Source organism: Gordionus sp. m RMFG-2023, chromosome 4 (assembly GCF_954871325.1).
Source record: "Gordionus sp. m RMFG-2023 chromosome 4, tfGorSpeb1-WG-v2, whole genome shotgun sequence".
In the NCBI taxonomy this organism is placed as follows: domain Eukaryota; kingdom Metazoa; phylum Nematomorpha; class Gordioida; order Chordodea; family Parachordodidae; genus Gordionus; species Gordionus sp. m RMFG-2023.
Window position 1 is genome coordinate 20,076,745 of NC_088778.1, and position 72,089 is coordinate 20,148,833.

The 72,089-nt window shown below is 26.5% G+C and overlaps 3 protein-coding genes across 7 annotated transcripts; 2 read left to right on the plus strand and 1 right to left on the minus strand.

Annotated features, from left to right (window-relative positions):
- The first annotated feature begins 900 nt into the window (after positions 1–900).
- LOC135929192 (DNA excision repair protein ERCC-8-like) lies at positions 901–34,738 on the plus strand. Of its 4 annotated transcripts, none has more exons than XR_010572510.1 (7): positions 901–1,033; positions 1,074–1,160; positions 16,431–16,618; positions 18,623–18,829; positions 19,099–19,235; positions 19,278–19,654; positions 34,619–34,738. XR_010572510.1 is itself a non-coding variant. In XM_065465743.1 (6 exons), exons 1-6 carry the CDS (start codon positions 1,005–1,007, stop codon positions 19,521–19,523), a joined length of 894 nt encoding a protein of 297 aa, XP_065321815.1. In that variant the 5' UTR covers positions 901–1,004; the 3' UTR covers positions 19,524–19,706. The 4 variants fall into 4 exon arrangements, 1 of the variants encoding a protein (XP_065321815.1); XR_010572509.1 differs by lacking the exon at positions 34,619–34,738 and adding an exon at positions 20,643–20,822; XR_010572511.1 differs by lacking the exon at positions 34,619–34,738 and adding an exon at positions 20,643–20,822 and having other exon boundaries at positions 1,074–1,121.
- Positions 19,039–46,301, minus strand: LOC135929191 (argininosuccinate lyase-like). Of its 2 annotated transcripts, none has more exons than XM_065465741.1 (9): positions 46,247–46,301; positions 38,297–38,413; positions 36,529–36,699; positions 35,498–35,975; positions 35,122–35,236; positions 32,306–32,534; positions 30,865–30,945; positions 24,623–24,729; positions 19,039–19,694 (listed from the first exon to the last, which is right to left on the minus strand). In XM_065465741.1, exons 2-9 carry the CDS (start codon positions 38,402–38,404, stop codon positions 19,556–19,558), a joined length of 1,428 nt encoding a protein of 475 aa, XP_065321813.1. In that variant the 5' UTR covers positions 38,405–38,413; positions 46,247–46,301; the 3' UTR covers positions 19,039–19,555. The 2 variants fall into 2 exon arrangements, with proteins under 2 accessions (XP_065321813.1, XP_065321814.1); XM_065465742.1 differs by lacking the exon at positions 46,247–46,301 and adding an exon at positions 46,137–46,156.
- A 16,539-nt stretch (positions 46,302–62,840) lies between these two features.
- LOC135928698 (zinc finger CCHC domain-containing protein 8-like) lies at positions 62,841–64,595 on the plus strand. Its single transcript, XM_065465155.1, has 3 exons — positions 62,841–62,868; positions 62,915–63,702; positions 63,838–64,595. The coding sequence occupies exons 1-3, from the start codon at positions 62,841–62,843 to the stop codon at positions 64,516–64,518; spliced, it is 1,497 nt and encodes a 498-aa protein (XP_065321227.1). The 3' UTR covers positions 64,519–64,595.
- The last annotated feature ends 7,494 nt before the right edge of the window (positions 64,596–72,089 follow it).

Sequence of the window (72,089 nt, forward strand, 5' to 3'; positions counted from 1 at the left end):
GTTATAGCAGAGTATATCCTTACCTTTATTAGATTTGATATATTTTATTGAGTTGTCTAAAAAAAATTTTTTTTTAAATTAAATTTAATATAATATATCACACTTTGCAATGATTCATTTCTTCTTTTAAAAAATAGTCTTATATTATCAGCTACAGTGTTAAGCATAATGTTTTTAAATGATTTTAATTTAATGCGATGAAATAGACCAATCAGAAAAAAATTGACCAAATTTACGATCAAATGACTTTACGATCATAGTTAGGCAAATCATATTCTTTAGTTAAATTATAATATTCTGAGCAATTTAATAAAAACTAGATTAAAAATTTTCATGAATAAATTCTAATTTCAATTGATATGAACACATTCTCAATTATTGATAGTAATTATCAAGGCTTGTATTAAAGATGTTAAACTTAAAATTAACCACCACCCCACCCTTAAAGTAATTAAATTATTTTTGCAGTTCTTGGGTATAGGCTTTTGTTTTGCCCATTTCTTTTTGTTTATTAGCCTATAGACTTTTAAGCAACAGTTCTAGGACTGTTGCGCGTACAAGTGCGTGCGGTTTGCCCACAAACGTGTGAAGGGCTACTCATTTTTTCTCCCCTTAATTAACTATCCAGTTTGATGGATTTTTGAGGAAGACCTAGCTTAGCTCTGTTGTATCCACAACCAGAGGGCGACAACGCTTTTATCACGTATCACGTAATAAAAACTAAAAAATATTTTAGCATATCTTTAAAAAATTCATGATTGACGTCAATTTTTATGTATAACCAGTATTATCCATTAATTCATTATGAAAAGTAAATTTTTATATTTTATTAAATAATATATTATTTTACTTTTATAGATTCAATATCAATCATTAATAGACTTACAGATAGGGAATATAGATATGATAATCACACATTCATTAAGAAAGAAATTAATTACAGAATTGAAAAAATACAACATTATAACTTATTCCAAAAATGTCACAAATCTTGTATATATTCCATGGATATTAATATTTTAAATGGGAACTAGTTTATTATTTTTGATATAAAATATAGTTTGGCATTTTAGTTTATTAAGTTCAAGTCAAGATAACATTGGAATATATTATCTACATGGGTTAGCCAAGCATTACCCACTTATATTTAATATATCAAAGTTTTTCTAAAAACATATTCATGATTAAAATAATTTATTTTAAAGTTTTTAAAATTATTGTGATCACCTATAAATTGTGAGAATCAGATGTTTTGGGTTTTGACTAAACTATGCATTCTTACTGCTGCAAATTTATACAGCTAATCATAGGTGTCATGCATGAGAAATATTGCCACCATCAGTAATGTTATCAAGTTGAAATATAATAATAAATTTTCTTTGCTTTTGTGTTATCAACATGGCAATTATCCATATAAAATTTAATAGATGAAAATTTTATTTGACTCCTAAAATAGAATTGATTTGGTAGTTCCAGCAAATAGAAATTAGATTGATTAAAAAAGATATAAATACTTTACAATAATTTAACAAATGTAGTTTATATGGCATGACTAAAATACGCGTCCCCAGTCAAACGGGTTTAATTTATATAATATTAATAAAAAATCTTATTTAGCTTTATAAGATGAGTTAATAAATGTTTTTTATGATTTTTTAAAAAAAATGATAACAGTAAATTTTTTAAAAAGTTATTTTTTTACATCAAAAAACTACGCGGTCCCTATGCGTCAATATATATTTTTTTTAAAAAAATAAAAGCAGAATCTTATTTAGCTCATTAAATGAATATAGAAAATGTTTTTTATGATTTAAAAAAAAGTGGTAACTTAGTAAAATTTTGAAAAAACACTTCTTCATTTTTTGACTAAAATACGCGTCCCCGGTCAAGATAGATTATTTTTATAAAAATGAATATAGAATCGTGTATAGTTTTTCAAGGAGATTCCGAAAATGGTATTTATAATTTTTTTTTTATATAATTTTTCGAAAAAATTTTTTTTTGACTAAACTACGCGTCCCTGGTCAAGATACATTTTTTTAAAAAAAATAAAAGCAGATATTTAGCTCATTAAATGGATACAGAAAATGTTTTTTTTATTTAAAAAAAAGATGTAACTTAGTAAAATTTTGAACATTTTTTGACTAAAATACGCGTCCCCGGTCAAGATAGATTATTTTTATAAAAATGAATATAGAATCGTGTATAGTTTTTCAAGGAGATTCCGAAAATGATATTTATAATTATTTTTTTTTTATATTATTTTTAGAAAAAAATTTTTTTGACTAACCTACGCGTCCCTGGTCAAGATACATTTTTTTAAAAAAAATTAAAAGCAGTTCATATTTAGCTCATTAAATGGATACAGAAAATGTTTTTTTTTATTTAAAAAAAAGTGGTAACTTAGTAAAATTTTGAAAAAACACTTCTTCATTTTTTGACTAAAATACGCGTCCCCGGTCAAGATAGATTATTTTTATAAAAATGAATATAGAATCGTGTATAGTTTTTCAAGGAAATTCCTAAAATGGTATTTATAATTTTTTTTTTTATAATATTTTTCGAAAAAATTTTTTTTTGACTAAACTACGCGTCCCCGGTCAAGATACATTTTTTAAAAAAAAATAAATATTTAGCTCATTAAATGGATACAGAAAATGTTTTTTTTTTATTTAAAAAAAAAGTGGTAACTTAGTGTAATTTTGAAAAAAGACCTCTTTTTTTTCATTTTTTGACTAAAATACGCGTCCCCAGTCAAGATAGATTATTTTTATAAAAATGAATATAGAATCGAAATTATTAATATTATTTTCGGAATCTCCTTAAAAAACTATACACGATTCTATATTCATTTTTATAAAAATAATTTATCTTGACCGGGGACGGGTAGGGACGCGTATTTTAGTCAAAAAATGAAAAAAAAAGAAGTGTTTTTTCAAAATTTTACTATTTTTAAATAAAAAAAAACATTTTCTGTATCCATTTAATGAGCTAAATATGAATCTGCTTTTATTTTTTAAAATAAAATGTATCTTGACCGGGGACGCGAAGGAACGCGTAGTTTAGTCAAAAAAAAAAATTTTTCGAAAAAAAAATTATAAATACATTTTCGGAATCTCCTTGAAAAACTATATACGATTCTATATTCATTTTTATAAAAATAATCTATCTTGACCGGGGACGCGTATTTTAGTCAAAAAATGAAGAAAAAAAGTGTTTTTTCAAAATTTTACTGTTACCACTTTTTTTTAAATAAAAAAAAACATTTTCTGTATCCATTTAATGAGCTAAATATGAATCTGCTTTTATTTTTTTTTAAAAAATGTATCTTGACCGGGGACGCGTAGTTTTTTTATGTAAAAAATTAGTATTTTAAAAATTTTACTAAGTTACCACTTTTTTTTTAAATCAAAAATACATTTTCTATATCCATTTAATGAGCTAAATATGAATCTGCTTTTATTTTTTAAAAAAAAATGTATCTTGACCGGGGAAAAAAATAATTTTTTAAAAATTTTACTAAGTTATCAATATTTTTTAAATCATAAAAAACATTTTCTATATTCATTTAATGAGCTAAATATGAATCTGCTTTTATTTTTAAAAAAAAAATGTATCTTGACCGGGGACGCTTAGGGACGCGTAGTTTTTTTATGTAAAAAAATAATTTTTTAAAAAATTTACTAAGTTATCATTTTTTTAAATCATAAAAAACATTTTTTATCTCATCTTATAAAGCTAAATAAGATTTTTTATTAATATTATATAAATTAAGCCCGTTTGGCCGGGGACGCATATTTTTGTCATGCCCAGTTTCTATTATAATTATATGCATAGCAATGAATATATAATGCTAATCTTGTTAAATAGTTTGATTTGAACCGATTTTTAAAAATGGCTAACCCAATATATTAGCCATAAAAATTTTGCCCAACTCTCAAGATTTTGCTTAATTGATGTCATAACTTTTGTGTCAGGGATCCAAACCAAAACGAATATTGATACGGTTCGGATAAAAATAACGGTTCAGGTTTGGTTCATAAAAAATAAAAATATCTGTTCAGTTCGAACCTCTAAAAACTGGTTTGAACACTTTTATTCAAACCTACATTCAAATTATGTATAGGAAAGAATATGTCTTTTATTTCATAATTAATATAAAAATACACATAGATAAAACCTTCATTTTTATGCACATTATAAAATAACTAGTTGGTAACCCGTCAAAAATGACGGGGAATATTCTTTTTAATGAAACAATATCTCTTATTAGAACCCTAAATACTATCATTATTTACCAGAGCTCCTGTTAGTCAGAATTGTCAGCGATCATATTAGGAGACCAACCAGGTTCACCATGAGGGAATAGTAAAGGATAAACCATGGGGTCTAAATTTGGGCTCAATACATTAAGAATAATGAGATCGTTGTCATTAGATTTAGGATATACTTTAATATCTCTTTTGAAAGGAGGCTCTCCATCTTCATTATTGAAAATCATAGCTACGTCATCCATAGATGGTAAATTATAACGGCGTCGATCGCTAGAACGATCTCCTTTAAAGATCATATTAATGGTTGGGAGTTTTGTATTAGAAGTAGTTGCTAATTCTAATGTAGATTGATGGACTTCACCTAATGTCTTAAAACTAAGAGCATAGGGATTAATTTGTCGTATTAACTGATCTAATTGTTTCATAATATCTTTATTACATTTACTATTTGCCGGATGGTGTATACGCTTATCTATAGCCTGTGTCGTATCTAACACGTATAACTGGGCATAATTAGGCAAAGCATTAGAAGGTGGGTATAAATTAGATGTGCGGTGATATATTTGGCCGTGCACTTTGAATAAGGGCCACTACCTGTAAGCTCCGAAATTTTTGCGCCCATCGATGCAAAAGCTATTGCTGAATTATAAAAACGTATGTTCTTCATAAAATTATTATGTAACTTATCTTGAGGGTTTGATATAAGATTTTTTAAATAAGGAGGATATGGTATTTGGGTAAGGTTAACCTTCCCTTTAGACAGCACTGTGTGAATTTACCGTCGGTCGGTCTCTCAGCTATGAAATTCATGGAAAAACAAAATTGACATATGATATTCATAGGCCCGCAAGTATGTTCAGTTATTAAGTGAATATCATTAGTATTAAAATGTGTTAAATTACTTCTATTTTTAAGAATAGATGTATAGGTGGTGGGGAAAATCTGTTTAAGCTTTAGACGAAAACGGGCAGCACATGCCCGCATCCTAGCAGTTTTAGTTGATATATCAATAGGAAAAGGTTATTTAAATTAATACTTTGAGGTGTAGGTACTAAAGCTACTATAGGTTTGGGTTTCTTGGATTTTATATGACTTCGCACTTTACGACCACTTTCCTTAAAATAAAAATATTTTATCTAAATTATTGGAAAATAAAACTTCTTTTGTTATGTTTAATCTTTTTCTATTTCCCAAAATAGAAGTGTAAGTGGTAGGGAAGATTTATTTAATTTTATGATGAAAACGGCTTATGCATGCGCGAATCATAGCAGTTTTAATTGATAAATCAATTGGGAGATATAAATTTGAATTAGGATTATGAGTTGTAGTTAATGAAACTAATTTAGGATTATTATATTTGGATTTTATGTGATTCCGTAATTTGCGGATACTTTCCTTTGATTGTTTGGGAGATTGTCTATTTTCCATAGTATTCTATTTATTAACGTTACAAAGAATAAAAATTAAATATTATTTTCAAATAACTGGTAACACAAAAAAATTCCTAAATCTAGAAATGAACGTTTTCATATCTTGGTAATGTTAATTTTTTTCTATCAAATTTCCTATCATCTTAACGTTAATTTTTTCACTTCCCTATCTCCTAATGTTAAAATATTTTTTTTCTATCAACTTTCCTATCATCTTAATGTTAAATAAATCGAGAGCTATTATTATCTCGTTAATGTAAAAAATTTTTATGGCAACACTGGGATTCAAACTCACAACCTATCGTTCGGAAGAACTGAAATAAAATATATAAAAGTCATAATTCATTTAAAAATACAATCAGAATATGAAAGTCGCATAGGCCTTGGTTTTTTGATAAGGCCTGGCCATGTCTGCGAAAAAAAATTTCCCGGCCAATGTCATCTCTATTTTAAATTTTAATATGATATCTATCACAATTTTAAATTTTATTCTAAAATCTAAATATAAAATTAAATTTAAGACATTGTTATTAAATTACAATAGAAATAAATGGAATATAAAATTAAATTTAAGAAATTGTTATTAAATTACAATAAAAAATAAATGAAAATTATATAAAAGTTGCATGGGACTTGGTTTTTTGATCAGGCCTGGCTATGTTTGCAAAAAAAAATATCAGGCCAATGCCTATATCCCATATTTAAAATTAAAAAATTTTCAAGAATCTCTATTTTAAATTTTACCCAGATATTTCTAATACCCTTAATGCTCGCGGGTTACATTGCAACAATTTTACCTCTTTTTATCTTAAATTTTAATATTTTTATAAAATATATTAATAAAGCATATTTCGTATCATATACACCTAACTAATTAGTAATTACCCACAATAGAAATAAATGGAATATAAAATTAAATTTAAGACATTGTTATTAAATCAAAATAAAAAAAATGAAAATGAAAGTTGCATGGGACTTGGTTTTTTGATCAGGCCTGGCTATGTTTGTAAAAAAAAATTTTCAAACCAATGTCTATATCCCATATTTAAAATTAAATTTTCAAGGATCTCTATTTTAAATTTTAGCCAATATGATTTCTATCACAATTTAAATTTTGATATTTCTAGTTCACGTGTTACATTGCAACAATTTTACCTCTTTTTCTCCTAAATTTTAATATTTTTATAAAATATATTAATAAAGCATATTTAGTATCATATACACCTAACTAAATAATTACCCATCAACCCCGTCATTCTGATTAAATTAAGTTAATTTTATAAAAAAAGTTTCATATATATACAAATATATCAAAATATAATATTGAAGGGGGGGGGGCTCAATGGAAAGAACGTTTGCCTTCCGAACGATAGGTCGCGAGTTCGAATCCCTATTTTGTCATAAAAAAAATTTTAACATTAGCGAGATAAGAATAGCCCTCGATTTATTTAACATTAAGATGATAGGAAAGTTGATAGAAAAAAAAAATTTTAACATTAGGAGATAGGAAAGTGAAAAAATTAACGTTACGATGATAGGAAAGTTGATAGAAAAAAAATTAACATTACCAAGATACGAAAACGTTCATTTCTTGATTACGGCTATTATATATAGATATTTTATTATAAATATAACAAATAAATATTAATGATTAATTTTAATTTGAACAATATTTAACTTTAAATTTTTTTTATTAGCCACACAATTAACATTATCAAAATTTATCTCGCTCATATTACATATAAAAGTAGATAATATAAATTTAATTGGGTCAGGTTGGGCCTTAGAAATTTTTAAAATATATCTAAATTTATCAATTTTATGTTGAATTTTTTATGTAAAATAAAAATATGTAATTTTATTTATAGAAAGTAGATGCCAAATAACATATATCGTTTATTTTGAGCAATTATAAAAAATAATTTATGTATTTAAATAAATTCGGTCCAGGCCGGAAAAATTTTTTAAAAAATTTTGGGTTCGGGCTGGGCAAAACTTTATAAAAAAAAATTTTGGGTTCTGGCTGAGCAAAACTTTATAAAAAAAATTTTGGGTTCTGGCTGAGCAAAACTTTATAAAAAAAATTTCGGGTTGGGCCGGGCTTGAAAAATTAGGCCCGATGCAGATCATAGCTAGCACTGCCAGTTTGATATCAGATTTAATATGTCATTTATAATACTATATGTAAATTTATATAATGGATTTAATTTTTCTTTAGGAATTATAATTTGTAAGTTTAAAATATTTAAAAAATGTTGTAAAATGGCAATATACTATAGTTTATAAAAATTATGACTGACACTTATTAATCAAATTTGATTGCAATATACTAGTAATAAATTACACATTATTTTATAAGCATAAAATCATGAGGTTCTAACCGGTTCAGAGGCATTTTAGCGCTTCGGTTCAGGCCAATATTTTTTTAGCGGTTAAGGTTCGGTAAAAAATACCGGTTTTTAGCGATTTAATAGTTCGGTAAAAAATACCGGTTTTTAACGGTTTAATGGTTCGGTTTGGATCCCTGCCTTGTGTCACCTATGACTTATTCTTTAGGCTTACGATATATTTTTCTGAATAAAATATTGAGATATATTTATAAATCGGCCCAAATCGAGTCATTTAACAACACTTAAAGCTATATTATATGCTTTGGAACTTATTTATATGATACCGCTATTAAATGTAGTAATAAATATCTAGGGATATTATATGCTTTGAAACTTATCAGTTTTTGAGGCTCATTGATATACATCTGCATCACTGGGGCTCACCTATCTAATATATCTTGATACGAATGAAACCTATAAAAAAAATTTTAATAAACTTGGACCAGGACTAAACAAAAAAGAAATCTCAAACCCGAGACTGAGCCAAAAAATTTTTTTATGTAAACCCATGCTGGGCCAAATATTTTAAAACTCAATTATTATCATATATATTAAAAAGAATATATAAAATTAAAAATTGCTGATATATCACATTCGTTCACTTTTCTAACCTCCATTTCAAAATCATATATCTCATTTGAAAATACTTTTGACTAGTTGTAAAAAAAAGTAAAATATTTTTTAAATTATTCACTAATTATGATATTTTTCAGAGACCTGTAGAGGTACCATTTGTACGGCCCGAATTAATAAAAATTCGGCTCGGCCCGGATTTTTTCCCCAAAATCTTTTTACGGCGGCCCGGGTTTAAAAATTTTAGGCCCGGCCCTATCCGGATATATAAAAAAACTTTATTTGGGCCCGGCTCGAAATTTTTTACAATTATATTCGACCTGGTATACAAAAAATTCACCTATTTGGTATTTTATCATATTTTTCGGCCAGTATTATCATTTAATCAAGCATAGTAGCTAATGTTGTTAAATGGTTTGTTTTGAGCCGATTTTTAAAAATGCCTCAAAATTTCGATACTATATGTCTAGACCTTTGCTCCTTCTATGAGCAAAATTTTTAGGCTTACATAATATTTTTCTGAATAAAAAACTGAGTTAGCCCTTTTTAAAAATCGGCTCAAGACGAGCCGTTTAATAACACTATCATATTTTATTTTTTCTTATTCTAAACAGATATTTAGTATATTACAAATTAATACTATAAAAAATTTGTGTAAATAATATTTTGAGAATATACTATGTATTTATAAAAAAAAATAAAAATGATATTTTAATTAATAAAAATATAACATATATTATATAATAATGTATTTAATCCTTTGCGTATTTATTCCATGGCAGGAAAACTATAATTTTATGTAATAGATACTATGAGTGTTAGCTAGTATTAACTTTCACCAAACATTATATTAATCATTAATCATTATAATCATATCTAATTGACGAATATAATAATTCATTTTATATAAATTTTAAAAAAAAATACCGCCCGACCCGGCCCGGGTATATTATAAAAATTTAAAATACCGCCCGGCCCGGGGGTCTCTGATATTTATAGTTAAATCACCATATTTTAATTTGTTCTTATCTTCTCCACTATCCTAAGTAAATAGAATAGTTATTAATTTAGGAGACTAATTTATAATCTTTAATCAAAAGTTACATAAACTAAAAAAAAGAAATAATTACTATATAAACATTATAATAATCAAATCCAATTATATTAAATTTTACAAATGATTAGAAAATCGCTTCCAATATAGCCAAACACAACTTTTTAATTTATCCTTATACTCTACCATGTAATAGAGGCGTAATCATGAAGGATGACATTTCCACCAGTAGAAACTTGCCTCTAACACCTTCCCTTTTTAAAAAAAATTCGCCAATAAAATACATATACTCATATTGGGCACCAAAGAATTCCTTTTCTTAAGGTTAAAAATAAATTTAAATCGCATTTTAAGGGAATCATGTTTTCATAATCGTATACACTCCCCCTTCCCCATAATTTTGTATTTTACATCGTTTATTTTAAAATATAGTATATATGTCATATTCGGATACAGAATCATTTTGGATTCGGAACCAACTTTTATTCGGAATCTTTTTTTTTAAATATTTAAAAAATATTCCGAATCCCCATGTTAAATTATATTTGCCGTCTGGCTGACACCAGAAAATTTTACTTTGAGATATTTTATTTGTTATAATAAAATAAATGATATAAATTATGAAAAAGGATATAATTAAAATGCCAAAATAATGGATTTAAAAGGAGAATGTTTAAAAAAAGTAAATAGTATAAAATTAAGGCATATAATTATTGAAAGAAAGGGATAAGGTTAAGAAGACATTTTTGTTTTTGTAAATTTATATAAAATCATAAATATTTTCACATGAATATATATATTTAAAAAATCCTAATTAAAATAAAATATTTATTGGAACTTGTGTTTCCACGAATTATTTGTCGAAAATTTAGATACATAAAAGAGAAATATGCCCATACGTTTGATGTGGATGACTCGATCGATAGCAATGGTAAAAATTACTCAATATTTGTTCATGAATATAATAAATTAGATTTAACTATTAATAATCATAAACCTGGCAAATCTCTGCTCCTTACAGACAGAATTAAGTAAGCTATAAAAATAAATTCATTAAATTTATTCTACATGAAATGTTAAAGAGTCAGATTGCAACGGAAAAAATTATTCACTATTTTATAAAAAAAATGACATTAGATTTAACAATTATTGAGCCTTTGCTCTTTTGCCTCAAGTTGAAGAATATAAGGAAATAGGTAAGATATATAAATGATATTTATCATATAATTATAATATATATTAAAAATATTGTATTCTAATACAATTAGTCCTATATAGGGTTGTGAAGTGATAAAATTTTTAATATTAATACTTTTTATTTACCAATAAATTCCTTTTAAACTATTCTCAAAAATCCAGAGTATGCCATAAAATAATAAAAATTAACAAAATTATACTGGGTCAGGCTGGAAAAATATTAGGTTTTCTACAAATTAGGCTGAATTAAGGGCGATCTTTTTTTTATATAAAAAATCATTAAAAGCTAAATAATTTTAATATAATTAAATATCGATAGCGATTTTCCTTGATATTAAGGAAATGTATATTATATTTTTAACGATTAGGGAAAGGGGATATTAAATAAAAATATTTATTTATATATTCTCAGATAAGCCGTCACTTTTTTTATTGTTTACCAATGATGAAATTATGTGAACGTTATATAAATTTCTAGTATATATTTCAAACAAAGATTCGCGCTTTCAAATTGTCTATAATATTACTAATAGTCCTTGTTCAAAAAGTGCCATAAAATTACATGGAAAAATAGTCTTGCTACCAATAATATAGATAATAGCATTTCTAATATTTTAAAAAGGGTCCCTTCCTTTATTTCAAATTTAAATGATCGTGGTCAAAACAATTTATTCTCAAATAATTGGGCAAAATAACTTAATCTTAGGTGATCACATGTTTTTACCTATCCATAGGACAGATAGAACTAATATCTGTCCTAAATATTTTGAAGGGAAAGTATTAAAAATTGAACAAAATAAAATATGGGTAAGAACGTGTGCTGGAAGGATATCAACACCATTTATTGCCTCTAGTCTATAAAAAACTATGAAATTAAATGATTTTGGAGTTCCCAACAAAGATATATCAATCATAGGTAATTTAAGCTATTTTTATAGTAACCACATATACTCCCCAAATTAATTCATGTATATAAAATATATTTATTTTTTATTTCAACTAAAAATATTTAAGAACTTCACGGGAAAATAAGGTGCGAGTGTTTCAAGAACAACTTTAAATGTTCAACGAAATGTCATTGCATTGAATAATTTGCAATTTTTTTAATTAGGATTTTTAAAAATATATATTCATGTGAAAATATTTATGATTTTATATAAATTTACAAAAACAAAAATGTCTTCCTAACCTTATCCCTTTTCTAAATTATATGCCTTAATTTTATACTATTTACTTTTTTAAACATTCTTTTTAAATCTCTTATTTTAGAATTTTAATTATATCCCTTTTCATAATTTATTTTATTATAATAAATAAAATATAAGAAAAGAAATATAATCATGTGGATTCGAAATAGTTTTTACTCGAATCCCCACGTTGGGATTCCGTATCCCAATACTACATATATATGTATAGTTTTAAATTATTAATATGTATATTTAAAATAAAGATGCTAAGATTTTTTAAAAAAATTAGAAACTGTTTTTCATGCTTTAGAGGCAGGACTTTATAATAAAATGTATACATTTTTTTAAATGACGTCTAGGAACTAAATTTAGAAGGTGCTCAAATAAATTTTTTTTAAAGTTGATTAAATCCAGTTTCGAGTTTACATGCAACCCTTTGCCTAGCCTTCTGATGAAAAGATTTAGCTGACCTGTTTCCATTTTTTGAATATTTAACGAATATGTTTGAATGCTTAGTTTATAGTCAAGTTTAATGTAGGCAGGGAAAATTAGATCATATAAAAAATATTTCGTGGAATATTATATGATGATCATTAGTGATGTTAAGCAGTTACCTGTAACTAATTACATTTTGGCTAAAAAATAACTGTTAACTAGTTATATTTTTAAAATTGTAACTAGTTATAATTTTTGAAATGCAACTGCCAAAAGTAACTAGTTACTTTTAAAGATATATTCAAATAATTAATTTTATTTTTAATATGTTGTGGTAAATTAATTTTAAATTAAATTTATTTTTTAAATTAAATTTATTAATTTAAAATTTTGTGAAAATGTCTGATTGTTATAATTTCCCGTTCAAATTGATTTTCTTTTCTTAAATTGTTACATTGCTGCTGGGCTTCATAATTTTGTAAGCAAATTCAAGTAATTTAATAAATTTTAATATTATATTTATTTACAAATGTAGCACAATATATTTTTTTCCGTCAAGTAACAAGCATTGGAACTTCATATACGTAATATAAGGAAAAACAAAGACAGATTATTTTAGAATTTAATATTAAATTATTAATCATTACTTACAAGAACCAAGTCTAACAAAAATATCATGTTATAGGTTTAATAATCTTTATGATAATGACAACATCATTGCTGCAATTCTTCACCCTTTATTTAAAACTGACTGGCCTTGGATTAGGCAAGAAAGGAATAAAGCAAAAAAGGAGGAAATTTTAAATTTAATAAATACCTTAAAGTGAATCCCAGACGAATGAATCATGCTCAAAACCAACATCACTTGATGTAGTTGGATTTTTTGACCTAAAGCGCCAAAATATTCTGGATAATGAACTTATAGAAAACTTTATCAAATCTAATAACAACACTTTTTCTTTATATAACGATTTTCCAAAGTTAAAATTACTCTTTATTAAATATAATGTTGTTCTAACATCAAGTGCTCCCGTAGAGCGCTTGTTCAGTCTAGGTAAGCTCATTTTTGGAGATAAACGAGCACGTCTCCTAGATAATAACTTTGAAATTAATTTTTTGTTAAAAGCAAATAAACATTTATTAGATTCTAATTTTTATGAAAAATAAATGTTTTTTTTTCAATGCAAATATATATTTTTATATTCGTTGTAAATATTCAATTTTGAGATATTTTTTTATATAAATAAATTGTATATTATTTTAAATAACTGATTATACTTTGTTTATCCTAATTTTTTTTATATTAAATAAATACATTCGATAAATAAATAATGCGCATATGAATGATGTATAAAGTAAGTAACTAGTTACTTTTGAAAATAACTGTAACTAATAACTAGTTACTTTTGTAAAAATGTAACTAGTAACTGTAACTAGTTATGTTTCAAAAGTAACTTTTAACATCACTAATGATCATATACCATTTGACTATTAAAATAATTATAATTTTATGTTGGCGACTAAAGAAAAAATTGTAAATATCTCTGAATAAATAAATATTTTATAATATGAATGTCATAGGTAATTCAAATTAAACAAAATATATATAAATAGTGATACAAGAGTTAGTGAATGATTGAATATAAATGGTAAAAGGAAAAGAGTAAAAAATGGAAACCAGAATATAAGATATAGGAAAAAAAATGAGCCGATTAATAAGATTTTAAATACATTCATTGGGGATATGCTGATCTATTTTTTATGACTAAATTTTGAATTATATTGTGTTTGCGAATTTATTGGAAACATCCAGGTTAAACACTTTATTATTAGATTCATGTGGACATTTAGTTATTAACATTGATATATCTTTATCGCATTTATATATTATTTCAAACCAATATATTAATAAAAATTTAGAATAAATAAATGATTAACTTAGATTTGTTTCTTTATAATATAAATATTAGAGACTTGTAGAGATAAAAAGCTGTGAATTTTTATTTACTTTTAGACCTGGTTCGGGATTTTTTGACCCAGACAAGATATTTCTTTTGATCATTTTGAAGTTAGAAAATAAAGTATACGTTTAAGAGACCGCCAAAAAATGGAGGGATGATCAATTACAAGTAGGTCTGTGCCGATCCACATATTTTTCACCAATATGATATTTTCCGATATTGGTTCAAAATCGATCCGATATTTATATTGTTTTTTTACCACCCCCTTTGAACCAAATGAAATTAAAAAATCAATATTTTTTATGCAAAATATCGTATTATGTATTTAATTTAATTTTTTTATTTCTACAATAATTAAAAAAAGTTTAAGGATATTGGTAGTAATAAATGAAATTTTCATTATTCCTCCCCGTGAAATTAGAATTTCGCAAATAATGCATTTTGCAAAATTATCTTTGTCTTTTTTAAAATATTTCCATACCATAAACAATTCTTTTATTTAGAGTATAAAATTGGCGTTATTATTTAAAAAGATTTAAATAAAATAAAACTTTGGGTGTTCCCTTCTATTTTTATAAAAAAAATAGTTAAAAAAAATAAAATTTAAGGGGTGTTGTGCATTTGCATTTTTAAAAAAAATTATTTAGAAAATATCATTAAGGCTGCGTCCAAAATAATAAAAATTTTAAAAAATAAATTTTGAAGAAGAAAATAACATAAGCTATTTTTAATGTAAAAATAAAATGGGGTCCAATTTTATTTTTCAGTATTTCTAAAAATTTATTTATTAGTGAAATTTTATAAAAAAATTATTAAGTACAATTTTTAATGCTGTTAATTTACCCAAACGATTATAGCCTTTTATATTAATATATTATTTAGTGTCAGAATATAATTTTATGGAAAGCATAAGAGTGCACGAACCTCTGCAAAAATGACTTAATTCAGATTCTGTAGAAAATAGTAAAATTTTGGAGGAAATAATAGGAAAAAGGATAACTTGAATTATGATCAAGTGAAGATTTTTTTAGCTGTAAAGTCTAAATTTAATAAATTATATTCTTTCACTAAACAAATCTGGTAAAAATAAAAATTATATTATAATTTTATTTAAAAGGTATATGTTGAACAATATATATGGTTAAAAGAAAATATTGATGATATTACCAAATAAATTTTATTAGGCTGCATAACCCTAGAGTTATTAATATAAATATTCCTATTCCTACTTTTAAAACATATTATATTATTTCTATTACAATTTTATTTTATGACTCAAATATAATAATTTATATATATTTTATGGAACAAAATAAGTTATTATTGGTTTTCCAACTGTTTATTAAATTTTGATATAATTATTATAAAATAATAGGTTCATACAAAATTTAATAACTGAAAGGTAATATAAAATAATAACATTAAATATTTACATATCTTTTAATTAATAATTGAATTATATCAAGCATTTTGAATATTTTAATTTTTTTAAAACTTAAATGTATCCGAAGTGTTGTTATTAATTTGCAAAAATTTTAAGGATTTTTTCAAAATATACATAAAAAGAAGAAAAGTAAAAAAATCGGTTTGGTTTTTACAGGTATCTGCCCAATCCGATATTTTTGGAAAAGGCGAAATATCGGTGCCGATCCGATATTTAATATCGGCACAGCCCTACTTACAAGAACCTTAACCTAATAAATGATAGAAAACGTCGGGAATAAGAATGAAGGGAACCAAAAAATTTAACCATTCTTGTGAATGATACATCTCAAGATTTAAAAAAATTTATGAGTGAAATTTTATTTTTGGAAAGCTGTGTTTATTTTATCTGTTTTCAAAAAACTTTTAGAAAATGTCTACTATACATTCATTATTTTTTATGTATTTGAATTTATAAAACAGGTTTTACATATTATATAAACAAAGCGTTAAAGGAATAAGAACTGTTCAATGGTACCCAATAGATAATGGAATATTTACAACTAGTGGAGTACAAAATAAGGTGGAAATCTGGGATACCACCAGGCAAAAATCTGTAGAATCTTATACCTTTGAATATCCTATAAACAGTCATAATATATCTAGGATTTCATCCAATAATCCATTAATAGCAGGTATCCTATTATAAAAAATAATATTAATATTTGCAAAACTTTTAAATCAATTACATTTTATTCTGATTGGTTGTGTTTATTTTTTATTATATATGTTGATATATTTTATAGATCTATCTCGCTTTTATCCTATTTTAATTGTTTTATTATTTTTGAGGTAATAAGGATAAGATATCTTAGTGAGAAAAAAGCCCATAATATTTAAAAAAGGAATTGTATAAGCCCATAAAGATATTCTCGAAAAAATCCAAAAAATTTAAAAAAAAACTTCAAAATTATGAATACCTATGCTTAAAACAAAACTCGTGGGTTTAAATCCAAATCAGCAAAAATAATTTTAAAAAAACATCTATACAATATTAATTAAAAGTTTAATTTAATAATATAAATTGAACCTAGACTAGATATTTATATGGAATACAAAGGTTTATAGTTGAAGTTTTATTTAAACAAATTGATCCTGAATATTTTGTTATCCCTCACTATATCCTTGTTTAATTTTTATAAGTTAATTTATCCGATTATAATTTACTAGTGTAATATTTTTTTATTCACATATATTTTATTTTCCTTATATTAAAATATTTTAAGATTGTAAATCGAACATAAATATAAAGGGGTGGGGATGTTTATGACTAATCACCTGCGGCGATCGAGTCGATGAATCACACATTAGCTTTGAGCATTACCATCTCATAAGTGTAGCGAAAGAAGGGGATGGAAGGGTTCCCCACTAGGGAAATTTACCTTTTCCTTAAATATCATTTTAGGCTAAGGCTAATAAAAATATCTTCCCCCCAAAATATGGTTAATGTTAAATATTGCCAAGTTTACATTTAAAAAAAAACAACTTAATTTGCTAATCAATTATTTTTTAAAATTCAATAAAACACATTTTTCGTATATTAAATGATGGAAACGCGCTTTAACAACCGATCTACTATATATCATTCCTACTAGAAAGTGTTATCAAGTTGGCTTCAGGAAAAAATATTCTTGTGGATTCGAACCAGCGTCTACATGAGCGGGAGGGGTAGGAACAGTTTGCATCCTATTTTTTTGAGGGGGTAGGGGTAGGCGGCTTTAATGGGGGCAGGATAAATTTTTGGGGGGATTATCTATTGAATTTTGAGATGAAATAGGACAAATTTATTGCTGTAAAAATTAATACTTTTATTATAGAACTATTATAATACAATTCATTGATTAAATCTATATATTGCAAACAATTATACATATTGTTTTCCAAATAAAACTTTCTGCTATTTTTTTAAATTACATTTAAAAGGTTTAGATATTTCAGCAAGCTCATAAAGTTATAATAATAAATTCATTGCAAATAATGGAGGATTTAATTGAATTTATTATCTAAAAAATAAATCCTTTAGAAATTTTTTTAGGGGGGTAGGCAAAGGTTTTTGAAGGGAATTTGCATCCAGTGAAAATCCTGTCATGTAGACGCTGATTCGAACCCAGAACTATTGTAGCATTTATATGATAAAGAAATAGGCATATCGTCGGCTTAATATTATAATGTTCTTTATCCACCTTTTTTTGATAGATCAATTCTTCAGTACTCCATAACAACAATAAAAATGCCAAAATATAATTGACATTATGATCTGCTATCTAAAATACAATTTTTTAAAATGTTCTAAAAAAGATATTAAGCTTGTTAAACATGGCATGACAGAACCCTTGGTCATTCACTACCAGTTTTTGGATGCCTAACCTCGAAGAACTCGTATCCCCGATCCTTTATAAGTTATTAAATGTGGATCTAACTCAATATGAAAATTAGATAAAGATAATCAACGGAGTTTTTCATCACTGGTAGATTAATCTTTCTGTCTTGTAGGATTCGGAAATTAGTTTGTTCTTAGGACAGACATCATCCATTCATTTCTAACCATACTCAAAAAAAAAGGATCGGGACTGATATACTAATGTTGAACTATCGTGACATTTTAAGATTTCACTATTATAACTTATTAATTTATATAGTCGCAACAAATAGAATATGTCTAATAGATATGTTAAGTGGATCTCAACTACAAACATTAATAGGTGGTCATAAGAGTGAAGTTAAATTAATCCGATGGTCGAATTTGTACCATTATTTAATTGTTAGTGCCGACGACAAAAAAATGATTTTATGGGATATCAGACGAGGTAAAAGATTTTTGCACTCAATCGATATCCGCCCCTATAGTAAATATTAAATTTTTATAAATTATATAAGAAAAAATGGTAGTACTTTTATTAACAAATTAATAAAGGTCAGTTACTTTATTTTTAACAATCATATTCTTAAGGATTGATCTTTAACAATAATACAAATTGTTATATAAGACATATGTCTATTGTTTCAATATTTTATTACCCTTTCTAAAAAAAATCTCTTTATTTATTTTTATATAATTTTCAAGACGAAAACATACCTATTAAATTTTACAAACGTGTTAAATTATATAAATCAGATCATTCAAAACCCTGGGTACAAGGTTTAGAATTTGGAAAAGATTGCCACAAGATTGGTATGTTAAACAGCGATGGAAAACTATATACATACGACTTGTTGAATATTAATACCGAATCAAACGCCATAAATTTTGATGTAATTATATTTTAGATTAAATTTATTTATAAAATATTATAGAATATTATAGGGAAAGATCAAGAAAAATTATTGAAAAGATTTATAATTGCTGATAATTCCTATATCGTTCCTTTAAAAAATAAAATTATTAAATATAAAGTTGATAATGATGCATTTAAAGAATTTAAAAATGCACATTTCGGTGATATAACTAACTGCATTGCACATCCTATTAATGATGGCATCTTTTACACTTCATCGTTAGATGCGAGTATCCTCGAATGGTCAATACAAAATATATATTAAAAATAGAATTATATAAAGCAAGGAATTATATATCATTTATCAATCAAATATTGATCTAATACATTGATTTGTGATAATATGCTTGAAGTGCCAGTTCCGCCGATAGCCTTATATTGTTCCACACTATTAACGTAATTCCAAATATTTATAACGTCTTTTTCGAAGAGAGGACTTTCGTTTTTTTTAAATAACAAACAATAAAAATATAGTTATCAAAATCTTTAAACCTCATATCGAATTTAAAGAATAATGACAAATAAATTGTGCAAAATATTTATACGGGCCCGGATGAAGTTTTTATAGTTTTAGAGCTAATAATTAAGCAATTTATGTCGTTTTCCTTTTAAAAGGTTATTATGGGTCCGAACAACCTATAAAAAATAAATTTTATGGACCGAGTAAAAATAATCAGGTCTGGTCGAAAAACCTGTTATGAAATTTCCATGGGCTGGTTTGGACCATGTCTACTTCATTAACGGGTCATTATTTTATAATTTATAAAAATGAACTTTGATTTATTTTAAATTGAACCCTTTGTTTTATCTCTTTAATATTTTATAAATTAACTTTTATTTCTCATTTTCATCTATTGAATGTTCAAACTTTGATGGCACCAATTATTACAGTATCGGACATGCTTAAATTTATTTTGTCTTATATTATTTGTATTTTAAATACTGAAAAATAAAAAGTCTTCTTCTCCATTTAATGGCGATTTCCAGGTTTACCCAGGTAGGCCAGTTTGTTTTCCCTTTGATTTTATCTTGTATTTATTACTTGACACAAATGTACTACTAATATGTGCCTCAAAGTCAATAATTAAAGCATTCTTCGTTTAGTATCCCTTTTTTAGGTTTATCCGGGTATGCCAGTTTCCCTTCTAATCCCCTTTCTCCACCACGGACCTGCGTCACTGCCACTTGGTTAATCTTAGCATTTCATGTCATTATCTACCACTTTCACACCTTGTCTTTGTCCATGACCAAATTAAAGTATTAACTAGTTTTATCACCATTCTCTTGAAGCAACATATACTAAAGAATTATTCATAGTTAAAAATTTTCAACTAAGAACCATTCAATCTAAAACTTTATTAATATCATTAGTATTATTTAACAGCTCAGATCGACCGCCAAACTCGAATCATAAAAACTCAATAAGCGACATAATGAGCCACAATGGTTGCCAGAATTTTATCAAATAATGACATCAAATCAAAAAAATATTTTATCCATCGTCTTAACACGCTCTTTGGTTCAGCAATATTTATGAAGTAATTGTCATTAGAGATCTGCAAAAGTATTCTTTAAAATATATTTCGATTATCAATTTTATATTGAATTTTTTATGTAAAATAAAAATATTTTATTTTATTTATAGAACTAGACGCCATATTAGTGTTGTTAATTGGTTGGTTGTGTAAAACCCAGACCCGGGGTTTGGGTCTAAAAAATCGACCAAACCAGCTCTGAGACAGACCCTGGTCGTGTTGTTGTGACGATTAATAAACATGTTGATTAAATTTTTAAAAAACCCATTGTTGAGATAAAAATATTTTGTTTGTAAAAATAAATTAAATTCCACTTGCGCAAATAAATGAGAAAGTTTAATAAAATATAGGAAAAAGTTATTGATCAATTTTGACAATAACTTTGGCAAAAATTAATATTTTTTGATCTAGTTTTTATTTATATATATATATTGGGAATAACTAAGTTATTATCCACTTCTAACTCAAAAATTTTGAAAATGTCGAGTGGACCACTCCAATTCTAGACCGACGATATATAAAATCTTCAATTTACACTTTTTATAAAAAAATAATTATATAATGAACTTAACTTCAAAAATATAAATATTTTTAAAATTATTATTTTCTTAAAAAAATTATCTAAGTAATAAAAAATAAAAATTAATGAACAACTTCAAAAATATTAAAAAAAACGCATCAAGTGACTTTGCCATTTTTTATCACAAATTATAAATTTTCAACATAATTTATTTTTATTATTTATATATGAACGAAGTAACACTTCACTAGATAATCTAATATATATAATCTCCATAATCAAAACATGATCTTTCGTATCTTTCTAATATATTTAAAATTTAAGGAGACTATATAGTGTAATTATTTTTTTGCTCTCTACGAGAGTCGAACGCAAGCCTCCCGTTTCAAAGTCGTATGTTTTAAGCATGCACCAACTTGAATATAATAAAATTTTAAATATTATACTAAATATACTTATTAATAAATTTTATATAAATATTAAAATATAGGAGAAAAAGAGGTTAAATTGTTCCAATGTATACCGTGAGCATGTATTAGAAATATCAAAATTTAAATTTGTGATGGAAATCATATTGGATAAAATATAAAATAGAAATGCTTCAAAATTTTTTAATTTTAAATATGGGCTAGGCCTGAAAATTTTTTTTGCAGAAATCCCCAGGCCTAATTAAAAACCAAACCCATGCAACTTTCATATTCTGAATATGTTTTATTTCAGTTCTCAACTAACAAAATTATCATGGTCTTTGGCGGGCTTGAGAAAATTTTCCCAACAATATAGTTTTCAGAGATTTACCTATCTCCAGGCTTGGGAAAATATTACAAAATTATTATGGGTTGGCCGGGTTTGAGAAAAAAAATTTCAGGCCAATGTCTGGTCCATATTTAAAATTAAAAAATTTTCAAGCATATCTATTTTAAATTTTACCCAATATGATTTCTATCACAAATTTAAATTTTATTCTAAATATAAAATTAAATTTAAGATATTGTCATTAAATTACAATAGAAATAAATGAAATATAAAAATTAAATTTAAGACATTGTTATTAAATTAAAATAGAAATAAATGGCAAAATTTTATGAAAGTTGCATGGGATTTGGTTTTTTGATCAGGCCTGGCTATGTCTGCAAAAAAAAATTTCAGGCCAATGTCTACCACATATTTAAAATTAAAAAATTTCCAAGCATCTCTATTAAATTTTATTCAATATGATTTCTATCACAAATTTAAATTTTATTCTAATATAAAATTAAATTTAAGACACTATTATTAAATTACAATAGAAATAAATGGCAAAATTTTGGGAAGGTTGCATGGGACTTGGTTTTTGATCAAGCCTAGCTATGTCTGCAAAACAAAATTTTGAGGCCAATGTCTAGCCCATATTTAAAATTCAAAAATTTTGAAGAATCTCTATTTTTAATTTTACCCGATATGATTACTATCACAAATTTAAATTTTGAAATATCCTTAATGCTCACGGGTTACATTGCAACAATTTTACCTCTTTTTCTCCTAAATTTTAATATAAAACATATTTAGTACCATATACACTAACTAACTAATTACCCCTCAACCCCGTCATTCTTGACGGGTTATTAGCTAGTTATATAATATTATGTTTTTGTATTATTTTATATTCTGCTTCAGTTTTAATATGGTTAAAAATATACGATTGAAGCGATGCGATGTTATTACGAATATAATTGAAAACAAATGTGTTTTTTATTATTTAAAAAAAAAAAAATAATTTTCATCAAATTTATAATTATAACTGTTCAATATAATACATTAGAGATCTGTAAAATTCCGGAAGGGCTTCGGGCCGGGCCTATTTTTTAAAAAAAATCGGGTTCAGGCTGGGTTGGGCCAAAAATTTAAAAAATAAATTCCGGCCAGGTCGGGTCGGGCCTTGGAAATTTTATTAAATATATCTTAATTTAATAATTTTATGTTGAATTTTTCAAGATTGAGTTTGATTGGGATATTTAGAATACTTTTGGATATTCGTTTTTATTTATAAGGGGAGTGGGATTATAAAAAAGAATCTTTTTCTCCTATCCAAAATATATAAAATTGCACTTTTTATAAGTTAAATTATCTGAAGTTTTTATTTTCCATTTTTTAAAACTTCTAGTTTTTTAAAGTAAAAAATGTTATTTTTATCTTAAAAATGGGTTTTATTTTTAATTTAATCAATATATTTAAGAAATCGTCACCCGAGTCTGCCTGAGCACATAAAAGGGTCGTAAAATTTACGACCAAGCAAATTAACAACACTACGCCATATAACATATGTCTTTTATTTTTTGAGTAATTATAAAAATTAATTTCTATATTTAAATAAAATTGGGCCGGCAAAATTTTTTAAAAAAATTTCGGGCCCTGGGCTTGAAAAATTAGGCCCGATGCAAATCACTAATTGTCATTAATTAAACATACTTTTAGGTATGATATAAATAGTGGTATTGGTCATAGTGAGACAGATAATTCAGCCAGAATAGGTATGAGCCTTTAATAAATGAATTTTTGATAACAAATCCCATCAGAGTTCCAAAAGATGCTCGTAATACTTAAAATTTTTGTCAAATATATTATCTACATTTGTAAAAAACTTCCTTTTGTACAATCACTCTGTTTATCGACGCAATTAAAAATCAATTATCCAAACAGACATTTGGTAGAAAAAATTCTAACATAATCAACCAAGATGATATGAATGCTACTTTTCGTCTTGACTTCTAATAATACCTTAACTCCTTTTTAATAATGAAAATAGACATCTTTGTGAGTTTGAGTGGTAGATTTGTGGAAATTATAAAATTATGTAATTGTTCAATGTGGTTTATCTTATTTTAATAGCGGTAGTCTCCCAACAATGTGGGAGATTTGGCAACCTCTTTCTTTTTGGGACAAAGGTTATTTGAAAAAATGGTGGTAAAATTCAGAAGTCAAGCGCGTAGCTAAAACTAGTTTATTTGGGAGTCAATATTTTTTGGGTGTTATTTTTTATAAGCCATTATAAATAAATTTGGAGTAAAAGTTTGGGGACCGAAAAATCTTTGAGAGGGCCAGGCCCTAAGTACTTGCAGATTGCTCCCCAACCTTGAATACACAAAAAATTTTATATTAAAGACTACACCTACCTATAATTTGTAAATAATACCTTTTTAGCCTTCTTCTCCCCTCTCCAGCCCCAGCTGAGGCAGGACTAGAGGTAAGCACTAAATAAACAATGGATAATATAAATTGAGTACTAATTTGATTATAATTTTAAGGCAAGATATTTAAAATTATACTAACTTTATGTTCTTTAAATCTTTCAAATCAATTTTGTCAATAGTTGTAAGATTTTTTTCCGCAAAATTCACTACTTTACCTGAGACATGGTGTGCATCTCGAAAAGGCAGCTATATCAAAATAGAATGTAAACATTTTTTTTAGTTATAATACAAATAAATAATTAAAATTTTTAATTTTAGCCAAAACGAAACATTTTAAAAACACTATGAAATTTGTAATTATTAATATAATAATTATATATATTTCCGAATCTGTTATAAATTAAATAGCAGAGATTCATTAATATCAAAATTTAAAAAAACAATATAGCTATATCTTTGTCCTCAATCAAGAAATGCGATTTTTATAATAAAAAATGATTATTTGACAAGTTTTAATTTAGAAATTGAGAATTTTAAGATTAATACCCGCAAATAAAAGAATTTTATTATTTTCTAATTCAAATTAGCCTTATCCATTATAATTTATCCCCATAGTATAACACCCCCAAAAGTTTTCTAAACGTTTTAAAGATGCTTTTAAAACCTATAAGACAGTTAAATATTAATAAAAACAACTTTTTGATAAATATTTCAAAAAGGCCCTTTTTTTTAAAAAAAATGGGATATTGATATGTATTTTAAAATAAAACAAGTTTTATAACAAATTTGTAGCCTAATCCCTCATTTATAAAATATAGTGCTTTAAAGTAACGGCATTACCTTTTTATAGATGTAACAAACAACGCCTTTCAATGGTAATGTAAAACGTTACTTTACATTTTTCTTAAAAATATGAAAAAAAACACATTTTATTGTATTATAAAATTACCTTTATTTATTTTTTAAATTTTATATATAATTTAAGCCAAGTTTTTAATTCAGATCAACCACCAAATTCCTTCATTTTTATTTTTCAGTCAAGATTGTTAATCTAATGAATATTGAGTCAATTATTAAACGGTTAACTAATATTTTAGTATGAAAGATATTGCCTCTGTGTGCCATCTAGGAGCAAAATCTTAAGGCTAATGTATATTCATTTGGATAAAATATTGAGTAGCCGTTTTTTAAAATCGGCTCAAAACGAGCCGTTTAACAACACTAGAATCAATCATGGTTTGCGAATTTATATTCTTATTATCTAGTACTGTAAACATTTCTAAAAATCTCAAAAAAAGGAATGCGTTCACGTTCGTTTAAAACTTTATGAATAATTTTTTTTAAAGATTTTTAATATAAATAAATAACATTTTTAACAATATATTCGCCATATTTAAAATAAATAGTTTTAAGCAGAGATCCAAACCGAAACAAATATGAGTTCGGGTTCGGATAAAAATAACGGTTCAAGGTTAGGTTCGTAAAAATAAAAATATCGGTTTGGTTCGAACTTCTAAAAACAATTTCACTTTGGTATTCAAGGCTACATTCGAATTATGTATAGGGTAAAGTATATTTTTTTAAATTTCATAATTAAAATAAAAAACATACATAAAACCTTCATTATTATTAATTGCACATTATAAAATAATATTTATTTTTAAATATAACGAATAAATATCAATAATTAATTATAATATGAACAATTTAACTTTATTTACTTAAAATTTTTTTAGCCGCACTTAATATATTTTCAAAATTGTCTCACTCAAATTACATCATAAGGAGATAATATAAACTTAATAGTTGAATAATATCTTTCCACACTAACTTGGATAGCCGGCACTGCTAGTATGATATCAGATTTTATGTGTCATTTATAATACCGGATGTAAATAATTTATATCTCTAGATTTAATTTATTCATGATAATTTAAAAGCTTAAAATATTTAAGAATGTTGTAAAATGGCAATATACTAAAGTTTATAAAAATTATGACTGACATTTATCAATCAAATGTGACTGATAATAATCTTTAAAGCAATTCGAATATAATTAAAATATTCTGCAATTTTATAATCATGAGGCTCGAACCGGTTCAGAGGCATTTTAGCGGTTCGGTTCAGGTTCGGCTAGAAATTTTTTAGCGGTTTAGGTTCGATAAAAGATACCGGATTTTAGCAGTTTAATGGTTCGGTTAAGGTTCGATTTGGATCTCTGGTTTTAAATGAATAAAAAAAATATTTTTGCTTATAAAAAATAAAATTTCTTATTTATTTTTAATAAATAAAAACTTATATCATATAAAATTTAATTATTTATAAAATATATAAATTTATAATACTTTATATCAGGGATCCATCGGTTCAGGTTCGGATAAAAATAATGGTTTAAGGTTCAGGTTAGGTTCGCAAAAAATAAAAATATCGGTTCGGTTCGAACCTTTAAAAACCGGTTTGAACACATTTGTATTCAAATCTACATTAGGATTATGTATCAGGAAAATTTTTTTATTTTATAATTAAAATAAAAACCATCATTTTTATTAATTGCACATTATAAAATAATATTTAATTTATAAATATAACAAATAAATATGTCAATGATTAATTTAAATATGAACAATTACTTAAATTTTTTTATTAAGCTGCACAATTAATATATTTTCAAAATTCGTCTCACTCAAATTACATCCTTCCACACTAACTTGGGTAGCTGGCATTGCCAGTATGATATCAGATTTGATGTGTCATTTATAATACTATATGTAAATAATTTATATATTAGATTTAATTTTTTTCATTATAATTTAAAAGCTTAAAATATTTAAAAAATATTGCAAAATGGCAATACACTAAAGTTTATAAAAATTATGACTGACGTTTATCCAATCAAATGTGATTGATAATAATTTTTAAAACAATTTGATTATAATTAAAATATTTGCAATAATTATGAGACTCGAACAGGTTCAGAGGCATTTTAGCGGTTCGGTTCAGGTTCGGCTAGAAATTTTTTAGAGGTTTAGGTTCGATAAAAAATACAGGTTTTTAACGGTTCGGTTTGGATCCCTGCTTAATATTGCGTTTAATTCTTAAAATATAAAACCCTTGATAAAACTTATAAATAAGTGAATTTCAAATAGTCACACTAAAAAAAAATTCTAAATATTATATAGACTATTTATATCTATGCATATAATATTTGATGATTTTTATTTTATGTCCATTATAATAATTTAATAAGCCTATGAAATACAACAATCTAAAATAAATTATTAACAGGATACTTTATATAAAATAATAAATATTGTCATAATTGAAAGTAAATATTTGTAAAATCATCATTGGTAGGCTTAGATTTATAAAATTTGATTTTTGGTGAAGTCTTTATGTATTGCGTTTTGTGAGTTATTTTCAGAGTTGTTAAAGTAGCGCGCTAACATTTTTGGTAGCTATAGCTAATAGCGGCTACTTTTTTTGTAATTATTAAATTTTTAGCGGGCTACTTTTTTTGAAAGTAGCCGCTACTTCGCTACTTTTAAAAAATATAATGAAGGTAAGTATAAACATGAAAATTTAAATATAATATCATAATTAAATATAATATCATAATTTTTATGATTTATTATTTAATTTTGAAATTGAAATATAATTTCAATTTGTAATTTATATTTTCATTTGTATTATAAACCTAAATCACGTGTTAATAATTTAAAATGTCATCGCCTATGTATATCCACAGACAATGATATTAATGAAATGGAAGATACCAGGGAAGAAAATGTTCTTAATAGCTATAATACAAATTTCCCATTCCCCAGATTTGAAAATTTTTTAAAATAAATATATATAACCAAAACTGGTTTCAAATTTATTTGTTTAAAATGTAAAAAAAAATATTTCCTCAAATCAATCCAGTAGCTATACCCTCAAGAAACACCTAAAGGTAAATTGTCATTTTTACATTCTAATAATATTTATTTTATAAGACTGTTCATGAGTTTTAAGAAAATGGAGAAACATCTAAATAATTTTGGTATGACTCTACATCCAAAAAGACTAATTCAAACCAAATTAATTAATAATGCAAATGACAATATTTCTCAGAAATTGGCTGATAAAGTTATTGTTGATTTTATAATTTATACAGTTCAGCCAATGTCCTTAGTTGATAATCCATCATTTACCATGATGATTAAAACTCTATCCCCTGGTACAACAATTTTATGCTGCCAGACACTAATGAATAAAATAGCAGATAACTTTAAAATGATGAAAGATGCTCTAATAATAGTTATCAGAGATATCATATATATATGTAGCACGGAAGATAGTTGGACACATAACAGAAGGTAAATCTTATTTATATTTATAAATTGATCTGATTAAATATTTTTGAGCTTATTTGGGAATCACAGGCCATTGGCTAGACCCTAGGACTTTAAAAAGAAGATCTATGGCATTAGCCCTCAAAATAATAATAGGATGCCAGAGATACGATGTACTTGCAAATAAAATTATTGATAATCTATCTTATACTAAAAATATGTGTATAAGATTAAATACGCCCTTACCCTCAAGTGTTAGTGTCGAGAGTAAGGCAAAACTTATACTTTCTGATAGTCGCTCTAGACTTGGGGATGATAATATTGAAATGATTTTATTATTAAAATGTAACAATTACCATAAATATTTATTTTTATTACATAAATTTTTTTATAATCAAAACTAACTATATTTTAATATTTATAAATGTTGATTTTTATATATTTACTATACAATAACGTTATAAGCAAAAAATAAAAAATTTGTTTGGAAATTTTTTTTATAAAAAGTAGCTAAAGCTACTTTAAAAAAATAGTAGCTAATAGCGAGCTACTTTTTTTGACAAATAGCGATAGCGGTAGCGCGCTACTTTTAAAAGTAGCGTTTAACAACTCTGGTTATTTTATTTGATATAATTTTTTTAGATTTGTAAAATTTGATTATTATGAAGTCATTATATATTGCGATTTTTGAGTTATTTTTATTTGATATAATTTTATTTTTTCTTTTATTCTGATTTTCAGCAATGATAATAATTTTTTTATAAAAATGTATTTTTAACTTGAGCTTCTCTATAAAAGGGAAGCGAATTGTAATATAATTGATTCGTTTTTTTCCCTTTTAAAATTATTATAATTTTGCTTCCTTTGTGATTAATAAAAGATTTGTAGCAATATTGTAATATAATTCTCGGAGTAATATTCAGGAAAGAGGCGTACAACGTAATAAATATCACAATCAAGTATCTCCTTAAATTAGAACTTGAATATTTTGAAACTGATATTATAATTTTTGGAAACATTTTACATTTAAGCCATAGTAATGTTAATTCACCTATTTCTGAATTTTCAGAAACAGATGATAATGAAATAATAGAGCTAACGCTAATTTAAAAAAATATAATTAATAATATTCAAATTAATAAACTATATAGTACAGAAATAGTGGCTAGCTAAAAAAACTCTAATGTGATAAAGGAAACAGTTGATTAAAAAAACATTTATTTCTTAAAAAATTCGGATTAATATTTTTTATTTTTAAATGTATAAAAATAAGATTTTCTAAAATTGAACGAATGTAAAAAACGAACGCGTTCACGTTCAAGTTAGTCAAAAGTAAAAGGAATGCCGTTTATCATTTATTTCTGAACGCGTTCATTTACAACATTATTATCTAATATTATAATTTATTATATAAAGAGCATTGTGTCAATAGTACTTATTTATTCAGATGATTTAACCATGCCCTGACTCCAATGAAACATTTTTTTACACCAATAAAGAAAATTAAGTGTACAAAGTTTACACTATGTATGTGTAAATTGTGTCCCAAATCAAATATTTCAGGAAAAATTGTGGAAGCAGCCATTGGAAGAAATGGGAAGTTATCTGATTAAACCTGTTATGACAAGATGGAACTCTTTTTATAACTCCGTGTAGATAGTCCTATTAAGGAAAAAAAAATTAAGTAACGTTTTGCGCTATCATTACTAAAGAAATGCGTTACTCGTTACCTTTTGAAAGGTAATGAATTACGTATCTTTTCCTCAAATAGGTAATGACGTTACTTTACAGCATTCGATTTTCCATCTAAAAAATCAATTCAAATTAAAAATTTAAAAAATATATGATAAAATTGAGCAGTATTAAAATAAAGTATAGTTTCATTTTAATATTTCATTTTGAATATTTTTATTAAGCCACAAATAAATTATAAAGCCATTTATTATTTTAGGAAATTCTAATTTCACTCAAAGAATAATTTACATATTATGTTTAGAAATTTTACCTTTAATATAATATTTTACAATAAAATCTTATTAAAAATCTTTACTCCTTTATTAACTAGATAATATGCTAGGTCTGTTGCTAACATATCTGGCGATAAGGCATTGTAACATCTATCTTCATTTACCTATAAATATCAAAAAATTTAATTATCACAAATAAAAAAAACAGAGCAAGCCCGTCAATGGTAGGGAATCATAAATGATAAAGAATAACAAATGGTAAAGAATCATAGTTTATAAATGGAAAATAATATGACAAAATTAAGTCAAAGATTCCATCGAATTCAGCAATGAATAAGTACTCGACATAAAACAATCAATACCTTAAAAAAAGATTCTCAATAAAGCTGGTTTTTTATCTAGACTAAACTCTTATTGTTTAAGTCAACAGATGTAAGACCAGACCATATAAGATTATATCATACGGATAAGGCAGAGGATGTGATGTGCCTTGTATTTTATACATGTATTAACGCTTTTGTGGTCAGCTATTCCCTTCTTCATAATATTAAAACGGAATATGTAAATCTAGTAAATATTTTTTTGTATTTTTTCATTCTCATACCCTTCAATTTTAAACAAATACAATAAATTTTTTAAAATTGTGGTTCGTAATATGAAGTCCAAAATAGGAAATCCAAAGAATGTGTTTATCTTCCGATAATAGTCATTTATACATATATTTGAGTTCTTTTCAAAACGCAATGCCTAACAATTAAAAAAAATCTTATTTTTATATTTAGTTGTGTATACAAATTGTAACGTGTAGCATGCATGGGAGTGATTAGCATCCTTTTGCTCATCCTTATCGATATAACAGATCTTTCTCTCATAAATAGTAAAAAAATTAGTTATTACGTTGCCGTTTTTATTTTTAGAGCTCTATATGGAAGTTGAGCAAATATAAATTGATTTAAATATTTAGTCTTCTTACAAGATTGAAAAAATAGGTAACAAAAAAATGAAAGTAAAATATTATAAGTAAAAGAAAATAATGGTCAAGGCCAATTATATAAAGCCACTTCAAATTTTGAAATTAAAAAAGAAGGTAATTGCAATGTTAAATTTATTAGTTAATTCAGATTCGAAGATTAAAACCTGACCTATATAGGGTTTCATTTTTAAGTGATGCTAAAGCTAGAACGGCTTGCCCAGAATTTTCGTAAGGGGAAGGGAAATTTTTTTTGAGTGACCTTTTCTATAAATTTTATTGGATATCTTTAAATCCCTTATTAGGACTTCGGCCGGATTACATTTAACAAAAAAAATTTGGTTTGACATGTCGAAATATGGTTTATGATGGCATATTGTACTCAGTACTCATTTATTGGGGGGGGGGGGGAGGGGGTGTTGAGTTTAGGGGCTTTTATATTTTTCGAATAATATTTATAAAAACTGGCAAATTTGTCAAGCCCCCCCCCCTACGATTATGACAATGAGCTATGAATTTATTTATATTTAATTTAAAAAATGGATATTAAATACCTCAAATGCATCTATGATACCGACCATAATTTTTAACGAGGACAATAAAATATCAAAGGAATCGAATAAAAGTCTTTTATCATCTTGCAAATCTTTATTGTATGTCGACGGCAATCCTTTTAATATTACTAAGAGGGCGTTACAATTAGAAATTAAAATAGCGCTTTTCCCCCTGATCAACTCTAAACTATCAGGATTTTTCTTTTGTGGCATCAGACTACTACCTGTTCTATAATTTATTTAATAAAATTTAATATACACATTATATGTCATTTAAATATATATATTTACAAATCCTAGTCTTTCATATTCTACCTTTACAACAAATTTCTTCTAACAATTTTATCATCATATTTTCGTTTTTTTTAAATTACCATATTATGCGAAACACTATATAATTGCATTTTTCTTCAAATTATTTAAAATTATTTATTATAAATATTTTTTATTCTAAAAACGTATCTTCTTTTATTCCCAATTCAATCAGTTTTTATAATCTTATTTAAAACATTTACATTTTTTATTCATACAAATTAAAGGTAAGGTTAGAAATGGGTGGGGTATAAAAATAACAAAATGATAAAAATTTATGAGTATTTATGTTTATAAAAAAATATAGATATATTGGTAATAGTGTTGTTAAAAAATTCTATTTGGGTTGATTTTTCAAACCGGCCTGATTAAGATTTTAACTAAAATAAATTATGTAAGTATCAAATTTGGCAAATAGGTGTCTAAGCATTTCTGTCAGCTATATGCATAATCTTTAGGCTTACATGTTATTTTGGTTATAATCTCAATCGGGCGGTTTTTTAAAATCGACCTGAATCGGACTTTTTAACAACACCAATTAGTAAGGTTCAATAAGTGAAGAAAAAATATAACTAAAAAAGCTATATTTTTTGAGCAGTAAATTAATAAAAAATTGTCAGTATTTTTATTAGCAAAGAATTGATTATTTTTGATGATCAAATCTCTTTTTTGTAAGATACAAAAAATTATATTAATCATTAATAATTTTTCCTCTTCTTCATTTTGGAATATTGGTCTAAATATTTCGAAAATAATTCTTGGCATACTCTTCGGTCATTTCTCTAACTCCATGTTCTAAAAAAATTGTCAATTCCTGTTCATTTAAGTATTTAAAATTCTAATAACATCTTCCCGATGAATAGGATTCAGATATGAACTATATGCCGCTTAATACTTTATTATATGTCATTGTCTCTAATTTGATTCTTTAATTGCCCTATTATAACGAAATGTGTCATTATCCATCATAAAAACATGTTATTTTATTGAAAGTGAGTTAATTCATTAACAAAATTTATAAGAAATAAAAAAAATGAGAAGAAAAAAAATTAAGAAAATATGACAAAAATTTAAAAAAATGAGATAAAAGTAAATAGAGGTGGGGTGGCAAGTTAGAAATAAGATTAAAAATAACCAAAAATTAAGGAAACCCCCAAACATTGACATTTCAGGATTATTAAAATTTGGACATGTACCATCACATTTGTGTATCAAATAGAATTGTCCAGTTGAGTTAAAGGGTATGTATGGCCTAAATTGCATACATAACCATAGGGAGACACCAGAGTCATACAGCAATTAATCATGTTATTTATTGAGGCTTATAAGCCGCACATATTCCCAACCATTTCGAGCCCATCAACTTATCGGGCGTAGATCGAGTAAGACCTGATTATGACAACTATACGGGCCCTTAACAAATCAGTAGTATGGGACTATGTTTGAGTCTTTTCACTCCCTTCAAACGTATAAATCTGCTAACCCAAGTTGAAATCAAAAATATTTAAAAATATAAAGATCTAAACAAATTTCATTTCTACTCTTTATCGCCAATAACATTCAAGTTTTTGAAAAATTTTTCGTGGGAAAATTATATTTTACCAACGAAGCCAAAGAATTTTTATTTATTAGACAAAAAATTCAAATCAAAATTTTTAGATAAAATTATGGTTCCTTTTTGGGTACACAATTATTAAATCTATAATTAAATATACATTCTTTTAAATTTAGATTTTTAGTTTTATTTTAATATCGTTCGTTTTTTTAAATTTAAAAATATAACAAATAACAATCTTTTTTGAATGGAAATTTTTTCATTCTTTTTTTGATAGACTTTTTATTTGATTGATTGCCCCTTTCCCTTAATGATCGGACCTTTTCCTAAATCTTTGTAACTTCTTGCCTTTTGATCGGACCTTATTAACTTCCTTTTTTTGATTGGAAAAACCTATATTTGATTTGTAAAACTAATGACTATAATGTAATTGGATATTCTTATAGGAACATTCAGGCAACTGAAATAAATTTTTTTAGCCGAAACTGGAATAGAATCGGAACGCAAAAATGCATGTTGTTACGGATCCCTGATCTAAAGCCTGAATTGAATTGGGCAAAGCCAAGTATAAAAGTTTAATGAATTGCCATTAATAAAATCTAAAAAACAAAATGGTGTTTTTGCTTCCTTTGTTGAGATTGATTAAATGATAATTACATTTTAGTGGAATTAGACCAAAGCAATTAGTGATTCCTTTTTTTATATATATTAGCTAACTTTATAAAAATTCGTTTAATTTATATTTTTTCTTAGAAAAATTGGAAGGACCTAAAATTAAAATAAATAATTGGGCTAAAAATAAAAACTTTGAGCCAGGCCGAGATTTAAAATTTTAGAACGAGCTGAGCCGGGCATCTGTATGGGTCAAAATTCGGGCCTGCTTGCAGGGCCCCATATTGTTATTAGGAGGGTTTCGTATCATAATTATATGTATATCTAAAAATCTTACGTATATTTATCAGGAAGTATGATGTAACCGAATTCTTTCGTAGAATAAAGTATTAGGTCCTCAGATAATCGGCTTAAATGGATTCCCACAATTGATGCCCAATATAATATGTCCACTTATAATAATAATTACAAGTTAAATTTTATCATTTTGAAGTGAATATAAATATTAAAAAAATTCCAAAGATATCAACCGTGTTGACTTATTTCCGCTTAATGATGCATAAACTATGTTTTCTAATTAATAAACAAGTAATATTAAAAATTTATAGTCATATTTGAAATATAAAATTCGTTAAAGCATTAATCATGTCACATAGCCTCAAGAGCTTTGAAGAATATTATATTATAAACATCTAATATTCATTTATATTAACTTATAAAATCTCGATCAGAAGTTGCATCCATACTATTTAAAGAACAATGTTGAAAATCTAGCTCTTTCGCTAGTTTAATCCTATCAAATCCTTTTAAAGGGTTTCCAGCTATTGCCCCACTGCCTAAAGAAAGTGTTGATATACCCCATGGTTCCTGACTGACAATATATTTTAATTTATCTAGATCCCGTTTAAAAGGCCAAGCATAACTCAAAATCCAGTGGCTAAAGGCGACAGGTTGGGCTCTTTGTAAATGAGTATAACCGGGGAATATCAAAGGTTTATTAGTTGTCTCATCTTTTGAAATTAAAATATATTGATTAGCTCGGTTTTTTAACCCCTGTAAAAGTAAGGATAGAATCAATGATAATTTAGGATACATTTCATGACGTATATACAATCGCATATCATTTGATACTTGATCGTTTCGACTTCTACCTGTATGAAGCTTGCCACCCGTTTCTGGTCCGATCATTTCCTAAATATATTTTATAAATTAATTTTATTGTATTAAATATAGATTTAATGTTCAATTTACTTGATTAAAAGTTATGTTTATTTAAATAAATTTCCCATAGGGAGTGAAATCATCCCCATAGATTTTATTGGGGCTTTAGACCCCCCTATAACTTTAATCTTGATCATTTATAGCAACTGAAGCATAACTTCTATAAAGTAAATTTATTTGCTAAAGTGACCAAACCATTTATTTTCGCTGAAATGAATTTTGCGATAAATTAACCCTAATCCATATATCGGGTCTTAGCCCATAGCCATGGGCTGTTTAGGCAAAAAAAGAGATCATTAGGGCACAACAACTAACAAAGTTATCATATTAATGTTCAAATATACAAGTAAAATGTTGCATGAAATTTTATTTTTAAAAAATTTAGAACAATTATTCAAAAAAAAAGTTCTCAAATTTAATGTTCAAATTAAAAATGTAATAAATTTCTTTTTAAACAATTGGTTCACACACACCTTATTAATAGTTAAAAATATGATACAAAAAATTAAATATATAATTATACTTTTAATCTTCGTTCAATAGCTGTATGAATATCTTCATCGGACAATTGTATAGCAAATTTTTCATTCTCCCATTCATCATAAATATTGTCCAATCCTTTTTGAATTTCGTTCTCTTCTTCTTGAGTTAAAAGGTTTATATCCTTTAAACCCTTGGCATATGCTTTACTGCCCTTAATTATAATGAATTTGAAAAAGAGTATTAAAATTATAATATAGAGTTGAATTCTCTAAAATTAGGTCTTATTTAAATAAAACTAAATTTAAAATATTTTCTTTACATTCAAATGCCCTCGAAGTCGTGGGATTTAAAATTATTAAAGAAAATGAAATTAATCTTCTTGGTTCATCTTTAAGCAGTTTTTCCAGGCTGGGTAAAAATATCGCAAATAATGTATAAAAAAACGTATAGTTGCGATATATATGAACATTTCAATGCAGTAAAGGGCTCTTTTTTTTATCATTAAAAACATTTTAAGGCATTAAAATTGATTGTTTTAAGAATAAATAAATTTTTATAAAAAAAATATTCTTCAAATATACATTTACTAATAAATCAATTTAATGCCTTAGCCGCACTAAGTATAATAGAAAAGTAAATAAATAGAAGAAAAATATTAGAAAAATTTAATCATTTCGAAATATTAATTTTAAATTTTCTACTGGACATAAGATGATCAATATTTTAAAAAAATTTTAATGCCCCCCCCCCTTCTTAATTATCAATTATTGATTTAGTTATTAATATTATAATTTTTAATTTAAAACTATTTATTTAATATGAGTAAAAGTAGTGATGCAAAATTGATCCACTCAAGCCGACTCTGTCTCGAGGCATTTATTAGTCTAAAAAAAGTAGAATTTTTACCTTTCTCTATCATCTCAGGTAAAATAAGCTAATGAGCTAAAATTTCGTTTCAGATATTACTAGAACATATATAACGTGTCTACTTTTATCGAAATTGAAAAAAGGCATTTGATTTGACATGGAATGACCCCACATAAGAACATGGAGCTTATCAGGAATTAAATTATTAGTAAGAAAATGTTAAGATATCTTAAAAAATTACAGAGGATCCTGAATGGAACCCGGCCTTATACAAAAAAAAATTAGTACTAAAAGTACCTATCAAAAATATGGATCCCAAATATCAACCATTTTAGCCAATACCGATACCCAAATCGATATTACTGTTACTAACATGGTATCGACCTATACCAAAAATAACTATTTATTGGTGAAAAAAAGGAAAGTTATCATTTTTATTTTATCATTAAATATTTTAAAATATATAGAAAATAAAGATTATAATAGCATCTCGTTCTTTTTGTCGGTTTAGTATATAATTTTTTTTATAAATTCGTAACATAATGTTGATTAAAAAATTTTTTAAAATTTATGAGGGTTAAAATTCTCGTTTTTGAGTATTATCTACTGGTATCGGTTAAGATTTAAGGCATATGTCGATATAGTGATCAAGTATCGGTGCATCTCGGCAAAATGCTAACTATTAAATAATCCTTCAAAGTCGATTCTTATATTTTTTACAATATAAGTCATTCCATAATTTTTTCACTTAATTCAATCTAGCCGAATTCCATTGTATTCAGTATTTGGCTGGGTTCGATACTGGTTCCTATATAATTATTTAAATATCTCAACTCTTCATACTTTGAATTTAACAATAAAAATACGTATTCTGACATCCCCATGTTCTATTTAACGCCGTTCTTATCTGATGAGATGAAAATAACTCAATTAATTTTTACTTTTATATCCACTCGCCATAATCTTTGATCAGTATTTATTGAAGAATTAAGTTTTTCCAACACAGGATCAATACAATCATCAAATCTTCCGCCCCATAATTTAGCCATTGAATAAATCTATTAATATTTAATACATTTAATATTATTATTTTTTATAGATTTGATGATTTAGTTAGAGCAGTCTCAGAGGAGTAATGCAATAAAAATTTTACAACTCACCCAGCCTTTCATTAAAAATATTGGTTATATAAATAATTTCTAGAAAAAGTGTCCCCAACCTCTCAAGAAAAAAATGACCGAAGGATTGACCAGCAAGAAATGAAAAATAACCAAAAGAAATTTTTATACTCGATGATTTGAATTAATAATGGTTCCCCATCCAATTTTAAAAAAATAATTAACTACTTAGCCAACGGTCCGGTGGCAATTATTTTTTGGATCTAAACTCAGCACGGCCCGAATTTTAATAAAAGCTTATAGAGAAGAAGTTTTAAACTCCGAATATTTATCTTTTTTAATATTATGCATTAAATTTAAATATTCAACCATAACTTTAATAATTTAATGATTATTTATTTCTATTTTTTACAAAATATGATAGAAAATGAATATTAAATATTCACCATTTTGTAATTTCTTTTAAATTTAAACTTTTCAAATGTTTTCTTTTATTAAATTAAAAAAATAATTATTATAATTTATTTGGGATTTTGACAAAGCAATTCGCAATTTATATTTATTTTACTTTATAAATATCGGTCAGTATTGGTAATGGCCGACACCTTCAATTTTAGTCGATACCCAGTGACGATTCACAAAAATGAAAAATAACCACAATTTTTTTAAAAAAATTGGTATATTTACCTTATAAATTTATAAAAAAAAATTACAAAAATTTCTAAACCGATAAAAAGGAAGGATTTAATTTAATTTTTTAAATTTAATAAATTAATCGTAAATGATAAGTAAATAAAAAATGATAAGTAAATTTTAAAAAAAATGATAAATAAATAAAAAATTAGAATATTGACGAGTGGTCTTCATTGCCGAAGTGCTGAAAGATAACTATATGGCATTCATTTTCTAAGAAAGAATATTTTAGACGTTTCCTGAGGCCGTAATTTAAGAAAGGGGTTGATTTAATTTAGCGAACAAGTTTATACAAGCATATTTCCAAATTAGAGGTTGTCCACTAGTAATAGCATCTAGTCTAGCCATTTATAACCATTATGATTGAAATAAATATGCCCCAACATAGTTTACAACTTTTTAGAGTTAAGGACTATGTGTGAAAAATGTGAAATTTATTTAGACTTTAACCAGGATAGAAATTGTTTTAAAATATTTCATAATAAATAAATATATATATTTTTTATACATGCTTTGAGCTCAATGATATCAAATTGTATCATGATTTTTTTTACCTGATATAAATGAAGATTTTTTATAAAAAAAAAATTTTAGTTTTATTTTAAAAAGTAGAGCTTTAAAGGGTTAATTTGTTTATTTTGTTATTGTAAAATGTTTATTTTATTATTATATTTATCAGAGACCTGCAGGCCCGGCCCTAAGCCTGGCAATATACCCGGGCCGGGCCATGCCTAAAAAAATTTTTTTTAAACATATCCTGGCCGGGCCTATAAAAATTTTTTTTAATATATCCGGGCCGGGCCTAAGATTGTTAAACCCGAGCCGGGCCTTAATATTTTTTATAAAAAATTTTACATTATGAGTTAATGGTTATAAGATTATATTATATTATAGTTATGATTAATATAATATTGGGTGATGGTTAACACTACCTAACACCCACAGATCGATCTAATTATTAATTTCCTGCAAATTTATTCAAAGTATTAATATATTTTTTTATAATTCATATCTAAATTTTTACAACATATTTTACCAAAACAATCTAATAAAGGAATATCTTAAATAAGCCCCAATATTCAAGTATTATTAATATATTTTTTTATAATTCATATCTAAATTTTTAGAATATATTTTACCAAAACAATCAAATAAAGGAATATCTTAAATAAGCCCCAATATTCAAGTATTTTATTAATATATTTTTTTATAATTCATATCTAAATTTTTAGAATATTTACCAAAACAATCAAATAAAGGAATATTTAAATAAGCCCCAATATTCAAGTATTATTAATATATTTTTTTATAATTCATATCTAAATTTTTAGAATATATTTTACCAAAACAATAAAGGAATATCTTAAAAACCCCAATATTTATGTATTTTATTAATATATTTTTTTAGAATTCATATCTAAATTTTTAGAATATTTACCAAAACAATCAAATAAAGGAATATTTAAATAAGCCCCAATATTCAAGTATTATTAATATATTTTTTTATAATTCATATCTAAATTTTTATAATATTTACCAAAACAATCAAATAAAGGAATATCAAGGCACAAAATACTAATGATATAATTAATAAAATTAAAAATAATATTTATTATTTTAGAAATACAAATAATAATTTAAAATCTGAAATATGGGCTAAATTTAACATCATCATAGATGAAAATAAAAAAAACATTGGCTACGTACAATGTAAGAATTGTTCAAGTATATTATCTTATAATTATAAACATGGTACATCACATTTAGAAAGACATAAATGTGATGGTAAATCCATGAAAATTAATAAAAAAAATTTTACACCTGAAAAACCAACCTATAAATGTAATATAAAATATTTTTAAAAAAAATTTATAGATCATTCCTTAACACTTTGCGCAAAAGATATTAGATCTTTCGAAATGATAGCTGGGAATGGGTTTCTTGAATTCAGCCAGGCTCTAATCGATGTTGGGGCAAAGTATGGTAAAATAGATATCAACTCATTGATTTCACATCCCACCACTATATCACGCCACCTTAAAGAAAACTGTAATAAAATAAGAAACATTTTGGTTGATACTATTGCCCCAGTAATCAAGAATCGATTTATGGCTGCTTCCACTGATATATGTTGCGATGACCATAAAAAGAACTCGTTTATAACAGTTAACATGCACTATATATCAGATGACTGGAAGTTAGTGAAGAGAAACCTATTTACTGCTAAATTTAAAGAAGTGTCAAAAACTAGCAAAGTAGTTAAGGATGAACTATTAAAAAATTTTCATAATTTTAATTTTAACACTAACGATTTTATTAATATAATATTTGTTACAGACCAATGTAAAAATATTATAAAAGCATTGGAGTTAAATGAACGATTAAATTGTTCTTGTCATATATTAAATACAATTTTAAGAAATTCATTTAACTTCAAATTTGGAAAGTAATGCCCCATTAATAAAATCAACAGTAGATAATACTAAAATATTAGTGGGGCATTTAAAACAAAGTAATAATAAATGCTAGCATTTGAAAGCCCTTTATCAAGATATAGAAGTCCGCTGGAACTCAAATACAATATGCTCAATTCTGTTTATTCTCAAAATGAAGAAATTATAAAAGTTTTTCAAAAACATGGGGGATCGGAAAAGTATTATATTATAGACTTTCCGATCCTTCAGGATCTAGTAAAAATTCTTGAGAATTTTAACAGAGCTATTGTTGAGTTACAGTCGGACTCTTGTACTCTTTGTAAAGTGGTAATTTGGTATTATGAACTTCTTGAAGTTTGTAATACCTTTCAAGAAAAAGGAGAAATAAAATTGATTTTACTTAATATAAAGCATTTTTTAATTAAAAAATTTGTTTTACACAAGTATCATTTTATTTATCTTTTTCTCTGTCCCAAATTCAAGCAATTACGTATGTTGTCAGGGACAGATCGCAAGATGACGGAAAACTATATAAAAGATTATATTAAATTACAAGAGGCTCAGGAAGTAAATGAAATACCATCGACCAGTCAAATTACGACTGTTGTTAAACAAACTGAATCGTTTTATGACAAATGGGGCGATGGTAATTCTGGTAATATGTCAATACCCGATGATGAATATTATAATTACATAAATAAAAAAATAGATGAAACATTTAAGGTGGATAATTTGTTAGAGTGGCGGCTCATCAAAGCGAATTTCCAATTTTAGCAAAATTGGCAAAACGGGTATTGGCAATTCCTGCTTCAAGTGCAAGCTATGAGCGGAATTTTTCCACTACTGGGAGAATTCTTGAAGAAAGAAGTAATCTTCAACCTGAAAAGGTAGATATGCTTCTCTTTCTTTATGATAATTTGTGAATTTTTAATATCTTTCTTGAGTATAGGGTTTCGTAGTGTTATTAAACGGCTCATTTTGAGCCGATTTTTTAAAACGGCTAACTCAATATTTTAGCCAGAAAAATATTGCCTAAGTTTCGAGATTTCTATAATATATGCCTAGACCTTTGTTCCTTCTATGAGCAAAATCTTGAGGCTTGCGTAAAATTTTTCTAGACGAAATATTGAGTTAGCCGTTTTTAAAAATCGGCTCAAAATGAGCCATTTAACAACACTAGGGTTTCGTCAATCATGCTGGTTTTTTACTTTGCAAACTGTCAAATATTTATTGCATTTATTATATTTTACCTTGAGTCATGAAAGTTTTTAATCCAACATTTTTTATTATTTTTTTTTACAATATTATATAATACAATTATCTTCTTTTGTTAAAAATGTATATTATAAAATAAATTATATTAATATTGTGCAATTATATTATATTTTCAAAATACTATTTATTATACATGCATTTTTTTAAATAGCGATTTATTTTTATTTTATAAATTAAATAGTAAATTAAATACAACATATTATATTCTCAAAATATTTTCCATTTTTATAAATTAAATATTAGTTTTATTTTTTTTAAATGCAATATAAAATATAGTATATGCTCAAAATATTATTACCATTTTTATGAATATTAGTTTTATTTTTATAAATGCAATATAAAATATAGTATATGCTCAAAATATCCATTTTTATAAATAACAGTTTTATAATTTTTATAAATTTAATATAATATTCTCAAAATATTAGCTTTTTACATGTATTTTTTAAATAATAAGCGATAATACTCGCTGAAAAATATGGTAAAATACCTCATAGGTGAATTGTATATACCAGGTCAAATATAATTTTAAATAATTCCGAGCCGGGCCTGAAATTTTTAAATCCGGGCCGGGCCTGGCCGTAAAAAATTTTTTTTTAAATATCCGGGCCGGGCCTAAAAAATTTAAAACCGGGCCGGGCCGTGCAAATGGTGCCTCTGCAGGTCTCTGATATTTATTATATGAATTTGAATAGAAAAAGAAAATGCGATTTGATAAACGAATAAAATAAAAAGTTATACATCAAGAATTACTTTTAACAAATACAACTTCAGATTATCAAATTTTTTGAAAATATAACTATTATTTTATTACTTTATATTTGTATATAAACAGGAAAGATAAATAAAATATCTATAAAGATAGTAAATTCTAAAATATTTGAATAATAATTTTAAATCGAGATTCAAAATCCAATAAAGATATATGTAAGGTGTAACGTTGTAGTTTTTATTTAGAAACTCGGTTTTTGGTTAGTGACTTAAAACTGATTAATGAATTTTAATAAATAATAAGTGGTAATTAAGCAATAAATATTGGCGCAACCCAGATATTATTTTCACTAGTAAGGATCAAAGTTAACTTATAAGCGTTATAATTAATATGGTGCGATTCTTATGAAAGGCATAAAATAGGGTAGCTTAGAAAATTATATTCAAATTGCAGAGTTGTTAAAGGATCGAATCCTTTGTCAATTTTCTCGGATTTAAGATCCTGACCTTAAATTGTGAATCGTGATCGAGATCATTTTTTTAAATATTCAATCCCGATCCTTTTAAAAATTATTTTTTAACTTAAAAAGCAATAAATATAAAAATTTTGAAAATTAAATTTAAATATCATTAAAAAAAAATATCTATCTACATCATATTTTATCAAACCATTCCACCTGATTTATATTTCACAAATTTTTTGTAAGAACAAGTTATATTTATTATTAATTATATTATAATATAAATTCTAGGTTTTACTAATGTCCTCCATTATAGATTTAGAAGATGATACATCTACTTCTATTGATATGACAGCAGATATAAGTGAGAATGAGAATCTTTTACCATTTCATAATTTACATAAGTATTTTACTTTATGTGAAATGGATGGAAGTAACCATACAATGATCTATGTAAAATGCTCTATATGCAAAAACAAAATACCTTCTTCAAAGATTAGCAGTTCAAACCTAAAGAGGCATTTAGAAGTAATAAATTCTTTTAAAAATACAATTTTTATTATTTGTGAAGATCATAACAATATGCATATAATAAAAATTATAGATTTCCTTCACTATATGATGACAGCAATATATTGGCATCAATAATTCACCCAAAATTTAAGTTCAATTGGCCTTTTATTAATCTGCCACAAAAGTTGCTAAAAGAAAGGTTAATTGCCCATTTAGAAAATATACAGGGTCAACCATATGCAGATCCTTCAAATGAATGCATGGATCGATACCTTTTTGGGAGGAAAAACTAGTCACAAAATGCTATTTCCATTTTTTTTATTCTAATGATGATTCCGTGAATATTTAATAATTATGTTAATTAAAAAAAAACATTTATTGAACCTTTACCATCAAGCGCTCCTATGGAGAGCTTGTTTAGTAAAGCTAAACATGTACTTAATGGAAAACGTGGCTGTTTTAATGATGATAATTTAGAAAAAATTTTATAATTAAAGGCTAATTTAATTATAAATAAATATATTCTAATTGTTATACATTCAATTACAATAAATTTATACCATATTTATTTTTTTTTATATTAGTTAATTTTGCATCGATCAGAAATTTAAATAAGAAAAGGATTGTGATCCTTTTTTTATAAAAAGGTCGATCCTGAATTTTGATCCTCTTTTTTTCAAAAGATCGTGATCGGGATTCGATCTTTTTAAAAGGAACGATTAAAAGGCCTGTCCAATTGTAAATTTTCTAAACCAAAAAGCCATTAGACACGTTACTGTACAGCACTAAAAAAATACATAAATAAGTCAACTGTTCATATTACAGGAGATCTTCACTTTTTTATATATAGTTGTTACTTTAATATACTTTACAAAATAAGTTTCATTTTATTCTTTATGGCAGTTACAAATCAAGTGGTTTTATTCCAAGTGTTAGGTATCGTGCAAACTTAATTTATATTGACCAATTTAAAAAAAAATACATTATCTTATTGATCACTTTAAAAAAACGTTATTTTATTATATTTTTCAGAATTGATATATTTTATTTTTACAGTTTTAATTTGTACTTTTTTGTAATTGATCTTTCTTACTTTTTTTAATAAAACAAATAAAAAAAATAAAATTTAATTTATTTATAAACAAATACTGTTTTTAAAAATTATTATTTAGTTAAATAATGTCAAAATTTTTAATGTGAGGAAAATTTTTAAATTGTGGGAGATTTAAATTGCAGATTAAAAGAAAAGGTTTCCTTGTGTCAATAAAAAATTTGTGGAAGACTCCAGCTTATAGGAAAACCTGGAAACCTTCAACAAAATTAGAACTATAATAATGATGAAATTAAGAATACAAATCAATTTTATTTATTGAAGTTTTTTCAAATAAGCCACTGCTGACTTATATCTTGTAGAGCTATTTATTAATTTTTTTGCAAAATAACAGATAGTTAGACTGTATTAATAAATAAAATTTTGATAAATATCTTATACAGGAAAATATAGATTGGCTTCTATATAAATGCTATAAAAAATTATATTAAAATTATTAAGATTTCTATTCAATTTTTATTTACAATTCTATCTTGATTCCTAACTATTTAATATCACAATTAATTTTCGAATATACATTAAAAATAATTTTAAATTAGTTGATATATTATTTTATAATAAAAAAAAAGCATACATTGGTCTCAGAATTAATTATGGATATAATGAAATAATATTTCTGTCACTTCTACATGACATATTTTTCTATCAGCTGATGTATTATATAAGATCGCCTGTCAGAATTAACAAGGTATTTTTGAATAGATACTGCCAAATTTGTTTATTAAAAATCATTATTTTCTAAAAACATCAGTGATCTAGCCTATAAGACCATACATTACCACTATGGTTTTAGTTCTAGGTTCGAAACCCATGAGGATCATTTTTTTTCTGAAATCAATTTGGTGATTTCGTTTTTAAGAGGATGATATAATATATAGCAGAGACCTACGGCAGGGTAGTATTTTAATTTTTTTTAAATGTACCTCAGAAATAAAAAATTTTAATACCCAAACCGTGTCGGACCTAAAAATTATTTTATAAAAAAATACATGGGCCAGGCCCAGCGTCTACATGACAGAATTTTCATTGGATGCAAACCCCCTTCAAAAACCTTAGCCTACCCCCCTAAAAAATTTTGCCATCTTTGGGCGGCGATGTTTCTCCATTATTATTTCCACTTTTTAAATTATAATGATGATCTTTTCAGAGAATTTATAAAGGATAACTTAAATTTATCTATCTCTACTCCCAACTATCAATATTTTGTAAATATAAGGATTTATTTTTTAGATAATAAATTCAATTAAAACCTCCATTATTTACAATGAATTCATTATAGCATTATGAGCTTGCTGAAATATCTAAACCTTTTAAATGCAGGAAAACAATGTATATGATTGTTTGCAATTGCAATATATAGATTTGGTCGATGAATTGTATAGTTCTATAATAAAAGTATTAATTTCTACAGCAATAAATTTGTCCTATTTCATCTCAAATTTAATAGATAACCCCCCAAAAAATTTATCCTACCCCCATTAAAGCCGCCTCCCTCAACACTCCTCAAAAAAATAGGATCCAAACTGTTCCTACCCCTCCCGCTCATGTAGACGCTGGCCAGGCCGTATATTTTAAAACCAAATATTTTAAATCACCATTATTAGCTATAAAAATTAAAAATAAATATAATATATTTTAAAAAACTGCAAATTTTTTTAAAAAAAATATGGGCCAGACCTGAAAATCTAAACACGGGTCGAGCCAGGCCAAAAACTTTTTTAAAAAAAATCCGTATTGGCAGGTCAATGCAAATGGTACCTCTGAAGGTCTCTGATATATAGTAGATGGGACTCAAGCACATGATTCCGTTAATATATATTTAAAAAATAAGTGAGTCTTATTCAAATGCATTTCATCAATCATCATTAGTCTTATTACTTTTTAATAAATATTGGTCCATGTTTATCAAATTAGATTGTTATTTAGAAAATTGCTAAAGTTGACTTGTCAGTATCTATCATTTTTATACGGCTTTAATCTTTCTCGATTTTTTTATGTGTTTGTCAATATAATTACATAGATTATACTTAAATTCAAAAATTAATTATTCTAAGGGGGTGCTATAAGTGCTGATTTTAAAAAAAATATATATAATTTTTTTTTAAATTCATCTATAAATAAAATTAAAGGAGAGAAGCTTCTCAGAAGACATTGTTATACAATAATAAATTAATATAAACTCAATAATAAATTTTCCCTATTTTTATTGGGCCTACAGTTTTTAAGAATCAATTAAAATAACAAAAAGAATTAGTTTTCGGAATTGAAATGTACGATTATATTAATATATTTCACACTTTTTTTAGAAGTATTTTATCGTTTATTTTAAAAAATAGCTTTATGTGATAAATTTTCTAAAATTAAAGACACGCATCCATTAGCCGTTTTTATCTAATTTAAATCAGAGACCTGCAGAAGTATCATTAGGATTTTTTTGGTTTTAGCCCACCCCGGATCGGGTTTTATATTTTCAAGCCTGACCCGGCCTGAATATTTTTTAAATTATATAAGAACATCGGCTTTGAATAATGAATTTTCTATGATTTTATTTTTTTTTGGTGACATAGATTTGTATCGATTAAAGAAACAATTAACTAAATGTCTAGCTTTTGAATTAACCCATATCTTTGACAGTTGCAAAGTAGATATATGTCTAAGCCAAAACAAAAGATTACGATCAATAAGCATAGTCAATTTGAATAGTTCTAACTAATAATTTTTTTTAAGTTATCAAAAATACGATGTATAAAAAATCAAATTTTTTATTGTGAATATTAATAAATTCTTTATTTATATTTTATAAATATTGTCACATCTGTACAAATTAATAAATATATAAATATGAATTTAAAAACATTTTAAATCTTTAATTTCTTCACTTTCTTTGATATATTTTTTTGAAAATATTTTATTCGCCACGCAAGGATTCCTTTTTAGTATTTTGATATGTAGAATAGAAATTTGAAAACCAGACCAGCCCGGTAACGTCAGGAAAAAAAATTGCTTTGACCGAGAAAATTTTGTTTGTATATATAATTGATGAATTTTCATATTTCCTAAGTGATAGTCATAAAGTACAGTGTTTTTAATTTAACTACTCTCCAATAAATTTCTGTTTATTCCGAATCCAACTAAACCTCCATTGTGAATGTCGTTGCGGAGAAATTTTAGAGCGAAAGTAATATTGCAAAACCTATTCCTCATAAATTTTTCTGCGAAACATTTATATAGAAGATTATATCGTCAATTTTTTAATGTGAATTTATTGTGGCCAAACTTGAACCGAGCGAATACACTTTAGCGAAACTTTTATAGATTCAGCGATTTTTTCTACCGCGAATGTATTTGCGCGTAGTCATTATAGCGAGAACATTACCGAGAAACAAAAAATATATAACAAATGAATTTATTAAAAGAAAAAGAACATATTAAATAATAATTTACCAATATTCATTCATTAAATCATAAATGCGAAGTGTTTTAAGTAAATTTTATTACTTATTGAGTTAAGTATGCTTATGACTTTTATCAGATATGATAAAAAAATTAATTATCTTTCTCACTTGGTGTCATACTCATAGGTATAGAGGCGGCATTTTGGATTCAGTTTTTTTACCCAATCAGTTAACCACCTGACTGACGTTTTAGCGACGTTTATAAATGTCACTTCTAGCGATATAATGTTGATATCAATCGATAATTATTAATTATATTATTCGCAGATTGATTTGATTTATTACATTATTGATCTCGATTTTTTATATATATTCGATCTATAAAATATTTTTATTAAATTCCATAATATATAATCATTAGAGATATTAATCATCAATATCAGAACTCTATTATTATTAAATATTTGCAAGCTCACAATACAGTGCCAGAATTTTGACATTGATACAGAAGGGAGGTTAGTAATCAGGCTTTTAGATTTTCAGTTTAATTGCAAAAGGAAAATATTTATGAATAAATGTATTACTAATCCATGATATCCTTTTCTAAAAATAAATAGCTTTCCGACAAAGGAACAAGAATTATGTAGTGTTGGAAGATATAAATTAGGGAATATACATGGAAAATATATAGAAGCGGTGTAATGACGCAAATAAGTGTGGAAGATGGAGGGAATAATTGTAATAGGTGGATATGTATATAATTTAACAATACATTATTTAATAAAATGATTAAAATATCAGGGAATTATTAGGAATTAAGAGGATTTATATAGAGAAATAAATTTTACGTTATGTTGTAGTTTTATCAGGGTGATCAATTAATTATTATTAGCTTGCACATAAATTTTAGTTGTAACTAATTAATAATTTAGAAAAATATTTGATAAACTAAAAAATCGAAATATTAGATATGATAAATAAGTTGTTATTCATACATAGAAACTGATTACAGGAGCGTAGCTGGGCCTTTACAATCTCAGGGGGCTCAACTAACAAAATTTTTATTACGGGCCTTCGACACGCTTTTGCCCGGTCTTCGGCCGGGTTAAATATTTATATATTGTACTTTTTTATAATTTGCTAACTCTTAACAATTATTTTGAATTTAGAATTTTGTCATTTATTATATTATACATACAAAATAAACTAGCATATACACAATTAAGACAATAAAATACATTTTTAAAAATAATATTTTTTTAATACAAAATCTATTTATTACAGTATAAAATATTTTCGATTGCTGATATAAAAAAATTTTGCGTCTAAAAAATTACAAGTGATAAAAAAGGTTAATTAATTCATACAAATACCTCAATTGATAATGGTTTTTAAAACGATGTAAGGCAATATAATTCTTAGCAACTTACAGAAAGGTCATGAAACTATCTCTTACCATTTTAGACAATGTTTTATAGAATGGACTAATAAGGAAAAATTTATAGGCCTAAACCAAATCAACAATTCTTGAAGAAGAGAGTATAAACGACCAATCCAAATCATAAAAATATATGGTGGTTAGAGCTTCCTTTTAGATGGCATGATGAAATCTAGATAAGTAATCGAGAAAATTATTGTGAAATATTAAATTTATAAAAGATTATTTTTCATTTTAAATGATATATAAACGACTACATATTGACCATTATTGTTTATCTAAAATATGCTATCATATGCTCTTAGCAGATGTAGTAATAAGCTTAAATTACATAGCAACACAAATAATAGATGCTGGTTAATTAGCAGTAATAGCCATGACACTCACGATGTAAACTAATATCAGAATTTAATATGTTGAAAAAATTGATAAAATAAAAACACTAAAAAACTTTGGAAGAAATAATTATGCAAATATATTGAAGCCTGGAGTTATTTACACGGTAAGAATGTCATATTAGAAATGAATTTTCTAACTAAAAAATAAGGACCAGAATGGTATGATGAAACAATTAATATTTTATATATTGTCGCACCACCTCTAGTTGGTATATTATATCTTAAAATAATAGAAGTTTGTAATAATATCAAAAATATATAAAAATTTTAATCAAAACTTGTTTTATTTGGACCGATGGGTCCCCCAGTCTGAGTGGGAAAAATACAGTCCGTGATCGGGGGTCCGGGATGGTCGATGACGGGATCCAGGGGGCCGGGTTTTATCGATTTTGTCATGGGATCACTCGGACAACGTAGTGGAAATAATATTTTCAAAGTTTATTAAAGTCGAAGTTACAAAGCAAAAGTAAAAAAAATCAAAATCATCCAATGCTTAATCAAAAAAAATGTATATAAATTTCACAATCAAAAAAATATTTAATGGTCAAGAAAAAGGTATTTTTCCAACCTTTATAATTTAAAACAAAGAGAAAAAAAAAGGTTGTTATATAATCGCGATACAATCATTCTTGAAACTGGTTAGAACCAGTTTCAAATGCAATATAAAAATAAGGTATAATATCAATTTCATAACAAAAAAAGGAAGATGGGAAAACAATAGAAAAAAGTGGAGAAAAACGTAAAGAAAAGAAATAGGTTATACGGGACAAGCGGGAAGATAGAACATAACACTCCTCCCCGCTTAAATACGACTACCCGGCCGTCTGCGCCGATTTAATTCCCTAGTCGATAAAAAACGGCATCGCCGCACCGCTGAGTTAGAGCGGAGTTAATTACGAAGGTAAACCCTACCTTAAGTCAATAAAATAAACAAAACAGCATTCGCCGCACCGCTGTGTTAGAGCGGATTTTAATTGCAACTAAATTTGAAACACGTGGAGGACATAAAAAAAGGATTTGTTACGTAACAGGTGGATGACCACAAAAAAAAATAAATTCATATAAAATACAAATAAAATGATAAAAAAAAAATGAATAAGGGTGTTTTATGGAAATACAGCATTCTCCTCCCCGCTTAAATTCGGCTACCCAGGGAAAGGGGTCTAAACGGTCATATGGGTGCCTCCTCGTATTTTGGTGGGTTTTTTGGTTTGTAATCGATACGTCTCGTCCTTTGGGTCGGGGAATCTGAGAGTTCTTTCTTTCCCTTCGTGAGTGAGCCGGTTGTGATGGATTTGTAGCCTTCTGGAACAACTTTGTACGGAGTGGTGTGGTTTGGGGGGTGGTCTATCTTAGCGAGATTTTTGATGGCTTTGTGACGATAGGGGATTAACCACTCGATCCGCTGTTTACCAAGGTAATACGGCGTTTCAGACTTTTTAACAAATAAATCGTCTGAAGGGGTCTCGGTGCTGGGAGAGTTTGTGGGGTGAGAACCTGATATTTCCCGATGGAGGTTTAACGGACGTGACTGTAGAGCAGGTATGTTTCGGGGTTTGGCGGTGGGAAGTATTTTTATCTCTATTTTACTAGGAAAGTTCCCTAAGGTATCCGAATATCTTTGTGGATAATATAATGGTAGCTCTCTTATTTCATGAGTCTCGGCTGTAATATCTTGTATGATTCTGGGTATTTCATTTAGTATATCTTTTCCCATTATGGAGGTGTGTTTGTCATTTGTTACTAGTATATTACCCGAATATGTGCTGTCATGGTAGTTTATTACCGCGGGGAAGTGTCCTATTGGGTGAATGGCGTGACCAGAAAATGATTTTAGTATTATGTTAATGTCTTTGAGCGGGATAAATTTGAAAAGCAAATTATAAGTTTGTTTACCAATAACGGATACTTCTGAGCCAGTATCTATTTCCATTTTCAACGGTATTTTATTTACTTTTATCGTTACCTGGAAAAAGTGGTTTTCGTCGACATCTGTTTCCTTTGTCATTACATTTATGCGTCTGTATTCTTTATTCTCGTCCTTCTTAACATCGAGTAGTGCTTGGTTAGCTGGTGATTAGGATATCGCCGGGACGATTGGTTTTGGGAGTAACATTTGTGGTGTATAATGTGATGGGTTATAATCGTTGATTGTTTGTCTCATGGGACAATTTGACCTGTAATGTCCCACGTTCCCGCAATTGTAACAGGTAGGGTTATCATTACGTGGGAAATTTCGACGTGGGGGTTGGTAGTAATTATCATATGTTTGCGGGGTGTTTTGAATATGAGTATACTTTATGGGTACTTTTCTTTGGTTGCTGTAGGCGTTGTTCGTTGGATTATTTTGGTTAAGAGCTTTGGCCATTTCCCAGGTTTGAGCAATTTTTAATTTTCCTTTAAAAGTTTTATTATCGGATGTGATCACCTGACCACGTATTCCGGTGGATTGTATCCCTGCTCCGAATTGGGAGGACAAGAAGAGGTCCCAGCTGGGGCCTAGATCGCATTGCGAGGCCAAAGCTATCAAAGCTTCTGCATATTCAGTAATCGTTTCGCCATCTTGCTGAATGCGTTGACGAAGCTTGTTGATCGATAGTCCTTTATTGTTATTATTGTTCCCCAGAATCGTTTTTACGTCCTCTATTGAAAGTTCCATCATAGGTCTTGGTGCAAAAGCTAACTTTAATTTTGTATATAGGCTGTGACCACACGATGATAAGAATAAGGATAATAAATTTGACTCAGGCTGATGTCGGTGGATGAGCATAAAACGTTCGAGGTAATGGTCCGTTGGCTCTTCCGAGTCGTAAAATATCGAATGCACGTTGGGCGCCAGTATTGTATTTGGACCGATGGGTCCCCCAGTCTGAGTGGGAAAAATACAGTCCGTGATCGGGGGTCCGGGATGGTCGATGACGGGATCCAGGGGGCCGGGTTTTATCGATTTTGTCATGGAATTACTCGGACAACGTAGTGGAAATAATATTTTCAAAGTTTATTAAAGTCGAAGTTACAAAGCAAAAGTAAAAAAAAATCAAAATCATCCAATGCTTAATCAAAAAAAAAAGTATATAAATTTCACAATCAAAAAAATATTTAATGGTCAAGAAAAAGGTATTTTTCCAACCTTTATAATTTTTAAAACAAAGAGAAAAAAAAAAGGTTGTTATATAATCGCGATACAATCATTTTTGAAACTGGTTAGAACCAGTTTCAAATGCAATATAAAAATAAGGTATAATATCAATTTCATAACAAAAAAAAGGAAGATGGGAAAACAAAAGAAACAAGTGGAGAAAAACGTAAAGAAAAGAAATAAGTTATACGGGACAAGCGGGGAGATAGAACATAACAAAACTGTTTTTCGAAAAAGAAAATAATGGCTTTCCTAAAAACAGGCAAAAAAAGAGAAGAAAAGATATCAAATTTATTACATCTATTGTAGGATGAATAATAAAATGTTTAATTTTTAAAATTATTTATAACAATGCAAATTGTTACTATATTTATTATCAAAATAGAATTGTAAAAGAAATCGTTCAGGGGTCAATCAAAAAAAGTTATTTTTAGTTCAAGGGATTAAGATTCCATTAAAAAAAATTTTTTTGCTTCAGGGGGCTATTCAAATTTTTCAGGGGGCTCGAGTCCCTGCGCCCCCCCTAGAGACGCCACTGACTGATTATATAGTTAGGCAAATTTGAGATAAATACATTGTGTTTTAGTAGGATCCTCAGTGAGAGATGAAAAAGAAAATGTTTGTTGACCTAAAATTTTATTTGAAAATTTACACTTTTATTTTTTTTTTGGTTTCCATCATAAATAAAGAGCTTCATTGACTAGAAATTTAGTGGATATAAAAATAGAGTCGGGCATAAGATGGGCCCTAAAAAAAATAAAAAAGGTGAAGGGATATAACGGAATCATGTGAATATAAATGGAAGGATGAATGTATAAGTTTTTATGTTTGGTTATTCTGTCTGTAGAACATTTATAAAAGAAGTAATGGCTGATTCTTAAATTAAGATCTTTGCGATTTTTAAATTGGTATAAGTAATTTGGGAGATGAATTATATAAAAGAATATTGGAGTAAAACACATGTTGGGATTAACAAATACCAGTTTATTTAATATGGTTTTCGATAGGAAATATTTTTAACATTCTCTAAGAATAATTGTTAATAAAGGAAAGATGTGAGGGAACAAAATATTATTAAATACATATATATACATCGTGAAATTGAAAATAGGTAAATTGTTTTATTATATTTGATGGTAACCAAAGGTGTATTGCGAGGGAGGCTACGAAGGGCTACGCCCTACCTCTCTAATTTATTCTTAGTCCCCTTTCCTAATTTTGAAATGGGGCTAAGGTTCTCCTCACATAAAATTTAAATTTTTTTTAAAAATCTTTTTATTATTTTTTTTATTGCCATCATATTTTTATAAAGATTTTATGTCTCCAAAGCTTCTGCTTTATTTTAAAGTATAGAAGGTTCACATTTAACAAGTATATGTGATAAATAGTTCCATTTTGGCAGAGTTTGAGCCAACTCTAAAAAACCTAAATTGTAAGCGAAAACTATCATTAGCCTCGTTCGAGGTTTAAACTTAAAGGATAGTTTAATCTTAAATAATATATAATCTTGCCTCAAGGCTAAATTGTTTTTGAGGTTGGGATTGAGTGTATTTAACAACACTGGCAAGAAATAATCAAAATTTAACAAAATCTTTTGAATGTCTCAATATTTGAAATTTTTAATAAGTAGGTTATTAGTCACTAAATATAATGAAATTACTTTGAAAGAAATAATAAATAAAGATATTTTAAGCAGGGGTTTGAACCGACTCCGAACCTGGAGAAGAAAACCCGAAGTTTTAAAAAAAAATCAGAGACCCGTACCGAGCCTGGGATTTTTTGAAAATCGGGTTCAGTGAATTTTATAATTCATGTATTAACATATTTGTATAATTTTAAATATAAACTAAGGCGTCGTCTAGTCTTAAATACAAATTTTAATATTTTAAATGAGATTTTTTAATATTTTCAGTTTACTTCAATATAAACGGTATAAATCCTTAAATATTATAGATATTACTTAGTGATATTAATAAAACTCGTGCAATAGGGCATTTTGTCAATTTATTGAATCGAATTAAACCCATATATGTCATGTTTGATGTTTTTTTTAATTATTATTTTGATATATATATATATTTTGTGTAAATTCATTATATTTTTATCATGCGCAATAATCAGGTTTGATAACATCGGCGCATTTGTTTGACTTTAGATTGTAAGACTCAGGATGAGTCGTATTATTGTTATTTTAGAGAATTAGCTTTTTTATTGAATTATATAATATAAAAAGGTCGTTTTTAGGCAGAATAGTAATTTTATTTTTTTTTTATTTTGAATTTAATAAAAATCCCCACGAACTGTTTGATTCTCCAAATTATTATTGAAATATTGGAGTCATAATGCAATAATTGGTGCTGTGACCATAAGATAAAATTGTATTTAAAAAAAATAATAACTTAACGTTTGTTAAGGGCACCTTGGGTTAGCTGTGGTATTAAAGTGTATATTTGTTAAAGGCACAAGGGATTCTATGGTGTGAAATAGTTGTTGCTAAAGGCACAGGGGTTCTGTGTTGTGAAATTGTTGTCGTTAAAGGAACAGGCACAGGGGTTCTGTGGAGTAATTCTTTTCTTGCGGAAAAACGGTGGAGTACCGGGATTATTGATAGTGATAGTGAATAATTGGTGGTGTTTAAAACTGATTAAAAAGGTATTATGTGCTGTTGTATTTAGGTATAGATTTTATTAATTATATCATATTGTTTAACGTTGCAAATAGTTAGAATATATTTAGTTAAGTTAATTATTAATTTTTTATAGGTAAAATTTTGAGTTTTCCGTGATCCGTGATATATAGCGCATATTCCCTCTGGCGTTGAATAAACAACAGAGCTACGCTAGGTATTCCTCATTTCCATCTAATTGGAACATAAGTTAATTTGGGAGAAAGTTTAAAAAAAAATATGAGGAGCCCTCTACACGTTTGTGGGCAAGTCGTACGTACTTGTACACGCAACATTTCGAAAAAAGTTACAGACGTCCATAGACTTTTTTGTTAGAATATTTGGTATAGATTAATTAATTTAGAGATAAAATAAAGCAAAAGTTTTTTATTCAATCTTTTAATTAATTATTTTGTTATTTATATGAAAGGTTTTAAATTAACTAAATATGTGGATACCTGGTTAACTGTGCAGGAGATGTTGCAGGGAGAAGCGAGTAATGAGGATTTGAAATTGAGTGAGGATGGAAAAGAAGGTGGAGATAGAAGAATGGGAATATAGATGTCATAGAGAATTGACACGGTCATTGTGTGTTTTAAATGTGGTATAAAGGGGCACATAGCGATTAACTTTCTGGATATTAAATGTTTTGAGTGTGACCACAGTCGTCACATTTTGATGTTTTGTCCTAGTAAGTAGGACAGAGTGAGATACGTTGGATGTGGTAGATTTGAGCATAGGAAGGAAAAGTGTAATGTGGGAAATTTCAGAGGAAGGTTCCCGCAGAGAGGAGAAATATCGTATGCCATTAATGTGAGAATGGCAGAGATTGAAAATGAAGGCTGAGGTACAGCGACTCTGGAGATAGTTAAAGAGAGGATTGTATATTTTAAATGCCGGATAAGGGCATAGGGTGAGGGATTGTGAAAGGAGGTGACTGTGATAGCAAGGCAAAGAAAATGCAGGCCGGGAGATTGGAGCGAAACAAGGTAAGCATGAGAGTAGGGAAATGGAAATGGGAGATACGGATGTTGTAACGAGAGCGAGAAGGTAATTTTGTGCATGATCCCTGTCCGAGAGTATAGTTTAATCTAAATGGAAAGGTAGTATCAATGTTGTTTGATACGGGAGCTGTGATATCGGTGATGGGATATGAGGAATATCGTATTATGGCCGAGGGGAGCTACAAGTAGAGAAGATATTTGTGTGAGACAGTTTTATGGATCTGAAATAACGGTCATTGGCAGGGTTGCCAGGTCAAAATTTTCAAATTGCGGGAGAAATTTGGTATTATGCGGGAGAAATATAAAAATTGCGTTAAAATATAAAAATTGGTAAAAAAAAATTTTTGCATTTTGAATCGACTTAATTATCCGCCTATTATTTTTTATTTAGTTTATATAAATACAAAGTCTGTAATTATTTTTCAAAATAAAATAACATCTTGATTTATTAAAATATATAAATTTAAAACCAACGATCTTTTTTAAATATAAAAGAATGTAAACAAGATAAAATTTTATAAAAAAAACGATTTTAATTTTACAATTAAAAATATATTTTATGCGAATGTCCTGCAAAACGACGGCATTTGGAAATCTACCATGTGTGTGTGTGTATAACATTATAGGGATTGTGTGTATAACATTATAGAGATAGGCGCTTAATTATCAGGTATCACGTTTAAATACATAATAAGGTACTCCAAAAATAAGAAATAACACAAATGAAACTACAGTTGCGGCAATTGTAATCACTTATCTTGTAGTACAACATTCTCAGAGATACTTATCATCACAATGTTGGTAAAATCTTTTTCCCATAATATTTAACGACTCTAATATAAATGAAAACTATACTTGTAGAACAAAAATGAGCAAGGCTATCATCAATGTTTTAGGACCTAAATCCAGGAGGTCAATTCTTGACGATTTGAAAAATGGGCATACATATGCAATTCTAACAGATGCATCTAATATGGGAAATATTTAAATATTTCCCTTGATCCTCTGCTATTTCATCAAAATTAAGGTCGTTTCAATAAAACTATTAAATTTTTTCCCCTTAAATAGTGAAAAATCCAAAGACATAGCTAACCATATAATGGTAAATATAGGAGATTCGAGATTATCAATAAATTGCATATCAGCTTTCTGAACTGATAATGCCTCAGTGAATTTGGTAAAAACAGAGTGTATTTATAGAATTGAGTCAGCACAATGTTGGTTGCGATATGTTCCTAATACCCGTCATCGATAGAATTTTAAAATTTTAAACCTTTAAAAAAATATTTCTTAAATAAAGATTATAAAAGCTGTTCTAATATATTGAAAATTTTTTTCAATAATGAATGGTAGAGGTATATTTAGGAATGATTTTACATGGTCTGCCGTTCTTGATTTCATTTAAAACCACATTTAAATTACTTTCCTAGACCGAAATTTTTTTCCAACAATCAGCCGACACTGGAGTGCCTCTTTTCCAATTACCATATACTTAGGTCGCAACCATAGTACATTTTCCAAATAGAAATTTCAAAATAATATAAATTAAATATATAATTACTATTAATCCTAATGTAATTACATGATGGCCTATATCCAATTCATTAATGTTGTGATACACAATTTTATAACCTATATCCTTAAGGATGGCGACTCTATTAATAAAACCATGCTTAGGATACTTATCGAAATATACAACCATCTCATATTACAAATTTACTTTACTCTAAAATTACGTTATTACAGAAAATTATATTATTTTATAAAGATTGGGTTTTAATCTAACTTAAAAAAAAATTTTTTTTTTTAAACTATTTTATTTATTAATTTTCTAAAAAAAATTTAAACAACAAAGCTGTGATTGCGTTGTGTCCTGAGGAGAGATACAAAATGTAAAATAAAATATTGTTTTTACCTTATAATAACGAATAACCTTGGTATCATGAATATCCTGGTCACGGCACTAACTTGAAAAAAAAGCGGAAAAAAAAATAAATAATTATCAAAATTAAGCAAAAAAAACTAAACTGAAAATCAAAAATCGGAAGACCCGAAACGTCAATCCTACTAAATCTTACTCAAAGCTAAAAATGTGATAACTACTAAATACTTGTGGACTTTTAAATCGTAATTTTTTATTTTAAAACACATAAACATAAAAATATAATGATGAAAAAATGGTTTTATAACTTTTACCAAAAAAATTTTAATCATCAAAAAAATGGTTTTATAAATTTTAATATCGAAAAAACTAATCATTAAAAAAAATGGTTTTATCAGTTTTCATATAGAAAAATTAATCATTTTTTACAATTATTTTTCAACATCATAAAAAAAATATATCACGTGTTGTATTAAGATAATTATAATCCAATCAACCTTATTTATTTGGTTGATTGGCATTATACAAAAATTAATATAAATTTATCTATAAAACTACGAAAGTGAGGTAATTGGAATTAAAGTGAATTAGTTTTTGTTTAGGTATATTGTATTGTTTTAATGTTATATAGATTTAGATATACTTAGGACTACAATTATAAGTAATGATATGGAGCCCTTGGTCAGCAAGTGGAGGCTAATGCCTAGAGATCAAGATGTACACAACCCCCGAGCCCGGAACGTAAACAAGGTGTCGCCACCGAGTATGGAGGCCAGCGTTTAGAGGGGCACTTTCGGAGAGATTGTCCACAGGTGTGTGCCCCGGAAGAGATAATTAAATGCCGGAATGACAGGGAGTGGAACCAATCACGTGGTGGATGCGTCGGGAATTTAGTCAGACAAAATTGACTTATTTGCTCATTCCTCTCATAATTTTTTAACTGTATGATTAAAATAATTTTGCCAGATATTTATTTTACACTTATATACATTAAATGCAATATTAAATCAAAAAAGTTAACACAAAATTAAAGTAAGCATCTTAAAATAATCTGATATATAATGCACATGTTTTTTAAAGTAAATCAATAAAATATTTTTACTGCATTTCCATTCTTTATAATTTTAATTTAGGCTCATTATTTTAAATAGAAAATGATTTTAAACTAGCAACCAACAAGTACCCTTAAACTTTCAATTCAATCATCAGAAAATCTTAAGCACTAACCTCAATATAATATGTGTACACAAACTAATTTGCAGTATATATTGTTATAGAAAAAATATATTATATAATATAATTAATTTAATTTGTTCAACAATATAAAATGTATAAAAAAAATATAATGTATATACAAATAAAGATAAAAATCTATAAAAAGATTTGCCAAAAATATTATAAAAAAATTGTTATGCAAATTATATAAAAGAGCTAATATCATATTTTTGTTTTATTCTTTCTTTTCTAGCCAAGGATGTAGGTTGAACATGGATCTTTCTTCCCTTTCGATAAATTTTTTATTTAAAAAATAATACTGAAATATCATAATTATACACTATAAAAAACCACCGTTATTGTGAAAATATACTATAAAAAACTCTACCAGTAGTACAACGCCATTTTATAACTCACATAATTAACCAACACAACTTTAAAACTAAAATTAATAAAATTTCAACTCCATATTTTATTGATTAAATATATTTTAAAAAATAAAACTTATAAAAGTCATAAAATATATAAACACTTTTATACTTTTTCAGGACAAAGAGATCACGAGTTCTACACGTGATATATAAAATCAGGCGACTATTTATAAATTTGATAAATATTAAACAAAATAATTTTTAAAAATAAATAATTTTAAATAATAATATGACATGAAATTGAGTTGGGGATTTTTTAAATTTTTTAAAATCATTTTATTGTATATATCCTTGGATAAATCTTCAGCACCCTCTATGATGTCATTAATTATACTTCAGTAACTATATTATTATCATTATATAAGAAAATGTTAAAATTTCTTAGAAACTATTCGAATTTTCATTGTTAAGATTGTTTTCAATTAAATAAGGAAGTTTAAAATCATTTTTAATATTTTTCAAGGGTAGGTAAAATGAGGGACTCGCGCAACATTCGCCTAAAGCTAAAAGGAAAGGGCTATAACTGTCTTGTGTAGTAATGGGGGGGGGGGGTGCATTTACAAAGTTTTCTTTGAATTCTTTCATGATATATGCCTAAATAAAAATATTTATCAAATATATTAATCTGTTGGCATGGTGCAACTTTTGAAACCTTTGTACAATTGCACATTCCCAATTTAACGTGGACATGGTATGTAAAATCTTTAGTAATTATGTGATACACATTATTTGGTAATTTTTTAACATATGAGAAAAATTTAATTTTTGGCTGGAATAGAGATATCTCTTTGGTTATAATTCCAATGCGTTATAAAATCTTATGTTCTAATTGGTTCAACTTAATGGTTTCTGTAAGAGAAGCAGCATTGAGGGATTTTATTCTTTGAAGAATATTACTATTGATAGGGTTAGGGGGAAAATTATATGCGAGGGAAAGGATTAAAAACGCGTTATGAAAACAAAAATATTATAAAGATAGGAACAATAAGTCCCATGAATTTGAAGATAATCTTAAGGTTTGGGTAGAAAACGAAAGGACTGCGGGATGACATGAAGGGACAGTGGTTCAACGGAAAAGTGCGATATTGCATGATGTTGAATATGAGGGTATCTGAGGATATTGTTAAAAACAAGCATGACCAACTGAGGAATGCTCATGTATAAGCTAGTAAATACCCATAACAATGACTGAAGATTTGGACAATGCAGAACATAAGGGAAAAACAACTCCTAAAAAAAGAGTTTCGAAACCCTCATTACATTATTATGATGAAATTATTTTGCAATGGGGAGAACTTTAATGTTAATATAAATAAAAATTGTATTTTGTTAATTTGGTTTTATGTTACAATTTATTGTAATTGATTAAATAGTCAAACTATTTTGTAAAAGTATATATGGATATATATTTTCTTATTTTATACATATAATATATTTTTATATAAATAAATACTATTTGATAAACACCACAAGATTCAAACGAACACTCATGTTAAAATTTGAATGACGCCCAAAATACGCATTGTACAATTAATAAAAAATATGCCATGTCGTTATTCTTCACACATCAATATTTTTTATTTCTATTTCTGACAATTAATATGAGTGAAATTCAAATTGATCGAAACGGTATGGTATACATTTTATTATTTCATCTTATTCTATATATATTTAGCTCTATTGATAGAAAATACTACGTTAAAGGAAGAGAATAACCGTCTTAAAATTTTATTTAATCATTTTTCTATGTCATCATTAACACACGATATTCCCTTTGCTCATGTTTATATTTACAATAATACATATACTCAAAAATGTCGTAAAGAAATTGAACATTTTATGATTGAAAAATCTAAAATTCTTGCCAATCCAATTACTTTGAAAAATACACAATCATTCAAAATTCCCAATAATTTTATAAATCTTGAAAGTTTAAAAAATCATTCAGTTGGAAATCACAATATTATTGGAAATATAAAATTTTTTGATAATTTTTCAATAGACATTATGGGGGATGCATTATATAATTTTAAAGATGCACAAAGTCAAAATTGGGATTTACCAGATTTTGAATATATATATTATAATCCCTTAGGAGGCTTAGCAGAAGATTTAACTGTTAAAGCTCATAATTCACGAATTGGTCCTAAGTGCTTTAATTGTGAAGGGCCTCATGTACTATCTACTTGTCTTCAAAAATTAGATTTTAAAAAAATTGCAAAAAATAAAACTGAATTTATGGCCAAATCCATTAATAAAAATATGACCAGCAGATATCACATTGATATTGAACCAAGATACACAAAATACAAACCAGGTTTAATCACAAGTTCATTGAGAAAAGCACTTGGATTGCATAAATATGAATTACCTCCCTATATATATGTTATGAGAACTTTAGGTTACCCTCCTGGCCATTTAATTGATGCAAAGAAGGAGACTTCAGGAATTATACTGCGAAATGTAATTTTTATAAAAAATAGATATGTTTTATATCAACAATTAGAGATATATATTTTTTTTAAATTTTAGGAAATATAGCCTATCATTTTGAAATATATGTTTATTATATTTATCAATTTTTAATAAAAATATAAGAATTCTAAAGAAAATTTCAAATATGATGACACTATCTCAATCAAATCTTTTGACTTAAATAAAATCATTAATTATGAAGGGTTTAATGTTTCCCTGAATAGCAAATCTATTGATGAATACAAAAAATTTAATTCAATACCCATGCAATTCCACCATTCTAAATTAAATTGGCTTGAAAAGTTTGAGCATCCATCTATCCACAATGTTGATATTGGAGATGAGGGAAAAAAAATTGATAATGTTTCCATTTATTCTCAAGTTGACAATGAAAGCAGATTTGTTAATATAGATCCAGAAACTATAATTGACATAGATACAACAAAGATAGAGCATAAAAATTATTCACCTTTAGATAATAGTATCAATATTTCTATGCAAGAAATGTCAACGAATAATAAATTGGATCATACTGATATTAAAACTAAAAATAAATATTTTAAAGGGACACCTATTATAGCAAGTGAAAAAAGATTATTAAATAGTATTGTACATAATAATGTAATTTTTCAAAATTTACCATCACTTGAACAATTTGCTGTTGATATTCAACCATTTTCATGTGATAAAGAATTTCAGACATTTATACCTGATGCCCAAAATATAATGGAGAGAAAAGGCATATTTGAAAAATTCAAACAAAAACTCAATTGTATCAAAAGAAAAGCTTGTAAAAGATTATAAACTCATGTATTGTGAACTTTTCATATAATTAGTGAATTTAATATAGGTTTTAATTGAATATTTCCTTATCCATATTTAATAAAGGTTTATATAATATATATTTTTTATAAAGAAAAATGGGTGTCATTTTTAATATTTAGTTTTTTTTAAACTAAGTCACACCTATGGTATATCATTTCTTAATTGTCAATTTTAATCCAAAATATAATGATTTTATAAATTTTCTGATTTATCTTTATTTTTGAAATATTTTGTTTTGGTTTTTAACTGACTAAATATTCTAGCCAAAAAATATTATGCAAGCCTGGACTTTTACTCATATATGGCAGAAAGGTTTGGACATTTATTACCAAATGTTGAGGCTTGCATAATATTATTTTGGCTAATATCTACTTTTAGTTAATTTTTAGCGATCCAGGAAGGTCTGATTTTAAAATTTTTAAGCTAGGCCTAGGGTATTCTAGCAATATTTTCTAAATTTTGGGCTATGGGCAATATTTTTAAAAAAAATCTGGGCCAGATACCGGCAAATTTTTTATAATTTTGAGCTAGCATTGGGCAATTTTTTTAAAAAAAATTGGGTTGGGCCAGACAAAAAATTTAATAGGCCAGGCCTTGCAGACTAGAGGTCTGCATTGGGCGGGTTTTTGGATCAAAAGCCCGCCCATCCAATGTTTTAAAAAAAAATTAACCCTCCTGCCCAGCCCACCCATAGTTTTAAAAAAAATATATACCCACCTGCCCCACCCATATGCCTAAAATTCCTTACCCGCCCGCTTATTAATCTAAAATTTTTTACCCTCCCGCCCATTATTTATAAAAAATTGTTAACCCAAGCCCGCTATTAAAATTTAATATGGTCATTCTTTCATTTTTTAAGCATCTAATAAAAATATTTCAGCTTTACACCTCTACAAAAAGTTTATAATTTAGGAAATTAATATAAGTATAAAAATAATCAATGTAAATTATGGACAATTTATTTGATCAAATTGAATATTTATGAAAAAAATATAAATGTAAAATTAATATTATATGTAATTATCAGAGTTGTTAAAGGATCTAGATACAAGTATCTAGATCCTGTATCTAGATATTAAAATGTCGTATCTGTATCTAGATAGATTTTTGATTAAATAATCTGTATCTAGATATTATTTTAGACGTTGTATCTGTATCTAGATCCATTTAAAAAGTATCTTTTAACAACTCTGGTAATTATAATGCAAAAATAATAATGAATCGACATTTTCTGGATTCAAACAAGTTCTTCTTTGTTCTAAAAATCTTCCAGCAATGTAAAATCCGCGTTCGGAAGAAGCACTAGAAAAGTTTTATTACATTCCCATAAAAGGAAATTTTTAATAGACAAAAATGTTTTATTCTAAGAAAAAAGTTTTATTGTTGTGTTTATTATATAATATAGTTAGGTAAATGTTCTTCACTTATAAAAAAAACGATTGTTACAATAAAAAAAGAAATACTGTTATAGATCATTTAAACAATTATTTTTTTTAGTTTGTTTTTGAACAAAAATTTTAAATTTCCTTAACCCGCCCCCCTCCCCATTGTTTAAATTCCTTAACTCGCCCGCCCAGCCCGCCCTTAGTTTCAAATTTTTTTAACCCGCCCGCCTGCCCATTCTTGAAAAATTTTTTACCCACCGACTTAGATGGGCGGGCGGGCCGAAACCCCGCCCAATGCAGACCTCTGACAAGGATAATGGACTTGCTTTGACCAAGTTTTGAAAATTTTATCTTTATTTAAATTATAAATAATAAAATTGGCCTTATTATTTAAAAAGATTTAAAATAAATAAAACTTTGGGTGTTCCTTTCTATTTTTATAAAAACTTTTAAAATACTATAAATCTATTTTTTTTTAAAAAATAAATAAATTTAAGGGGTGTTGCATTTGCATTGTTTTAAAAAAAAATTATTCAGAAAATGTTATTAATGTAAAATAAATATACATAACATAAAATAAATAAAAAAGTATAAAGATCAAATCGGGTTTTTACTAGTATCGGCCCGATCCGATATCTTTGGGAAACGCTAAATATCGATGTCGATCCGACCCGATATTTAATATCGGCACAGCCAACAAGATTTTTGTTTTACTTAATATTGTATATAATTATTTATTAAATAAAACCATAATCTTATGCATAATTAATATTCTTAAAAAATATTTTTTAGAGATAATCAATCATTAAAAAATATATTTTTTTAGAGATAATGATTCATTAAAAAAATTAAGGAAACCATACATAATAAGAAAAATTATTCATTCACAACAAATAAATTAAAGCAAACTAAAATTGACTTTAATGGGAAAACAAATTTTAAAAGTATCATCAAGTATAAATTAGATTCACAGATTAATAAATAATAAATGGAAATCATCCATATTTAACCTATGATGATGAAGATTTTATTAATCTAATAAATACTGCTATGAAAATAAGGTAGACAATTAACTTCAAGAATATCTAAATATGTTGTTCAAATGAAAGATATTTTTGGAGAAAAATTATAGCCCAATTTTGTATGCACAAGATCTGATTGCTAGACAGCATTTAATTTAAATTGATTATTTATATTTTATATTAATAATATCTCATATAATGATGTTACAATGCATTGGATTGATGTGGCTAATTTGGAGGCATTTAGATATTTTAGTCTGTCATCGATATTTTTTAAGAAGCATCACATTCAAAATAAAAATATCTACATAACAAATTTTTCAAAAGCATTTCGTTATGCCTAATTAATTTTTTAGATTATTTTTTTCTTAGAATATTTAGCATCTTCGTTAGTGGAGGGAAGTAATTATTCAGACATTGAATACATCTTAATAGAAGATATAATATCTTCTTCTGGGCTAATTATGATATAAATTACTTTGACTACCCTCCCAGGCACCGAAGATATTTCTGTCATACATTAAACTTAGCAACACAAGATGCCCGCAAAATCCTCTTAAACAATGACGAGTATAAGAAAACATAACATTGTCTTATCAAAATGCTAGTGTTGTTAAACGGCTCGTTTTGAGCCGATTTTTATAAACGGCTAATTCGCAAACCTGAGATTTTGTTTGTAGAAGGAACAAATATTTGTACATCTATTAGCAAAATATCGAGCCTTAGGCAATATTTTTCTGGCTAAAATATTGCGTTAGCCTTTTTTAAAAATTGGCTCGAAACTAGCCATTTAACAACATTATAAAATGCTAACGTTTGTGGAATCTAAATCTGCGATATTGAACTAATTAAAAAAAATTTAAATTATCAATTTTCATATACGGTTATAACAAGATAAGGTTTTTTTTATATTATCATTTTTAAATGAAGTGCCAATGAAATTTGATTTAAAATATTCTGTTATAATATCAGAAACATTGATTTATTTAATAATGCAATACATTATTTTTTATTCACACTTAGGAAACAATTTTATACAAGGCGTTGATTATTAGAGCCCTGCAAAGTGATTTTTTCCAACCCGAGCCCGAATTTTAAAAAGTTTTATGTTCCATCTAGACCTGTGCGCCAATGACACAATTGATGACTGCGGTATTTTTTAATTTTTTCATTGGCGTTCGGCAGCACGCCGATTTCGCGGCTGCCTACTAAATTGTCAGCGGCGGCAGCGCGATATTTATTTAAAAAAAATTTTTTAATGAATTTAATTTATTAATCAATGTAGGCGCTCTTTTCCAACACATTGTTAATTTAGTTAAATTCATTTCTTAAATTATTTCGTGGCTCACTCATGAATAAATGGTATTTTATCAAGTTCATGGGACATAAAGAAGTCCTTTTTGCACGAGTATTAATCCAGCAATGAAAAAAATTCTTTCACTGGGTGTGTTGGTTGCAGGTATACAAAGAACTTCCTATCTAAATGATATGAATATCGATTGTTTTTATCAATTTTCAGAAATTATTTATTTATTTTTAAGAAATTATTTTTTTTAGGAATATCAATTTTATATATCGATTTCTCGGAATTGTTATATTTTAAAAATTTATTTTTTATTTAAGAAGAAGGAATTATTTTGTTTAGGAATATAAAATTTTATATAAAATAATTTTTTTTGATCACGAATAATTATTATTAGAATTTGAATGATGAAAAGAAAAATTTAATTTTTTATAAATGGATTTTATATCATATATATAAAAGTGGCGACGATATGATAAGAATTCGGGAAAACGGATTGAAAAAAATATAGCGCAACTTAAGGGAATGTCAATGTTGATTCCAATTTAAAATAATGAAGATTCTTTTGCAAAATTATATAAAAATAAAAATATGTGAATAGTTGTGAAACTTATAAAAAGTATCTATCAATGATGACATTTACAAAGCAATTCGGAGAAAATTTTACCAATTATATTCTAAGACTTGAAGCTCATTTTGCGGCAAATATTACGGGCGGAAAAAAAGAAAAAGCGATAATTATTCTCTATTACAATCTAGCAATATATATATATTAGTTCAAAAAACTGTGCCTAAAAATTTTATGGATCTAAAATATTACGATATGTTAAATATTTTAAAGGGGAAGGAAGCATGTTATATTCCCGCGATAGACCATGAAATTTATTTTCAAAAATATGAAGAAAACAATACTAATAGTGTAATAATTGATATAAAAAAACACGAATATAAAAATGATAATAATGTCAATGAAATGGATAAAGGAAACAAGTCAGTGATCAAGTACTTCGCTCAAAAAAATTATCAGATTTTATGCCTTGTCATATGACTTCCATTAACGATTCCGTAAATTTATTTTCAAAAATATGAAGAAAACAATACTAATAGTGTAATAATTGATATAAAAAAACACGAATATAAAAATGATAATAATGTCAATGAAATGGATAAAGGAAACAAGTCAGTGATCAAGTACTTCGCTCAAAAAAATTATCAGATTTTATGCCTTGTCATATGACTTCCATTAACGATTCCGTAGATTCTAGTTTAGCACTTTTGTCGAGTATCGAAAAATAACAAGTCACATCGAAACGGAAAAAAATGTTCAAATAAAATTGATGTAACACCCAAGTCTCCAACCAGATATAATCAAGATATAAAATGAAAAATATTTTAAAGGACAAAAATAAGGAAAAAATCAAATTAAATAGTGATAACATACTTATGAATTATTAAAATCTGATTAAACTCGATTATGATCATATCGGGAAAGTGAAAATCAAGGGAAAACATTCATTCAATATCAGGGAATACAAATTCGACATGTGCAAATCAAAAATATTTCAGCATAACTCCTGGGACGATGAATCAGCACCTCAGACTAAATTAGAAGAAATCGGAAACAAAAAAAAGGAAATTGGCGATCAAAAAAATTCAACAAATAGAGCTATCGAAGATGCAAAAATTTACGAATTCTAACAAGACTAAATTCACATCCAAGACCACCAACTTCGATTTCGGAAGGGGAGTAATGGAGGCAGGACACGAAAATAAAAAAGATACACCAGAACCAAAGCCGAAATATATGAGACTCTCTAAGTGGAGAGATGATATGAATATATTTGTTATTATCGATTTTCGGAAATATTTTATTTTTTTTAAGAAATTATTTTTTAGGAATATTAATTTTATTTATCGATTTCTCAGAATTGTTATATTTGAAGAAATTATTTTTTTTAGGAATATATAAAATATTATATGAAATCATTTTTTTTTATCATGAACAATTATTATTAGAATTTGGATGATGAAAATAAAAATTTAATTTTTTTAAATGGATTTTTAATATATATTTAACACGAAATTAGCAAGCCTATAAAGTGCCAGTCGCATTTTCTTCCAAAAGGTTAATGTATCCTCTTCTGAAATATTATGTTGGCCGAGCAAAATATGAAATTCTTGTTCTAGATTACTAATGTTGTTATAATCATTGCTTGGAAGGGAATGTTTACCATTATCTTCAACTTGAATTTCACTCTGTGCATTTCTATCATACTTTAAAAGTTTTAAATGTCTAGTTAAAAATTGAATGATTCCGTAGAATACGAATTTAAATATTCTGAAACAATTTTGAAATCTGGGATCAAGTAGAGTCGCTAATATCTAATTTTTAAAAATAATTTTATTAATAAAAATATAAAATAACTTGAAGTTCAGTTATGGGAAACCTATGGTCAAGTTTTTTTAAAATATTTTCTTTTAAGCAAATAATATCTGAGCAATCAGATCTATTGATTTGTATATGGGTTTCTATTTCACTGCGAAATAATAACCCTTGGTTTATTGTCGATCCCTTTTGGGAGGAAAGAAATTCCACCGACTCTCATAATGCATTTAATATACTGTGTAAAGCTCATCAATCATATTCCATTCATATTTAAAGATTGTTTTCCTATTTTATTTAAAACATTATTAATTGGAAATTTGTTTACACTGCGAATACTTTCTAGCAAAATTAATATGATATGTATTAATTAGATTGGTTGGTGCAATGCCATGTCTATTATCCGCCTCATCAGACATCAAAATGGTCATCAAGGTATGAATCACAATCATAATATCCAAGATATGACCTGTCTCATAAATTGACTGCAGACATTTAAGATTCTCAGTTTCAATTTCACACTACAAATCAGCTACTCGATATCTGAGGGCTGAAATAATTTCTCTAATCTTTTTAATGAAAATATCAGTTCTGGCAACCTTTTTATGCAACTGTAACCAAATTATGAAGTCCATGCCCTAAGCATAAATGATTCTCATAATCCCCCCCCCAATCTGTCGCTTCTTTTGACATTGGCCCCAGCATCAGTTATCATTTGTATTATTTTGACTTTTAAATGTGAACTCCTATTCAATACTATCAATCTCAGATAATATGGTTTCCCCAGCTTGCTTTTGTGTCACATTTCTAGTTGCCAGGGTGAAATATGTTGAATCAAAATTTTTATCTAAACGATGAGACTAAATGTGATATAATTTCGACGTTTGAAATGATCAGTCCATAAATCAAAAATGATAGAACATAATTTTAGTCCAGAATCAAGCAGATTTAAAATATGAGTCTTTATCTATTATAATAATCTTCAAAAAACGTCAATCAAATTTAGCCAATAGTGTTCTTTTAAAAAAAATTTACCCAATAAAAATGATTCTAGGGTAGTCGGTCCAATAGTAATCATGTAACAACCTCAACATTCATTCAATTTCATAACACATTTTACTATCTTCATAAGGTTAAATTTTTTATAGTTTATATAGTTAACCTTCAAAAAACGTTAATATATTGGAATATTCAAGTCTTTTAAAATTGTCTTCAAAGAAATTTAAACTTCAAACTGGGCAGAATAAAGGAGAGTTTTAATGTCACAGTATGTTTCTAGGAATTTAGGGGTAAAACAATTTTGTTATCAAGACTATTTTTAAAGTATATCCATGTTAGGAACTTCTCCCTTAACAATCAATCTTAATTGTTATGTATACCTAATAAATTAAGATCCTGGATTTTGAACCTTGTCAATAATCTTCTAAATAGCCAATGGATACCACCACAGAGTTTTT

Excerpts from the sequence above, each read along its gene's own strand:
- LOC135928698 (XM_065465155.1), top strand. The coding sequence starts at position 62,841 with ATGAGTGAAATTCAAATTGATCGAAACG. Across the intron at positions 62,869-62,914 it reads AATTCAAATTGATCGAAACG|CTCTATTGATAGAAAATACT; the intron begins GTATGGTATACA and ends ATATATATTTAG. Across the intron at positions 63,703-63,837 it reads CAGGAATTATACTGCGAAAT|AATTCTAAAGAAAATTTCAA; the intron begins GTAATTTTTATA and ends TAAAAATATAAG.
- LOC135929191 (XM_065465741.1), bottom strand. The coding sequence starts at position 38,404 with ATGGCTAAATTATGGGGCGGAAGATTTGATGATTGTATTGATCCTGTG. Across the intron at positions 35,976-36,528 it reads CTATTGAACGAAGATTAAAA|GAAATGATCGGACCAGAAAC; the intron begins GTATAATTATAT and ends AAATATATTTAG. Across the intron at positions 30,946-32,305 it reads GTATCATAGATGCATTTGAG|GTAAATGAAGATAGATGTTA; the intron begins GTATTTAATATC and ends TGATATTTATAG.
- LOC135929192 (XM_065465743.1), top strand. The coding sequence starts at position 1,005 with ATGGATATTAATATTTTAAATGGGAACTA. Across the intron at positions 1,034-1,073 it reads AATATTTTAAATGGGAACTA|TTTATTAAGTTCAAGTCAAG; the intron begins GTTTATTATTTT and ends TTGGCATTTTAG. Across the intron at positions 16,619-18,622 it reads CAATAATCCATTAATAGCAG|TCGCAACAAATAGAATATGT; the intron begins GTATCCTATTAT and ends TAATTTATATAG.